We start from the raw sequence: 72,089 nt of genomic DNA, 5'->3' as shown, positions 1-72,089 counted from the left end.
GACGGATCACTGCAATCCAACGGTGGATCTTGATCTCCAAGCTTGCAATATGCCTCCGCCAAGAGAGCCTAGCATCAACAGTGAGACCGAGGGACCTATGGTGAGACACGTGCTTCAACGGTATGCCTGCAACGGAAAGCTGGAAGGGCCTCATGTTCCGCCTTGTAAAAGGAATTACTACTGTCTTTTCCGTCGATATGAATAAGCCCGCCAGGGACAGGTACTGCTGGATAGCATCGAGAGCGAGTTGGAGGCGTCGCTGCAGGGCAGGACGGGATTTACCGGTGGTCCAGATACAAATGTCATCAGCATAGATGGAGATAGCCACTTTCCTACCGACGCAACCTCGAAGGCCAGCCATAACAATGTTGAATAAGATGGGGCTCAGAACACTCCCCTGGGGCACCCCATGGGTCAACTTGACAAAGTCTGTATCCCCCTGGCTTGTGCGGACGAACAGTTCCCGTCCATGAAGGAAATCAGTAAGCCATGAGAGAGCTCTGAAAGGCAGGGCGGCATCAACAAGGCCATGGAGGACAGAAGCGTGGCTGACAGTATCGTACGCCCGCCTAACATCGAGAAAGGCAGCCAGCACAGTCTTCTTGCGCACCTTTGCGTCTTCCACAGAAGTGATTAAATCGAGTACCGAGTCTATTGCTGCTCTGTGCCGTCGAAAGCCTGACATTTCTTCCGGGAAGACGCGGCGATGTTCGAGCCACCACTCCAGTCTAACGAGTACCATGTGCTCCATCAACTTCCCAAGGCAGCTAGTAATCCAGTAATTACAACTCCACTATGGTGCTCATGTATAATAATATTAAGCTTTCTATAATAAAACTTATAATTTTGATTGTAATCGTATTGATTAAAAATATCTTCTTCGATTAAATGTGCTACCCTATTTTACTTCTCATTAATTGAAAACTTCTGTGTATGATTACCATTAATAAAAACTATTGTGTAGATGTGTGATATCCCTTCAATGCTATAACATCATACCTGTAATCAGTATAATCTTTGTTACGTGTATCATATTTCTTCTGCTTCAGGTTTTTGGTTGGGTTTTTCTCCTTCACACAGAATCATACCATAATTCCCGGCACTATTGACTTTAATAAATATATTTTCACTTGGTTGTGTATGGCTATCCTTTGCATGTCTATATTTGCATGTAAACCGCCTACTGCACACCTGTTGTAGCAGGAAAAAATTTGTGAGTGAAGTCGGCCCAGATGAAAAATGTGCGAGGGTTAGCGCGCACGCAGCCCTCCGATCACGCGCCGCCGGTCGATAAGTGCGCATACAACAGTATTGTTGGATATTCGGCATGTATAAACAGGGCTTTCTTTCTTTTTCATTTCGAAAATAATAATACAGAGAAGCTCTGCGCGGTCACCCAGAACTCCGCGCACCTTCAACAGACGTAGAAGCAGTATTCTCCACAGTTTCGCATATTATGACTGCACAGCGAAGTTGGGTATCAGGCACGTCTTTCCAGCACCTCATCCTCATGTTTGTGAACCGGAACACACGACAATCACCGATCAGCAAGATTGCTTACATGTCCGAATTTAAAAAAAAAAAGTTTATCATCACAATTACTAGTGCATCGATGTTGTTGTGATGTTAGGAACCTCTCCGCACCTTGTCTTTGTGCTTTTTACGTGCAGGGTATATTGCCAACCTCCTCTAACACTTTTCGGCTATCCGGTACAGTTACCGGTCTTCTTCTTCTTCTTCTTCTTTTCCTTTTTCTTCATTTTTCTTTTTTTTTTACCTGCAACAGCAGTTCTGCGGAGGTATACCCGCGTCCGACGACCGGTGGACCGCTACCAGCCTTGAAATACTGTGAGGTTGAACAGTCGTGTTGAAATGTGTTTGCACTATTACTATTGTGTTTGGGCTTTAATTAAACGTTGCAGAGCACCCTGTTATAAAGCGGGAAGAAATGTAGTAATCATTCCTGCAGCTCCACACGGTTCCGTCAATAATGCGTATGCGCCAGGAGCAGAAGTTCACGGAGTCACGTAACTCCTGAGAGATGCTGTACTTGATGATCTTGATGTACTTAGTGGTTGACAGTGATGTGTTGACAGCAATTGGTTAGGCTGTCAGAAATATCCCTGGCGACGCGCCGCGGAGAGATTCGGCAGGAGCGACGTGGGATATGCGACTTGACCGTGCCAACGCCACCTAGATAGAAAAAGTCTGCTTTATGTCTCTTCTCACTGCGCTAGTCCGCCATAAATTTTGTCGACAGACAGTGTACAGACTACGTAATTAAATGATGACATCGTCAATATCAAGTTCATATCAAGAGTTGTTACGAGCTAAATTAGACGACATTGACAATTTGGCCCCTGTGAATACCACTCGGGCGACGATTTGACCAAATGCCTGCAGTATAGTTTGAGCTGGTTGGTGTAAATCCATTTTCAAGCGACCAAAGAACAAACACGAGCACAACAACACAGCGACTTGTGTGTGAGCTTGTCTCGTGTTTGTTCCTAGGTCGCTTGAAAATGAACGATTTGACCAAACGCGCCTTCTCATGCTACAGCAGAGGAAACAGCCATGGGCCGCGGATATGTAGAATGCGCAATTAAATTATGACATCTTCGATGTAACGTTTATATGAAGAGTTATCACGACATAAAATGAATTAAGACAATTTGGCGCTTGTGAGTGCTATCTGGGCGAGGATTTCACCGAACGCGACTTCGTTGGTGCGAAAACATTGGTTCAGAACTAAATGCATTCCGAACCGAAGGCGTGTATAATTATAATCCCAAATCCCTGCACTAGCAACGAATGCAGAGGGCCACCGACCTACGAGGCGGTGAAGATAGAGAACACGGAGGGAATCTTATTTACAATACTGTTGACCCATCCTTGTGGGTATAGTCACAACTGGATAGGTCAGAGGGCAATTTACAACAAGACAAGAACAGGCAATTACAACAGATGTTTACAAGACAGCTTCTAACTTAGATGCAAAACAAGAGACATTTTATTCGTTAGCAATGTTCTCCGGAAGATCGTTCCAATCGTGGACTGGGCGAGGAAAGAAAGAAAACTTGACGACGTCTGTGCAAGCCAGATTTTTTTACAATGCAAGAAATTGTTAATCGTTGAGACGCATGCATCTTCTATCCGGTGTGGCAATTAAATTCACTTTTAATTGATTGGAACAGATACTTCAACCGCTGTGCCTTGAAGTACAGTTCTATTGGTATTCAACTAGCCCAGCAACATAACGATGCGAATGTAGTTGTACGATACAGACTTTCGGCGTGGTTCGTTTCACTCGAAATCACGCCCTGTCCCGTATGTTGGCTTCTACGCGCGTTGATGCTAGTGCAGTGCCAGCCGCAACAACAATGACAAATAAGAAATTGTCGTTGCTCTTCGGTGCTGATACGAGTTGCGCAACGGGCTAAAAGCTGATATCTGTCATTTGAATTCACATTGCGCATTTGTTTGAGTTAAAAACGGTAAGGTCTATGTCCGCAAGAGTGAAACAGGCCCAGCAGTATGTGTTTTTCATACAGAGGATGTAGTCAGCATTGCCGGTTGACATGTATGTAAACATATGTCATTGAATGAGAAGGTCTGACTTTTTGTCACGGTGATTCTATCACGGATACTGTTGTGAAGCCACCCAATACGCTATCGTTTCTGGACATCAATGTTCGTTCCGTGTGTAATAAAAATGATGAGCTGACGCCACTTTTTCAATCCTTTAAATTCAAATTTGACATCATCATGTTAACAGAAACATGGCTTACCAATAACGAAACATATGTTCTACCAGAGTATCGCGAAATCTGTCTGAACCGTAAAAACAAAAGAGGAGGCGGTGTAGCTCTCCTAGTGTTGAATGACAGTGCCTATGATATCATAACAGAATATTCATGGGTATGTGAGGATTTCGAAGTGTTGTGTACTAGAAGCACAAATAGCTTGTTTGTTGATGTATCGTCCACCATCAGGATCCACACGTGAATTTTTTACCTACATTGAAAAGCTTTTTTGTTTTATATCCGAAAACAAACACACATTGTACATGGCTGGTGACGTTAACATAAACTTACTCAGCCATTCACCTACAGCCACCGAGCTGAACTTGTTATTTGATACATTTGGTTTAGTTAATGTCATAAAAGATACCTACTAGACATACTGAATCTTCATCATCATTGATTGATGTCTTTGTCACAAACATAAACGAAAATGCTGTTACGACCATTTGCCCATTTATTCCTTTGTAAACACACATCGTCCAATCAAACAGCCTCCAGTACTCTACAGTCTCCAGTACATTACCAAAGCTGCTCTCGATAGTTTTAGAAATGATGTCCAGCATCAAACTCCAGACTGGAGTCCTGTACTTACGAAGCAGTGCGCAAACGCTGCTTATGATGAGTTTCTTTATAAATTCAAATGTATCTATGACGCAAATTTTCCTCTTAAAACTTACAAAGTGAAACGGCGCATTCGCAAGCCGTGGGTCACCGATAAGCTTCTAAAACCGATATCGGAGAAGAACAATCTATACCACTCGTTTATCAAATCTCGCAACCCTAACATACTTAAACAATATAAAATATGCCGCAACTATGTATCCAAGCAGGTCAAATGCGCTAAGGTTGCTTATTTCAGTAAGCTTTTTGGTGATGTTAGAAGTGCTGCGGCAACATGGAAGGCGCTGAAAAACGTCACAAAAACTGATCAGCGCGTGATTACTAACATAAAGATTAATGATGTAGTAATAACTGAACTTTTCAAAATGGGTGAACTTTTGAAAATGGGTGTTGAACTTTTCGGACAGATCGTTACATCTGTCCGAAAAGTTCAACACCCATTTTGTAAACATTGCTAGCCGAAGCGCGATTCAACCTGGCGATATCACGGACGCTTGTTGAACGTTGTCCACTTTCGTCTCTGATTCGATATTTTTTTTTTTTTTTTTGCACCAGTTACTGAAAACGAAGTGCATACAATTTTTTATGAACATTCAAAAAAGGAAAAGCATGCGACTGTGATAATATACAAATAAGACCTGTCAAGTACGTTATCGACCTGTTGACCCCAGTATTGACGCGCATATAGATAATCTTTCGTTCATATCTGGAATCTATCCAGATAAAATGAAAGTTGCCAAGGTTATTGTTTTGCGCAAATCCGGTAACACTAAGACCTTGGCAACTAAGGCCCATATCTATTCTTCCGACTTTTTTGAAAGGACTCGAAAAAATTATACATGCCCGATTAACAATTTTTTTTCTCACTGCCGACAGTGATAACAAGTTCACAGTTTGGTTTTCGTAAAAACCATTCCACAGGAACAGCCCTGCTTTCCCAAAAGGAACTAATCATCGGTAACCTGGAAGACAAACTATACACACTAGGAATATATATCGACTTTACAAAGGCCTTTGACCTCCTTGGTCGCTCAATACTGCTTCACAAACTACAATACTGTGGTATTCGTGGAGTACCATTATCACTCTTGGAACCTTACCTATGTAATAGGTACCAATATGTATGGAATAATAATTTCCCATCATGTCTACTTCCCACTATTTCCGGTGTACCCCAAGGGAGCATCTTAGGTCCATTACTTTTCAACACTTACATAAACGACATTGTAAACACAACTCTAGTAGCGAAATTTTTCATCTATACGCTGATGATACTAGTGTATTTGTTTCTGGAAGCACGATTGGTGACACTGTAACGCATGCAAACATGGCTCTTTCTGCGATCGGGACATGGTCAGAACATAACAGAATATATATTAGCATAAAGAAAACTAAGGCAGTGCTATATATAGGACACGTAATAAACCTGTATCCATTCCCTTCAACATCATGTTAGGTAACCATTTAGTCCATTGAAATTGTAAGATCGATTAAAATCCTAGGGGTACTGTTTTTAGATAATCTGTTTTGGGATTGTCACTTGACGTATCTTCAAAACAAAATTGCGAAAGTCATTGGCATCCTGTCTACCGTTACGCACTCCCGATCTTCGAAAGGCTTACTCTTTACAATACATTAATACGGTCTCATCCTACCTATTGTCACCTCGTATGGGGTACGACATCTAAGACTAACATTACTAAACTTTATCTATTACAAAAAAAAGGCAGTAAGATTGATTGCAGGCGTTCCTTTCGATCATCACACAGCAAATCTTTTTGATCGCCTAAAAATTATGCAGGTACAAAATATTTACGATTTCCTCCTTCTAAAAACATACCTTAGGGCTATAAAATATAATAATACGTTCATCTGGTCAATATGTAATCTACAACGTCGAATAGCTAGCAAAACACGTCAGGATTTATATTGGAAGGTCCCAAGGACGCGAACAATATGCGGAGATCAGTCGCTACCCCATAAGATCGCAAAGCTGTTGAATTCTTGTTTAAAGAAGGGAATTGATCTTGAATTCATGTCAGCTGTCGCACTGCGGGCCATGTTTATGTTTTAGTGGTTAATGATGTCTCTTATTTTGTCTATGATAATGTCTAATTTTCTGTGATGTATATATGTATATTTATTCCGTTTCCTTGTTTTATTGTAGTATTTTTCACGATTAAGATTGACGATCGCAATTACTATATATTGTATTGCTTGCTGTTGCTGCACTGAATCAGGGGGATGCGCCCTGCTCGTCAAACAGCATGATGCTGTTTTTTGGCCTCCCCTATGTAACTCTGACTTGCATAGCCTGCTGGCCGGCATCAGCCCCATCTCATCATCGTATCTCTATTTGTGTGTGTGTGTGTGACTTGCATAGCAATAAAGTTAAATTGAATTGAAACTGAATTGAAAAAATCGAATTGAATTGAATTCGTCATGAGACAGCCTCGAGGACATGGCAAGGGGAAAAAAATCAAAGATACAAGAAAGAAAATTGAACCTGCACGACAAATATCTGGCAGTGCGAACACTTACTCGACAGCGGACACCTACCAGCGTTGGTACTAAAACTCAGAGGAAAATATTTGATAGATGAAAATTAGCACCCTATACGAAGCCTTTTGCATTTCATTGTTCATGGTAATCAAGTAATGTTTCTCGAGGCAAAGTGCGGCACGCATGGAGAAGCCCATGCTTCGTTTAGACGTCTATACATGCAACAAATGACCTGGACGGCAAAGATGACCCACACTGTTAGAAAAATTTATACCTTTTGGGGTATAAACAGCTTGTCCCAGGGCGCATACCTTTTGAGGTATAAATGCTATACCTTCCTCAAGGTATACTATCTTTATACCTCCCTTAAGGTATATTATTTGCACCTCAGGTTATTAACATATACCTCGTACAGGCAGTGGCGTATCTAGAGCTACCTGCGCCCATGGCAACCAATGAGTCTGCGCCCCTGTCCAGGCACATATCGAGGACACAGTTGGTCATGTTTTGTAAATACTTTAATGAAGTCCACATAACTACTACACATGCAAATGGCCCACTTATGTCACATGATAGCCTTTCTGGCTTTTGCTGCTGCAAATTTGTCGATAATGTCACTGAAATCGATTTTTTCTGTTTCTTCTCCTTCAACACTTAGGACAGCAAGGTCGGAAAGCCTGTCCTGGCCCATTGATGCTCTTAAATACGAAACTATCCGCTTGCTAAGTATAAGCTTGCTAAGCTTGCTTGTAAAGTATAAGCTTGCTAAATGACCGCTCACAGCTGGCAATTGAAACCGCGATCGTAAGCATTATCTGGACCGCAACCCGAAGGTTCGGGAAGACATTCTCATCTCCATAGTGAACAATAAATTCAAGAAGCTCTTCGGGTCTCGATATTTTGTTTTCTGTGCGCCTCGCGAGCAACGTTCTGCAGTCCAAAATTTCTTCGTACAGCTCGTTGCCGTCAACATCGGAAGTGTAAAATTTGCCGAAATCGCCCCTACACCTTTACACCTGCCCCAGCCCGACACACGGGTTCAGGTCGACCCTCTTGTTGGTCCGCCCGATACGAACTCCTCTTTTCGTCGGGTCGATTTTCTTGCTCAGATATCTCTCTCAAAGTCCCACTGCTGCGATCGGCTTGCTACCTAAACATCCTCAAATGCTGCAGTCACGTCTCGAGTGGGATCTCCCTTTTGTTTAGGCTGCTTTGGTCTCCGCCGTGACAGACGCTCACTGAACTGGTTCGGTTTGCTCACGGTGCTCCGTTCTCGTCAAATACGTCACGCGCCCAGTTTAGCTACCTCGTGGTTAACATGATGTCCTTGGGGATGCGTTTTCGTGTGGTCCGCACTACGTTTCACACTACAACCTCTCTAATGGCGGGTGCTTTAGATCATTTATGAATGTGCCAGGTTGAGTGCCCGACCTGGCACATTCACACCCGACCACATAATGGCGCCCCTGTTCACATGGCGCCCATGGCACATGTCCACACCTGCCACACCCTAGATACGCCACTGCGTAGAGGGTATATTTTAAAGACCTTGTGGTGTAAATGACGGAAACGGTAATATCCGATTTATTTCAGCGTCATATCAGAGTGGCGGCTTCCCAGCCCAACTTTCCACAAATCTTGAAAAAAGGACCAAAGGAACGATAACGAGACAAGAAAATACCTGGAGACGCTCGCGCACGAGCTCACAAAGCATGCATGTGAACCGGAGAGGAAAGAAATTAAGTAACAATTAGCGCCAAATTTGAAACCAAGACGCAGCATCAACAAATATTAAGAAAAATATTTCCAGTAGCAGTTGGCATTTGCTGGAGAACAGATACATATGTATACAACACACCGTGGCTACGCATGGTGGAGACCATCCTTCGCCCGGGAAGCAACTTAAGGAGTGAGGGCGTGTAGGAACAAATAATATGCTTCCAGATGTCACTGCCCAACTAAATTAGGATGGTACTGTATTATTCACTATGTTTTTAAATTAACTTGTTGTTTAAATGAGATGATATAGTCGCAGGCAACTGGAGGCAAAGCGCGGGTCTGGATCCGCCTCTGACTCCGATGGGCCAAATGAACAATAAGTTGTATAGTTTAATATAAAAATGATATCAAGTGTAAATCGGTATCCGGTTTATGTTAAGCACTAAATGTTGCAAAGTTGTCTATTCTGTGAGCCCTTTAGAGATCCGCAAAGAATGCCCCTTCGCCTTTCGAACTCCTTCGAACCGTAAAAAAACATGGGCCCTGTGCAAATATTGACGAAATCCCCATAGGCGCAATGCATTAAATTCATTTAGCCTGGATGCACTAGATTTATATCCTGTTAGCGCCTTTCGTGTTTCCAGGGCTTCTTTACATGGTGTTGTTTCGTGTTAGACGATGGCATCTTAAGGTTTTTGCACTGTTTTTCTGTGTGTTGGCATAAACGCAATTTGCCATTACAAGGCCGCTTTCCTGCATAGCAGCTCAGCATAGCAGGGGAGCGCGCCGGCGGGGACGGTGACAGCAAATTCTGGGAACGAGACAATCATTCACGAGCACGTATTGTTCTGCAAAGTCTGTGCAAGATGGGTTCCCTGACACCTCACTTGTGACCAGAAGGGAGTGCACATGGCAGTCTCTGAGCAGCTGCTGAACCGGTTTCAATCCGAATTTTTTCAGTCAATCATTACATGTAGTGAAACCCGGTATCAATTGACCTCAGAAGCAAAAAGAAGCAGCATGGAATGGCGACATAAGTCATCTCCGCCGCCAAAGAAAAGCAAGATGCAGCCGTCGGCTGGGAAGTCCATCGGAACTGCCATCTGACACATGCGGGGTATCGTCCATGTGGGCTTCTTGGAGCAAGGACTCACTCACGATTAATGCCAAGTACCACTAAACATTGATAAAGGTGCAGTGCGGAACGCAATTCGCAAGAAAGGGCCTGGGATGTTGTCCGGAAGGATCGTTCTACTTCATGAGAATGCTCGGCCTTACAAGGCGAACTTGGCGGTAGCAACCCTGGCCAGAATGCGCTGGGAGGTTTTGCCCCATGCCCCTTACAGCCCAGATTTAGCCCCAGGCGAATACCATTTATTTGAGTCCCTTAAAGAGCACTTTGGAGGAAAGACGTTCCACACAGATCAAGCCTTCCAGAAAGATGACCTGCGGGGGCTACGGCAGCAGCCCACTTCTTTCTACGTCAAAGGCATCAAAGATTTGCCACAGCGATGGCAGCGACGTACGGTTAATACATTGGAAAACTAACGTACTTTCGTGTTGCACGAATTTCTCATTGCATTTAAAGAAGATCTGTAGAAGATCTAGAGCACATTCTTCTCAATTTCCCACACTATCAACCTTCCCGAGCCGTACTCTCCGGATCCCCTAACGTGCTGGACACTCGCCCTCTCTCTCTCACAAAATTGCTTGGTCCCTGGCAACATCCAGCCCACCAACGCTCAGCCCTCAAAGCTCTCTTCACCTTTCTGGATATCATAGGACTTCGATCCATATTGTGAAGGGGCTCATTATTTCATTCCCCGAATCACCACCAGCAGTGGGGTAGAGTATCGCCCCTGGCGATGAAACTCCCCATCCATTGTCTCAAAATAAAGTTGTTGTTGTTGTTGTTGTTGTTGTTGTTGTTGTAAAAGTCTCGGTCAACCTTGAACGATCCTTGTAGGACGGTACAAGGAGAATGCCGCTGAGCATGCTCATTTGTTGAAAGCAGGAAAGCATTTTACCTCGCTCTGGATCAAAGCAGCTTTGTGTCACATTCCATAAAAGTTTTTACAACAACAACAGAAAATGCTCCGGACCTCTTGAGATCGATGAGCGTGTCCAATGCTCGCCATCACACCACCGTACTTCGTCGACACGTGTTTCGGTGGCGACGCGCAGCGGTCTCCTTTTCTTGAAGGCACCGTATATTCCGGAACGCGGAACACCCGTACGTCAGTACAAAATTCGTCAAGCATGCACAACTCCATTTCGAGGCATGTACCTTTCCTCATTAGAACGCTTCCCGGAGCCACAAGCACTCAGAAAACGCTGGAGGGCGAGAAAACGATGTGGAGAGGTTAGCAACCTCCGTTACTTCAATGGATCGATGACAGTTGAAGCAGTGAGATTCGAACCTACACCCTCTGATTGCCGGTCAGAGATGCTACCAGTTACACCATGCTAAGGAAATATTGCTTCTGGATTTGTGCCCGTTTTACCGCGGGCAAACGCTTTAATGACGATCGTTACATCGAAGTCCTGTTTGCTTGCTTGCTTGCTTGCCTCTTTACAATGTGCTTCGAAGGGTGAGCTGACCGGAACCTGCAATTTGGTGGTAACGTCGAAGTTACCGCTAAATTGACGCTGACGCTTAAATTGACGAAACTGAAACTAAAACGTAATTCAGTTACTATTACAGCTACTCGTCAAATATAATTCAGTGGCTCCTCAGTTAGCTCGGGCTGTGCCCATTTAAATTGGCCACACATAACAATGTCTTCAACAACATAATTCAAGATACGTTGTCGATGTTGTTGTTTCCTCATACCAGAAGTTCCTAATTTACGTAACAAACTCCGTGCTCAGTAGCAGTGATTATACTATAATCTCTGTGTATCTAGTTTTTAGATATGAAAACATTTCTGTCAACACTATAAATGTTTTCGTAAACAACCTCGCATACACCTTAACAGAGCTCGGAGAACACATCTAATACTGGTGCTGCCATATTAGTGGTGTATGCACACCTTTACAAAAAGTTTATCAAAACAAAAGATTAATAATGGCGTACCTGGTTCTCTAGGTTAGGTGATGTGTTTACCTGAACCTTGTTTGTGTACACACGTTGTTTCACCTAATGTGTTATTAATCTCTGCAAAAAAATGTACTTGTCCGAAAAGGATGCAGTCAACGTATCTATCTTCTGTGAACCTTAGCCACAGCTTGCTTCGGTTTGAATTAGTTCTTTCTCCGAAGTTTAATTTAATTGTCGGAATTGAACTCGATTCTTTCCCCTTCTCCTCCCCCCCCCCCTCCCAGAGCCCCAAACCATTCAAAGACACGTTCCCTGTTCCACTGCGCAAAGTGCCGGCCACCATCATTTCACAGCGCTTCATGACAGCGAGATGAAGATGACATGCACGGCATTTTGCGCGTCTCAGAACGACGATTGTCGAGCACTTTTTTCAGCTGCTGCCATTGGAACAGGCAACGTGTCGTTGAATGTGCTGGGGGTATTCCATACATGGGCAGTCCATTTCTGGCAAAACAAAAACGTAAAAACAAAACAAAAACATTGCCTTCATTTCGCGCAATTCGGGTGTTCAATTCTGAAAATTCAACTTCCCGCGAAATAAAGCTAATTAAAACTGACGCAAGCCGTGGTAACAGTTCCCACAAGATAAATACTACCGTTCACCGCATCTTTTTCGGGCATGTAGATTTTTTTGCAGGAATTACAAGCACGTTAGGTGAAACGACCTGGTGTTGTGCTTTAAAAAGATGCCCAAACCTTCGGAATACCATCGGCCAGCGATTTATCCAGGCCCCACTACACTCCATTGACACCCCCCAAATGTTTGGAGACACCCCTCTGCCTTTCTTTCCTGTGCACCCACAACAGGAGTCCGATTTTTCAGCTTTAGACACATGTCGGCAACTATACATAAAGCTCTTACAACGTAACTAATCATCTCCCCCCTCTTAGTGCTTGAAATTCTGGATAAACCACTGGCTATTACTAACATGCTTACCGCTGGCTAACATACTAAACTTGACCACAGCAGCCTCGCCTCAGCCCTTGGAAAGAGTGCGATGAAACTCCCCACTTATCATCACTTAAATACAGTTGGTGTTGAGATAACGCTACAGACAGGAATTTAAACCAACCTATGTAACCTACAGCTGCAAGTGACTGTCCCTCAGGTAAAAGTTACAAGCATACTGAAACCATATTCGCAGTAACTCACTTTGGAAAGCGACACAGCAATAATTACTATGACAGTTATAAATAGACCTCTACCCGAGAAACGTCATCATGACATTGGTAGACAGACTGAAACCGAAACAAATCGGAAGAGGAGGGCTGGGTTCCACGAATGGGCACTTGTTTGCTGCCTCCTATTGAAAGAAAAGTAGGACCGAAGGTCGCATCCCTTTCAGGGACCATCGTAGTCACCTCGAGACCGTGGCTTTCGGTCGCGACCTTGTTCGCCCCTATCTTCGAGTGTAGTTCAACTCGGTGGCGCTGTCGAACAGTACGACGTCATTTGTTTACAAACAGGTTTGAGATGTCTATTGAATGATTTATGCGTAGTTAATTTTTTTCAAAGCACTGCAGATAACATGTTCCAACTGTAGAGGAGATGGTGTTCCCTGCGTTTCCGGCGATGATGGAATGTCCCGGAGGGCCGGATGTGCAAGGGAGCTGCTCAACCCGTGGCTTCACCTCCAGGGTGTTGGCGATAGAACTGAAGCTTCTTCTGGACTGGTGGCACGTAGTGACTTCGTCCAGTCGTCGGCAGCTCAGCGAAACACGCCGCTTCGAAAACAATGTCGCCACTGGCGCAGTTGCTCGGAAGAGCTACTACCCAGCGAACCATATATATCCCAGGTACATCCTAGCGATATCGCAAATTGGATGTTGGGATATCCATGGGAGCTTCACAGAGAGTCCGTTTACGTAGAAAGTACATCCATGTGACTGCCAGATTCCTACTGTTTTCACATCCCACAACCGTCGCATCTATTTTGGATATTTGGATGTTGCAGGGATATTTTAAAATTTATGCTATTCTTGTGTTGAATCAATTTGAGATTGATAGTAATTTATTGCTATAGCAAATCAATGCTGCACAGTTGGCAGCACACCCCACTTGGACAAGGTCAACATTCGGCCATAATCCAAAACCAATGCAGAGCGCGCGACAGTAAATGAGCTTTCGCCTTTCACCATATCAGACGCAGGCTCCCTTTTTGGCCCCTCCACCGCGTACGCGGATTTTAAGAGATACCAGAGCGAGCATATACTGAAATATGAATTGTTGGAGTACGTTCATCAAGTGTATCGTGGCGTATCACGTTTGCAACGGTGACAACGTCTTTGCAGTTCACTTGAGAGTCTGCAAACGACGTCAGCGTATAGCTACGAACGTTCCTTACACCCCATCCAGGTAAATATCGTGTTTTTAACTCAAGCTACCGTCTATAATGTGATTACTTGGTACATAAAGCATTAAACTTACAATTTTTCTCCCTTTGCTTACGTGACGCCACTAAATATCACGTGTCCTAAATGTCTCAAAAAAATAACGCGCGCTTGCGCCTCTCTTTTTACATCTATCAGATGTCCTAGAGATATAGAAAGTAAGACAGTTTTCGAAGTCCCATTGTGGACGTACAGGTTACGTCGCATAGACGTGGAGGACATATGCGATGTGTGCGACCTTTGCGGGACGTACCTGGGATATTTCTGATTTATTGGGTATTGGCTACGAGAGATGACTGGTGGCCTTCAGAACACTGATATCAGTGTCCCTCGCGCCGGTTGGGTGAGAATCATTTGATTGAGGAGAAACATTGGAGACGGCCAGACAAGACACGTGTTCAGTCACGCGTGGTCTCCGAGACGCCAACCGTTGAGCTGGTTGAGTACGCAGACGCTAGCACAGCAAGTTTGACTTTCGATGTACCAGCTGAATGTCTCTAACCAAAACCAGTAGGAAACACAGACATTGTCTTGATAGCGAGTTAATACACCGAGCAATTTCTCACTTCGTTGTTGTATGCGTGCGTAATCAAATTAAGCTTAGACAACACACCCATCATTTTGATTCACAGGGGAGAAGGTATCTGGAATATGGGGATGCTCGCGAGACAAGCAGTATATAGTATTTGTTCTCTCTTTGGAAGGAAATGGCACTGCCTTTCGAAGTGAGCTTCTGGGACAGGGTTGTCCTGTCGGAGCTTTTATATATTTTTTTTTTCTGACTAAAACGCTGTGTTCGTTCTCCGTCATGGCATGTACGAAAAACCCCAACAGAGGAGCAACAGAAATTAAAAGGTGCGGAGGCGGGGATTAAAACAAAATGGCAGGCAGAAAAATGCTGATTTCAATGAAAACTGTCTTTCTCCTCTACGGATGTTTGTATATCCACACAACGTGTGCATGTACATAAGTAGGTCCGTGCAGTGTCCAGACATCTCCATGTAACATCCTGTGAGGACAAACGACGGATATATGTGGGAAGTCCTAACCGTGGCCACTCGGAGATGTGGGGGACGTCCGTCGGAAAAATGTCTGTCTCCCAGGGAGATCTGAATTTCCGTCAAAGGATATCCACAGGAACACCCCGGGAGGTTTTGTTCTGTTTGGGTAATGTGAATGGCTGATCCAGCTGATCATCGCAACATTTGAATACTGGAAATAAGGATATGACAAGGAATCCCTGCACCGCTGAAGGGTGTAGATACCCCTTCTTCGATACCCCGCAATTGGACGGTAAGACAAGTTTGCTTACTATTTGTTACTGAAGGAAGCAATGCAGGTTTAGCGTGTGAACTGTATTGTAAGTCACTCTCTCACGCTCGAGGAGTTTCACAGTGCGGTGCGGTGCCGTAATTCGTACGTTTCGAATGCCGCTAATCAAATTATATGTGCTGGTTATGCTAGTTGCCCCACACGTCGGAGCCGCTCAGTCACTGTGATCTACGAACGTTCGTGATACGTGTGCTTTGCTGTTCAAATACGGAGTCGACGTCGATTGCCTATTCATAATTCAGTAATTTTCTTCGAGTTACGAATCATCAACACACTTTTAGGGCTCCCGCAGCCATCGGCCATACCACACACCTGGCCCAGCTGCTTTCGAAAACTTCACCTGTACATATTGGACATGCGAACTGCGATTGGCTTTTGAACTGCTCTTCTGTGTTGAAGCACGTAAAGCTCCAGTGAAGCCTGTTACCAGACATGTGTATAGATATGCAGTATACTATAACTTTTTTGAAACAATTCATGAGGACAAAAAACCTCTATCAACCGCCGTAACGTACTGTAGGGGACACGGTTGTCAAAACGAAGCACTCCGTGGTTTATTGCATCTCAAATCTCAATGTTTTGCAAGACAATTTCTTTCGAGTAGTAAACACGTGCTGCACCTGCTCCACCTTCAAATATAATAGTGGCACAGCACTTTCAAGCGCAACCGAGGTAATACGGGACGGCGAAGTACTGACAGGCGATTTTAGCTAACCGTGTCCCCAACAGTACGTTGCTTAGCAAGCGCGGAAGGAAAACAGACGAAGCTTGGAGGGTGGGGAGGTTTTCGCATACGCGCTTCGCCCATGATTTTTTCCGTGCTCATTGCGGGACCGCTGTAAGTGGCTCCTGGAGATCACGTGGCTTGGGAGGCCGCCATTTTCCCTGGACCACTGCATTTATGAGAGCTTCCTGAGGCTGCTGCTTCGTCGTCCATATGCCGCCATATCACTCCCCCACGCGGAGCGGTGATAATGTTGGAGATAACCACGTCTTAGCCTCAGGAGATGAGCGAGGATGACTCAGGACGAGATGCGTTACGGAAGGTATGGTGAGCACCATACGGAAAGCGCGCACAACACGGCACTCACTGCCGACACGTCATAGCGTAGAGTTGCTGAAAACGCTGCTGGCAATTTGCGACCGTGGCCGGCGAAGTAGCGGAGGGCGCTATCGAAGTCGATGCCTGGGGAGCCGCGACCGGGTGCACTGGAGCAAGAGCTCGCAGGGTCCCAGGGAGGGTGAGGCTGCGTTAGCCGTGGTGAGCGCCGAGATGGCGACTGTACAAATCGCGCAGTGGTGTCGGCTGCCGCGACGTACCGCAACCGGTAGGCGAGCGCGAGGCTCTGAAGTCGCGGGCGGCAGTAGAGGAGCGCCATGCTGCGGAGCAGATCAGCTCCATAAACGCCGCCTGTGTGCAGATGGGTCGTGTTTCGTCATATGGCGTGAGTGGTACAGCAGTCTTCTTGCCGGGCCGAGGAAGCCATCGGAAAATGTGCCCAGGTCAAGGAATGTGTTTGAAATTTAGAAAACGAAGGTAGGAGACTAGGTGGGCTGGATTGTTCACCGGACTGAGGTCAGCTGTCCGGGTCACCAAATGTATTCCCAGCCCTTCAATGTGGCTGCATTGCATTAACATCTTATTGAGTACTGTCGACAGCCCGCAAACTTTTTCAATGAGAGCCATCTCTTAAAAGCATTTATTTTAACAATATACTTCAAGCAATGCAGTTTCATCAGAAAAAACAAACACACACTGTACAATGCGCAACATTCATTCAACACGTCTAGTACAGAAACACGCCGATGCTCCTCACATGTCTACAACTGACAAAGCAGTCTACGGTGGCTGTCAAGCTACTGTTTAGATTCTACAAGGCATTTTGTGTGTGAGGAAAATGCATGCACAGTTTCTTCCTATGCTGCAGGAATACTTATTAGCTTCATATAAATAGGCCTGGCATTAAGAACAACCTAATATATGCTTTATCACCTAGTCCTCAGCAAGAAGGAACACACAAATATCCACAATGCTTTACTGGTACACACTGTACTGTATAATCAGTCCTCATCATTTTCTGTAATAAGGTCAGGCAAGTTTTGGCAAGCCACGCAACTTGTTCATAAACAACTGAAAAATTTTGCTTGTGCCATGAAAGCACTGAATGAATAATAATGTGCTGCTGTTGTACCAGTGTTTGTGATTGTGCACAACATGATGGTCAACATGTGCAACCTCATCAAACAATGCATTGGTCATCCACTGTGCCATAAGTTAGATAAAAGGAGGTGATATGCTTCCACCACTTCTGTGAGATAAACGATGCAGAATCTGAACTACACAAAAGGAGCTCACAAACCTGCTCTTCAAAGAGCTATCCTCTAAAGTGTAGCAAGCAGGATAAGTAGGGTCCACGCACCCAATAATTTGCTATGCGGTCACCAAACTGATGGCATGCTCGAAGTTGAAAAAATACCACGTGTATCTCACAAGACATCACACACCTTCAAGGCAGCAATTACTGTGCACACACAAAAAAAATTTAGTGCATTTGTTTGTTAGCACACAGCTGCATGTGCACGCTAAATTTCTGGCTTGCCAGAGGAAAGAAGAAATTTTGTAACATTGCAACAAAAACAATATGCAACATGGGTATGCTCAACCCCTTGTCAGAGAGTAATCGTAATTCTCGATGTGTCTCTATAAAAAAACATCACCAGAAACATGGAATGGGCCTCGCATGGCTACAGTTCATGCAAGATTCTCAGGAAACAAAAATGTACATAACACTGATGAAGAAGCTGTGCTACTCAGGCAACTGTGAATATCATCAATGAAACAGAGAAATATGGTGGCTCAATGTCTACAGATCACCAGAAGCATCTCCTCCAGCACCAGATGCCTCACGCAGAAGCTGCTCTACCAGGTCAGCAAGTGGGGTGAAGGCAGTGTTGTATCCCTGCTTGTTGAGGTGCTCAAAGTCAAACAGGTCGTGGCAGTTGATAGAGCCGTCCTGTTGGACAAACCCAGGGTCAAGGTCCACGAGCTGTACATTGGGCTTGTTCTTCAGGGAGCGACTCAATAGGCTATTCACTTCTGCCCGCTTTTCACGTAAAGGATTGGGAGCTGGCCCACAAGGAAGCAGTTTCTGTTGATAAGGAATAGAGATAAGAATGAGGATTGCTGCACATTTCATAAACCTATATTCGAAAAAGTGCAACGGAAGGTACTGTGTGGCACACCACTGTCTGAAATCTCCAGCCCATGGCAGAGCAGTCCATCGGTAGTGTCGCGCAAGGGGGAACGATACCAATACAGTCTCCGAGGGAAGGCCACGCACATGCCACGTGTCGGGAGTGGTAATCGTCGGATACTCGGTGGCGTGCACTAGTTAGAGCAGTTGAGCGCGGCTAGCACGGCCTCCCCTAGGATATGGGATTGGTACAGTCATGCGCAACATCGCTGATAGGGGAATGCTCCGTCACGGGTTGGAGATTTCAGACAAGCGTGTCCCACACAGTACATAATTTTTTTATTGCGTGACGTGAACATGCCACCTTCAGGAACTGTAACACCCAAAATATTCCTTTTGGGAAGTGTGTATTTCCTGAGAAACTCAGTTTACAAGAGTGTGCCACAGCAGCAGCGAACTGCTCCTCCCCAGCTCCTCCTGGCTTCCCAGCTGCCCCAGCTCCTCCTGGTGTGTCGTGACGTCAGATCAGAGGAGCACTTTCCTTGGTGTGGAAGGAAGCAAGGAGATGGGTCGACTGCTCTGCTTCAGACAGAGGACAGGCAGTGCCACATACAACAGCAAAAAAAAAAAAAAAACACAAAGGAGGCAGCCTTTCTGAGCTGCTAGATTGAAAGCTCTTTCTACGCACTAGGATTGCATGCTACACTCCTGCTTTTTGTGTGAATCGTGCATCCAAGGGCTCGACATCCCAATTTCTACTCGTGACCTCTTTTTTCCTCCGAGCCCTTCCATTCTCATTTAAACCAATGTCTGAAACCACGCAATTACATACGGCCCTGTCCTATGACGCTCAAATTCCTGTCTTTCTTAATTTCGCGTGAGTACTGCGAAGTCACTATGGCTTTGTGCAAGGTAAAATATGCAGTAAGCAATAGTGATGCCATATTACCCTGGAAATGAGAGAGAAAACAAAATGGGAGAGAAAACATCTGACACTTACGATGACAACCACTTGTGCATTTGGCAGCCTCTTAGTTATGGCACTCACACAAGCGTCAATGCCTTCTGCAACCATCTCCACTGTGTCACTGTAATTGCTGGAGCCCACTGAGAGGACCACCACCTGTGCAGAACAGTTACAAATCAGCGTCATTAGGATATGGAAACGTGGGTAAGCATAATGCTTGGCACAAGTATGCCAGTCTTATTTAATTAATTTTATTACTGTTGGGACCACACTGTTTACGAGCAATGGGCAGGAGTGGGTATGGAAAGAGAAAAGAGAAACAGTGGAAGGACACTGAAGATGCACAAAACGGGCATCAAAAATTTGAACAACCTACTGAAGCACCTGCATTAAGATGACAATGTTTATATGTATCTGTATTTATTACAATAAAGCATTCATTACACCTAGCATTCATGTTGAATTATTTCATCTAATCCTAAACATATTTGTTATGAATTACATCACCAAATACTAGAATCACAATTCCCCAATTAAACGATAGTGCATAAAAAAACTATCTTCATACAGCTACTCTCAAACCGCAACAAAATTGTACTGAAGGGAAAGACTCGGGTACAGGATGATAGTGTGTGCTTTCCATGTCATGTACTGTAAACATATTTTTATTCGCTATGTATTAATTTTCGTGAACCTCATTTGGGAAGTTATTCACAAGCACTGTATTTAATTTTGCGATTCCAGGTCTGCTTCGTTCCGCAGGATCAATGTCAAGCTCTGTTCTCGAGTAGAATTTTACGCGATTTTTTAGCGGTCACGAAATTCGCGAAAATTAATACACCACAAATAAACATACGTTTACAGTAGGTAGCACAGTAGGTCAAAGCAATAGGTGTCCCAGAGCTTCTCTGGGAGAAACTGCAGGAGAAATTAAGTGACATGCAATCCCCTGTCAACAAGACTTTTGCCAAAGGACATAACTATCACGAAATCGAACATGACATCACAGGTCAGGATTAAAGGAACAGTGAAAACCTCTACGTAAAGTTTTCATCTTAGGCTACAGCAGGCTGCACAAGAAACAACAAGCATTCAAGCACAAAAACAATGATCGCAGTTAACTTCCAGCACGCATGTGTCATTCATGGGTACTTGCTATGCTGCTCCTACATCACACTGTTCTCCTTGAACCAGATCGTGCCACATCTTCAAGATCACACTGCTCTGCACAAAGCTGATTTGTCACTGTGTTTTTTGTAAGTTGAACTGTGATAAGACAATGTTGCTCCTTTAAGGTGCCTCCCTTAAAAGTCAGAGGGCAGCAACATCTGTGGGAATACATGTCTCGGTAGACTGTTCCATGATATCACAAATTTTTGTGGGTGCCTACACTATTTCATTGCAAAGGTTAAGCTTTAATGGCTTATATCATACACACAATAGTCTAACAAAAGTAAGTACCGTAATGTCCAGTGTATAACACACATGTTATATGGCAAAATTTGGCCTCCAGGCCCCTCCTGTGCGCATTATATGTGTATTTTCTACTGCGGCAGCATGCTTCAATTCGTAGATTGCGGGTTCAAACCCAGCCGAAGGAGTCAGCAACTTGTTGGCAACATACAGGTTGCTTAGACGCACAGTCTTCCACAACAGACCTAAACACGGTGTGCCAAGATTTCGAGACAGGATAAACTGTGGTGTGGCTCATGATCATTGTTGTCTTGCAGCGTAAAGCCATGAATTCTCATGATTTGTTATCATGTGACAATTCATCTCAACATGGCACTTCCTTGCTTCCTGGGCATTACCACAGACTGGCTGAGCTTGTGTGTGTTATATGACAAGGCACATTATACACAGCACTTTTATTCTAGTCTTTGGTTTGTGCGCGTTATTGGCTGGAAGTTACAACAACTGGAAGGAAATAAGTGAAAAGCACTAGTAGTGTGTATAGCAGCAGGATCCAGGCAATGACAACTCGCTCCGTCTGATCTTCATCGCAGCGTCACACGGCGTGAACGTGTCTCCCTTTGTAAAAGAACGTAGCGCTTTGACTCGTGTCCCATTTTACCAGGCGAACGCAATAAATGTGTAGCACCAGAATGTCTCTGCGACTGCCTCAAGTTTATCACACAGTTAACGAAATACAGATGCACAGGGCAGTGATAACGCAAGACTGTGAACTACGGTAACATATTTGTTCTCAGATGCAATATAATCTCTCCTAATGGCTCTGTGTGGGCAAAGGTATCACTGGCGCAGCAGTCTGCCACAATGTGGTAGTAGCGTCAATTTTTGCATATCGTACGTTTTTTTTTTTACTTCACTTTTCAACACGTGGTTACCCTGATATACGTACATGTAAAGACTGAGTATCATATGTAGTAACTGCAACTGCTTAATGTACAAGAAACAGAAAACGGAAATATAGAAACAGTAATGAAAATATGCGTGTTACCTTTCCCTTCTAGCATTCAATTGCCTCGTTATCTTGAAAAGATGCATAGTTTGATTCATTGTGATTCATGTACTTCCTTGTTAAATCGAGTTTTCTTATGCACTTCCGAACACAAATGACCAGTATTAGCAAACTGGCTGCCACAGTGTTTCTGACTACAGTGGGTGTGTCTCATTTATGTTGGGCTTTGTGTAGTTATATCAGCCTGTTGCACCCCATTTTATGTCCCCGTAACAAAGAAATACTTGCCTACCTGTACTGACTGTTACTGATCACCCACAAAATCAAGATGAATCACTACATTTTGTTCACTTATACATAACGATGTTTAGCAAGCAGTCTTACTACCAAACAGTCACGACCTAATTGAGTATTCCAACCATGTCCTAACATGCAACTCCTATGGAGGGTCCCTTGTGCATGGTCTACTAGGAGAGCTGAATATTGGCATGCGGGATCTCCATCATGATTGGACATTCGAAATTTGAATTGTGAACGGCAGAAATAGGAGCACCGTCATAGCAGACGACAGGTATGGTGCAGCTGCCCCCAGTGCGTTTAGAATGACAATGATTATCGAGTTACAACTTTTGGAAGGACACATACGTGGCGGGACATGCAATACTTATACAAAAATCCTAACCTAAGGTTCAGTACAAAGTATTGCAGCAACTGAAAAACAAAGAAACGGCCCTCTGGCCAGCACCACCACCAGTGTCCAAATTGTGGTGCTGGGGAGGGGTGCAAATGACATGGTCGCTATAATCTAGAGGGTCGTGCACACAGCCACCAATAAAAATGTGTCTTACGGTCCAGCACAACTACTGACCTTGGGATTTACCCCTTCCAGCTCTCCATTTTCGATCCGCCAGAGAACATGCTGTGTCTGGTCGCTTGGAATGCCAAAGTTAAGACAGTGGAGTGGAGCAAATTTCTTTTCCCAAACCTAGGAGAACCGTAAAAGAATTAGGCTTAGTGAGAAACACAGACTGCCAAGGTTACTCTCAGTTGACTCAAATTCATGTCTTCAGTGATAGAACATGACACATAAGTTGCAGCAAGGAAACACGGACAGGAGGTTAAGAAACACAAGAACAGGACGTCTGCAAACTCTCAACTAAGTTTATTTTTGTCTGTGTCCTTGCTGCAACTTATTTGATATAGTGTGGCACCAACCACCCCAGTTTTTTCCAGTAGCTCTATAATGGACCACTATCTCTAATCGTGACACACCCTAGTGGCTGTTCAGCAATCTACTCTCATCTCACACCAAAACAAACCTAGACCTGGCTGAGCCGAGATGCTGCGTGGATCGACAGTCAAGAGCACATGACTTCACAGATAATGTTCTGCAGTACCTTCACAGTCGTAGAAGACACACACGTCCTCTCGAGCAGTTGCATTCTGAAGCAGTCCATGGTCATGTGTCGCTTATCCATAACTGGGTTAAACGGAAAACTCACTTTTCAGTCTACGTGGTCGGGAATGAACTTGCTAACATAAATTTTTATCCAGAATTTGTTATCCGTATCGAGGTGTGTGGTACTGACACAATAATCCACAACCGGTGCCATTTTGATTCACTCAATGGAAACGTATCAACAGTCTCAGTCCTTGGCATTTGCTGGCGTTGAGGAATATAGTCTCCTAGATAACCCTTCTCTTTGTGGTCAGTCACTATAGAATGGTGAGGACAGACAGTAGGGATGTTTCCTGAGGAGCGCAAGAGGTATCCGATTCCTACTGGACACAAAAAGCGATATGCAAGCATTGCTGTCTAAACCATGTGAGGCTATTTTTAGCTTACAAGCCTAAACTAAAAAAGCACCGAGTGCTGATGTCAGGGAACCCACGATCTAAGACATTCAGAAGTGCTGCAAGGATTAACTGCACACATCCCCACACTTGATATGCTTGTACAGAAACTTGTTATCCAGAGAATAGAGGATCGGTACTGAGCTGCCCAGATAAGCAAGACATGACAGTAGTTTTTGCCAGAGAAGGCAAACATCAACAAAATTAAAGGGGTAGTCTGTCAAGTGTGTCGCCTTGGTAGTATCGATTGGGGCGGCATCACTTCACAAGACTTCATCACGAAACCAAATCCTGACTTCATAGGTGTACTTCTACAAAAACTGAACGAATTGTGAGCCTATGTTTTTTTTCAGTAAATTCATTCTCTTCCATTTAGAATGTGTACGTCACATGGTCACATTCCCTCAACTGCCAGGAGCAATCTGAAACTTTGGGCGCATGCTTTGAATTGTTGGCCGTTGGAGTGGAAGCTGGTGGCAGGTAGCAGTGGAAACGGGTGCGCTAGTGTGCGCTTTCTATCAACCTGTGTTTTTTTAGAGTAATCAACCATAGAAATATTCTGAGTTATGATGAATGGGCTTGGGTGCGTGCGTGAACTGTTATGTCATTTTATATTGCACAGGTGTGTTAGATACCAGTTCCGGATACGCCAAGCAAGAGCGCACTGGTAAGAATAAGAATACTCGTATTTCTGCAGAGGTAGTCAGTACGTGCAGAAACCGGAATTACGGGATTCACATTTGATCGATTATTTTCAGGTCCTCCGAGGTGCAGAACACCGGAATTGCTTTCCCGGAAGCGTTGTGTACGGCGCACGTACGGAAATCCACATTGAAATGTCCCCCATGTCCCCCACTCCTTCCTGCTGTCCTCTCTTCATCTGTCCATGTCTATACGCCGCTCACAGCCACAGTTGCTTCGCGGCGCTAACACAGAATTAAAAAAAAAAAAATAACATTGAAATGCCAAGGATCCAGGCAAATATATAAAGACCGCCTGAAAGCCAAGCTTCATTCTACTGGAAAGCAAAAGGTTTGTTGCAAAGAAACCCTGTGATGTGTCTGTTAACTATGTAATTACACTCTTTGCAACGCCTGTGCAGTGATTTCGAGAAAAGCAGTGACATCACATTTGCATGTGTATGAATAAGCTTGATCGATACAGTGTTTCAGTTCCACTATCTGTGTTTGTCACTTGCTGACATCCGCCCTGTAAACTGGTAGAAAAATCAATGATAGACACAAGCACAGAACCGCGGCGCGCTCCGCCATGTTGGATAGGCATGAGAAATAGCATCCTCGGACGAATGCAATACCTGCCTCCCTATCCAAAATCATAATGAATCCGCATGCGCAGAATTGATCTGTAACCACTGGGGTTGTATTTGGCGATCCTGCCGCCCGAAAAACTTCCCCATCGCAATCTATGGGAGTGTTCTTGGCGTGCCTCAACCAGTCCATTCACCCGCAGTCTTCTGAACGCTCACTTGCTCTTAGCGCCGTCGTCCGGGTAATGAGCACAAAGCGTATGCTGTGCTTGTGTTTTTATTTTTTTCTTCGCTGCCACTTTCATGCTTGAAGTGGTGTCGTGCCGAAATGGGATTTCCGCTTGTCGCGATTCCGCAAGGAAAACGTGACACTATCCAAAGGAAGAAATAGCTTCGTAACATTGGTCGCAAGGGCTTCTATACAAACAGCCTTCTTTTAGACACATCAAAGGAAGTATGAATCTCACACCCTGAGCAGTCACACCCGTAGCACTTCCTTAAGGGTTATAACTTGTCCAGCAGTGCAATTCTCTAGTTAAACTAACTGTAAAGGTGACCTGCGACATAGCCAAAAGTACCACGTCATTTTCCTCCTATGTTATTTCAATTATTCCAGCATAAAATGAGCACAAACGGGCACGGAATTCACCTATTTCTGGAATTCCTATGGCGGCGAGGCGGGAAAAGGGCGTTGTGCGTATCGCGCGGGCCAGGCGAACTGAGGAGGAAATCGGGCACATGGAGGAGAGCGACGCTACTTTCCAATATCTAGGGACTTTAGTTGTGTGTAGTCAAATGCTTGTGCCAGACATATTTACTTGAATTACAATAGAGAGCAAACTTCCCTTTAATGTTTGCATGCGGTTTTTCACACTGCATCATACAGAAGCAGTTCACAGTACAAGTTTGTCCTCCTTTTTTTTCCCCCCATCTCATTTAAGAATACGCAGTGAAAAAATCCAGAGCCTAGGGAGACTATGAAAAACAGACAAATACACACGTCGTCTCCCTGGTCTCGGGGTTCCGTCATCATGCATTCTAGTCACCAGCTCACCTGGTCGTTAGCCATTCTTTCATTTAAGAAAGCACATTTGAAACCTTGCTATGGACTGGTGCAACAGCTTTTTTTTTTTTTAGTTTCCCAGCTGTGTCCATGGAAGAGCATGTTGATGTGACGGCACTGCGCTTAATCAATCCAAAGCAAACTGAAACCTAACTTCAAAATAAATAAAGCACACAGAATCTGCCCAGCAGCATTGTTCAGGGCTCTACATTTGTTTCCTCTACTACATGGGTTCTACCTCAACACTAGCTCAGTGCTTATGCAGCAATATGCTCGTGCACACGGGCTCCACGTTTGTTTCCCAAATATGATCATTAATAGGGGAGCACGGTGCATACTGCTCATGTACTGTCTTTGCCACCTCCAACCAACTTCCTGTTTCCATCACCTGCCTGTGATAAGAACAAGACTGTTAGAAAACAAGGGAAGCTGTATTGGATTTGCCAAGGTGTGGCACAACATGTGTCACCCAGCATGTGTCACATGAAGAGTGATGACACAAGAAAAACTAAAACAAAATGGTGAAGGGAAGTTCCCCAGAATGAGAGCCGCCAGTGGGGTGGCCAGGAAAATTTGACTGTTTGTCTGTGGCAGGCCTCAGGGAGCACTTTGCTTCTACCCTGGGGATTTTAATTATGTAGTGCTACACAAGTGCTGTAAACAACCATTTTAGGTTTTAAAGCCCTACTGGAACAGGACGGAGAGGCACATAGCGACCACGTGTTATGTACCTCATTCCGTCCTGTTTCAGCAGTGCTTTAAAACTATAATCTCGTACCAAAGGGGCCCAGTCCGCCTCATTTCAGGTTATTTATTTGATCAAGTTTAACAATCTGCTCATATCTACTGTCCAGTGGAACAATTTGCCACACCTCCCCCATATTCCTGATTTCCTTTCTCTCTTCTGTCATCCTAAATCACATACTCCCCGCCCGGAAGGTGTCTTTCTGGCGCTCCTTCAACTGGGCTTAGGGGACCAGAAGCCCTTGTCCCAATGGGAAGTTTCGTCTCCTGTCTTTCTTACTCAATGTCTAAGAAGGGTTCGAAACGATCTTGGAAGAATGCCACGGATGAATGGCCAAATGTTCCTTGTCACAACATATTTTCCTTTCTGTATGCCACATGTAATACCTCGCTTGCGAGGTTGAGTGTCATCGTCTTGGCGAGACAACCATTGTTTCCCTCGTTACCCGCCAGTTGGGCAACTGTCAAAGCGAGGTCATGAAATGGGAGATTAGTCAGAAGTGACGACACGACGAGGATTTCTGCGCACCGAGGTGCGCGAAAATTTATCCACAGGCCATGGACGTCGCTAGGTTTTTTTGTTTTTTTTTTGTCGGAGGAAGGGGGGGGCTCACAGTACGGGATCTGCTTCTAATTCTGTGCGTCGACTGGGCCCACAACTACATTGTCTTGGCTCAGAAACCATAAGTTTCTGGAACGTAGAGGAAAAAAAAAGGAATCATAATTTGTGATTGCGTTCCAATGGCAATGTTTACTTGCTGAAGCCAGGGGGGCAGTTGGGCGCCCCTGAGACAGGACAATCAAAGTGGCACTGTGAAACAGCACTTGCTGCAAGAAGCCGTACTCACGCCTCTCGAGGTATAACCTTCCACTTTTCATTCGAAAGCTCGTGAAAGGCGTGTGCATCCACAAATTGCATCAGCATGGCTGAGAACGCGTGAAGAAGTCTACTGAGTTACCTCAGACAGCTGTAGATATGCTATGGCGTGGTCCCCAATCATCACGACCTCGGGTTCTTTCTCTTGTCCTTCTGCCAGAAATGCCTTGTGCTGTCAAATACAAAAATAACGGCTGACCTTTGGCAACAGAGTAGCAGAAAGCGAAACAAGTCGACGAGAAAGCTCACAACGCCTATTGTCCCGAGGCACTGAATCATCTCAGCACCTTACGTACATTTGCGTAGCAGTTCTAAGAAGCAACGCGTAACATTTGTGTCTTACCATAGCAATCCATCTATTATCACCGAAGGTATCTTCCCCTTGCGTTGGGACAGCTGAGGCGCTCATGTCGAAAATGAAATGTTTTTTGGGCGGTATTGAACTTCTTGCGTTGAAGTGCTCGCTACAGCCGTGCCTGAAGGTGCATTGCTTTCCTTAGAACGTTTCGTTTTAAGCCACTGTGTATACTGGTTATACGTTTATACTGCAAATACAACATCAAGTGAAAACTTCAACAACAGTTTGCTTCGGGCTCCACGGCTCGACTCAACAACCAAGTTGTTGCATACGCCGGTTGTACGGTGGCGCGACTAACCACCACATTATTCGAATGCCATGGTATTCTTGATGTTAACATTTCCTTGAGTTTGAGGGGGAAAACACAGTTTTTTTTTTTCCCTCAAACTCAAGGCAATGTTAACATCAATTTAACACCAGCTAGCTTACCTGCTCCCACTATGTTTATGATATTCTTATTTACGTATCACTTCTTGGAACACAACAACATTTGTTGTGATGGTGTAGCATAACTTGACTCACGTATTTAAGTCACATTTAACGTATATAACAAGCAACATACGTGTTAAGTGTTCTCTTACGATGAAAGGATGTTAAAGTTTTGGTTTCGGTTTCTATCGAGCGCTAAGCACCTACAAGCAGTGTGTCGAACCGCTAAAAATACGTATTCGGTTCGGGTTGCTTAGATTTCGTTCCGGTTCAGTTCCGGTTCGGCCACGCCAAAAATGGAACCGGTTCACAAACCGGTTCGCGAACCGGGTCAACGTTACCATTTTATATCTCCCATAAAACTGCTTTTATCAGGAAATGCGTGGCGTTTTTAGTGGTTAGGTACTTCCTTTAGCGAGAGAAAGGAGAAATGGATGAACACTTGCAAATAGCGTCCACGCTGATGAAGCGGTGTGTCTTGCTACTTTCTGTTCCCCAAATCTTTTTTTCACACGCACAATGCCAGCAAAATACACTTAAAGGAAGCCGAATAAGATGGACAGGATTTTATAAAGACAACGGTACTTGCCGGCACACTGCATTCGTAGCGTGATTCTATCTGAAACCGTACTGAAGCATGTCGAAAATGAGTCTGCCAACCTTGCTCTGTCCGAGCTGACAGCAGACAGCAGTGTACCAGCTAATCCACAATACAAAGGCAATATGTCACGACACAGCTGCACTACCAGTAAACAGAACTACATTTACTTTTCAAACCACGACCAATCAAATAGGCACCGTTCTGCGTACGCTCCTTCTCCACTTCTCATGTGTCTGACTTGTTTAATCTTTATTGCTCACGTGTAAAGGGAAATGTTGGGCGCTTGCTTAATTACATATTCGTCCTATAGAGCTACGCAACTGGCCTACCCGATTACTGCTCCATTCGTCCGCGTGGCGCGTCCTCTCTGAAGAGCAGACGCCGCAGCGCGTGCGTGGTGCGCTAGCCGCGACGGTCACAAGCACAACTGCGCTTCAAAGACTCTTAAAGCATACCAACTATACGTCCTCGTTTGACTGCTAGGTGAAAATTTGCGAAATCCATGATATAAAGACCAATGTGTCCTCGTTCGGGGATTAAGAGGCACTTGAACTCTAATGCTGACTTCTTTTATGTCCAGACCGTTTTGTTGCGAACTGGTTACCGCTATTATTTTTTCCGGTTCTGCTCCGGTTCGGGTTCAACAGTGTCATGAAAATTGCGGTTCGGGTTCGGTTCCGTCAAAAATAGCAGTTCGGGTACGGTTTTCGGTTCGGGTTGCCTACAAGACTTCGACAAACTCAATTAATAACTGGCACATGTTATGCCCTTTATTCGTTTCCTGTCCTAGTGTCCCTGAAGGTAGAAAGAAGTAAGCATTTTCCATTGTTACTTTCAGGGGCGGATCTAGGGGTGGGGATCAGGATGTCCTGACCCTCCCTCAATTTCAGTCGTTACATAGAGCTTCAGGTGACCTTGGTGGTGTAACGGCATGCTGTCCAAGGCAGGACCCCCCTTCCCCCCACAGGAAAATCCTGGATCCGCCTCTGATTACGTCATACCAGTGACGTATGTAGTCAGACACTAGGGCTAAACCTCCCTTCTCCCCCCCCCCCCCCTCCGTCCCGAAACCGCACCAGTGGTAGTGCATTTGCGAGAAGGAAACGAGGGTGAAACCCTCCTTCCCCATGTCACGTTCCCGATATATTTTTCTGGTACACCTCTGTAACTCACTTCCCCACATGCATTTGGGTCATACTATTTTTTGCGGTCAGAGCTCTCGTACTTTTATGCAGTTATTCCAAGTTGTTGTTGTTGTTGCTCCTCAAGCGGGATGGCGGGATTCCAAGTAATTGGAAGCAGTCAACGATGTCTTTTACTCAGTGGCGTATCTAGGGTGTGGCAGGTGTGGACAGGTGCCATGGGCGCCAGGTGAACAGGGGCGCCATTATGTGGTCGGGTGTGAATGTGCCAGGTCGGGCACTTAACCTGAAACATTCATAAATGATCTAAAGCACCCGCCATTAGAGAGGTTATAGTGTGAAACCTAGTGCGGACCACACGACAACGCATCCCCAAGGACATCATGTTAACCATGTTGCCATGGGCGCAGGTAACTCTAGATACGCCACTGCTTTTACTTCATCATCTCTTTTTTTTTTTCTACTTACATCATTCCAATAATCAGTGATAGGCAAAGTAACCAGAATTTCAAGTAAAGTAGAATGTACCTGGCGTCAATGGTATGTGACCACATTTTAAATGTACTTAAAGTAATAGTAAAGTACTGGGAATTGTACTTGAAAGTACTCGCCAAGTGCAGTAATCCAGGCAAGTTGGTACATCTTGAAAAGAAAAGCTTGCAATATGCATGCAAAAAGCGGGACTATCGGAGAGCTTGTGTTGAGTTTGTGCTACAAACTCTCCGATAGCCTGGTGTCTTTTTTATATTTTTTTATTTTGCAAATGCATATTTCGGGGCCCAGCTAGACAGTGCTTGCCCACTGAGTATGAACTGTAATAAATGGCATAACTTCCGTTTACAGTCACAGTCACTCAGGCTATTCAGAAAGTTGTGATAGTGGGAAATATTTTTGTTTTCTGATTTTTTCCGGCCTGCATCTCTCGGTGTACTATGAAAAAGGAGGACAGCACTTCACTGTCTTGTTCAGAAATACTTCTTCTCGACACAAAACTTGCTTGATATTGTCCTTGTTTTTTTTTTTTTTTTGTCTTTGTATTTCCAGTTGGGCACTTGAGTACTTAATGGGACAACAAAGTGCACAATTTGAAGAGTACTAAAGTAAAGTACAAGTACTCAGAAATATACTTAAAGAATAGTAGTTGAGTGCATGATACTGCAAGTACTGCCTATCACTGCCAATAATATAAAAGCTTTAACCATAATGGTAATAAATATATATTCCATCAGCTGACTATATATATGGTGCTGTATAGAAGGACCGAAGTCACAGAACCAAGCCGTGAATCATGGAAGCAAACACACATAAGAATAGCACAGCTAAATTTTACGAATTTCTTCAGTACCTGCGCACTATAAATATTCACGCATATACAAACACGACACAAACAAGTGCAACACAACCATGGGCGTTCCCAGGATTTTTTCCAAAAAAAAGGGGGGGGGGGGCAAGGTGCTTCCAAGGGGGACAATTACGACAACGTGCACCACCCCTTTCCACCACTTTTTCTGGAGGCGGACCAGACTGTGCGGGTGTTTAGAGGTTACTATATTATGAAATCTGAGAATATAATCATGACAACCTATATGACACTAAACAGCGCACTTTTTCACAGGCGACTTTGGAGCTCCAGGGGGGCACGGCCTCCCCCTTGCCCCCCTCACGGTACGCCCATGAACACGACGGGGGAAAGAAAAGGAAAAAAGAAAGCCTCTCAGAAAGTTCGACGGAGTTCCATTCTTTGTAGTTCCCTTGATTATATGATCATGGTTCTGCCACTTATGCACTTTATATCACAGTGAACGTGCATCACCACTGAACATTCGCAACCCGCGTTCTCTGGAACTATACGACCGAAAACAAATTCGAAATTCACAAGACGCGCTGGCGACGGCCATCCGCTACGGGCCAAAGATATAGAGAACGAAATACCAAGCATGGAGCTCTCCAAATGTATCGAACGACGAAAGGAAACCGCAATTGATCCAGTGCCATGCCGATACCATCGCGCTTTTCTGCGGTCGTCGCAATGTAGCAATGCGCAAAATTTCGGCGGCATCGAAAGGCCGCAGGCGATCTGCCGTAAATGCTGCGCCCACAGGGCAGATAATTCCCTCCTACTGCTTTCAGAATGCACCTCCTCTCGGGCATTCACGAAGGCGAAGCGACGAATTAATTCCTGTCAAAGTCAAATCGTTACCCAGCCCACTGCGGCGAAATGCTACGCCCCTTCCGTTCCCTCCGGGCACTCGCATTTTGACAGATACGTGTTTCAAATGCATTTATAATGGTTTCCAGAGCATTAGAACTACTCTCAGGTTCCCTAATACGAATATTTTTATGTTCAACCAAAAGAAATTTTCGCCAACGCAGTTACTTGATATGCGTAGTTTCGCTTAAAAAACGTAACCATGCCCGTAGGACGTGCTTAGTATGGCAGGTGAGCTCGTAAGGGATATAGTACACGGGCTCCAATTAATCGCCGTATATTTTCAGCTCAGCACTTTGAACCGAAGTCATGCAGTAAAACTTTACTAACGCTATCTAAAATATCACTATTCTGCGCGTTTCCGTCGTGTAAGTGGTGTTTCATTACATCAACAAAGCCGATAACCTGCGCCTTACGGTTCTCTTTATGACGTCAGACGCGTCAATCTGAGGTGGGCAGTAGTTCTCGATAATTGACGCCGCCATTTTTGACGAAGACTGACACCTAGGTAAGCTGCCACTCACACAAGAGAATTGCCTCTCTGAGCTCGTAATCTTCGCTCTGGCTCAGCTGGTTGACTCACTTTCGTTCATCCCTCTCAAAATGGGATACGTGAAAGCCGGAAAGCGTCCTTATTCAGGACGGGTTGTGCTGCGAAGCATCCGAGGCACCTTCGAAAGGAGGAGTTTACTGGAGAATATTGACAGTTGAGGATAGCGCGCCGACTTACGCTCATCGTTAGGTCAGGTTTGCGGTAATATAGCGTTACAGAAGTGAAGCAGAAGCATTGCATTTTATTTCCCCGATATGTATTCCATGTTCACGCGCCAGAGGCTTCACGACATGAAGCATCCTCATTTACAAGTACAGCGGTACGGCTCTTGTGTACCTACGATCATAGCGCAGTACACATGCCATGTGTGACCAGGTTGGGCGCCTACTCTTTTGTTTAGTGCAGTGTAGTGGCACCCAGAATTTCCTCCCCGCTTGGTCACGTCCGCGCGTGCGTTTACACTCGTTTGTTTTCAGAGTGGATTTCACTGGAAACCTGTTTGTAGATCTTAATCAGTTGTTGTTCAGTCAGCTTCGCGCCGTCACAGTGCAGTGCTTATATTTCCTGGATGCATGTACGCGAGACCATCTGGACGTTGCATGATGCACTTACCTGCTGCAGCGAGTACTGCATATCACGTTGTGGTCATCATGTTCATTTGAAGGATCTTGTGTTTGCGCGATTTGCATGAGGCACTCTCATTGTGAACTCCCTGCTAGGTGAAGTGATCTGCTAGTATCCGTGTTTGATCTGCAGGATCTGTCAGTGGCTGATAGGTGACTCCAGCAGAACCTTGTTGATTTCACTAACACCTCCAAAGATGACATCACTGATACAGCTACTTGGCATATAGCAACGAAGTGAAGGTTTACCTTTAGTAAGTAGATCTTTATCTGTGTCACTTCATCAGACAGAGTGTATGACTGAAGTGATGCTGTTTTATTTATTTGTTGTTTAACCAGGTCTGTTTTTTTATTGCGATATTTTAATGGTTGCGACTATTACGTGGTGTTGACAGTGTGTTTTGAACATTCAAGAACTGTGAACTTTAAGAGTTATTCATTCTAAAACGATGAATGAAGTAGAAAGGAATACAAAATACACTCTTGTCAAAGTTTGATCAAATAGTGTGCATGCATGTTACGAGACAAGGGATAGGGTGCAGGCAAGCTGGTGTCCGTGTATCTCGGCCTTCTTCGTGCATGCATCTTGCGCCACTCAAACCCTCCATGTGCCATAAAATGGCTCATTTCTGCTGCTTTCAGCGACCACAATGCAGGAAGCGTCCCCGCGGCCGACAGCGTACCAGGATGCCCCCTTAGTGGGGCGTGGATTGGAATCTGGAGAAGAATCCCCTGTCGGTGGCATGAACGTTGTCGCACCTACAACAATGAGTCACTCACCATCACCACCTCCTGATGCCCTGGACCCTCAGGCCCAGGCACAACTTGAGGCCGACAAGCGCGCTGTTTACAAGTGAGCGGAAAGCTTTACCATTACTAAATGTACAATCTGTTTCATACTTTCCATGTCACATGCAGGGATACTGTAGAGCCTCTCTCCAAGTGCCATCAACATTTTGAACTGATTGCATTAGCCTAGTCACAGGTGATAGTAAATCGCAAATTCGAGTGATCGATTCAAAGTGAGAACTCGAATCCACTACAGCGCAATAAAACCCGGCGCTGAGAGACAGAATTTAATCCACAATCGAAAAACAATCGCACTACTGCCGGAAGTCGTTCCGTGGATCTCATAAACTCGGCAACTCATAAACTCGGCAACTCATAAACTCGGCTCGACCCTCACTGTTGCTCGGTCTCACAAGTTGCGACAGTCACAAGTAGGCTTTGGAAGAGTTCGAGCTGACTCCCAGTTTTCTCAGTAGGGAAAGGAAGAGCACCTCTTTGTGAGGCGAAGAGCTTTGCAACAAGCTTTGTGGAGATCAAACTACTGTGCGGAAAAAAAGGGACTCCTGATTGAGCAGTTGAATTTGCCAAAAGGCTGTTGAACGTGCAGATGCATTAACGGAGAAAGTCAGTGTGCTTAGTCAACAAGCGGTTCGTTTGACTATCAGTTCGCTGGTTTTCTAGTCTTTCCACTTGTGTTAATGAGAGTAGGGGGACAGAAGTCCCTCCCTAAAGTTCGCAGGATTGATACATCAAGAATGCCCCGCGTAGAAAAATAAACTAACACACAAAAACAATGTACTAAGTGACACGTACTAAACGAAGCGCAAAATGCTTGAAATATGCCGCTGTAAAAACAACTTCACCTTACTTACCTTAGGAAATGGCCAGTTTTTATCCACATGTAATTCACATGATGTCAATCAGACATGGCCATATCTAGGTTTGAAATGCGTTTCATGTCAGAGCTAGGAGTAGTGGTGCTAGTAGTAAATATATTCGTGCCAAGTAACAAATTCTCCTTATTTTGTAAACGTTACCGGGAGTAACCAAAGTTCATGCTGACGAACATGCAAATCCTGTTAAAATATGCCGTACAGGAGAATGTGAGGTGCCTTGTCTGATCTCTATGCTACAAAGGGAGAGTGAGGTCCCCACATCCCAAGCCTAATGCCCCTTTTGCCCCACCTTCCGACGCCCCTGAATGATATAAATGTGTACCTCAAGCGTGATGTAGTGACTTTGAACTGTAGTAAGTTTCAGGAATACACACAGTCAGGTGGATACCATCTTTGGTTCTTGAGATGAAATCTATTCACATTCCAGATGGAATAATTAACATAATTTAAGGAGCCAGTCTACTTCACAAAAACACAAGCTGGGTCCGCACAAAAATATTTTTTCGTTACCTGCTGTTTTTTCTTCAAGCACCTTGCGTTCGTACCACCGACTGTGCTGTCTGAGGTTTTCCCTGGTTTTTCCAAAGACTTTTCAGAAGAATGTCGGCACAGTACCCCCTGAAGTCGGCCCAGGACGCATACTAACCCCCCTGTCCCCCACTCCTTCCTGCTGTCCTCTCTCCATCTGTACGCCGCTCATAGCCACAGTTGCTTCGTGGTGCTAACAAGGAAGTAAAAAAATAAAAACATATAAAAAGCACCTTGCGAATTCACTTTTCCTCAACAAAAAAATCTTCCTGTCCACGGAACATGAAAACATCCCATTGGAGCGATGGAGCGACCAGAGAATGTAACTTTGGGAGAGGGGGAGAAGCGGTTTCTGGCACCATGTGACAGATTTTATTTTTTATTTTTTTATTTGGTCATACGTTAAAGACCCAAAGGGTACTACATAACGGAGGAGGGAACGGCACCACAGGTGCGCAAGTAAAGAAAAGGAGCAAGCAGAACGTGCCATGAATTGTAATGGTCAACGCACAAGGGTTATAAGAATACACTGAGGAAATTCGTCATACAAGATACACAGGGGCAACTTGCCATCAACAAATTGGCTTACTGCAGATTTAAAATCCGGAGGGTCACGGAGATCAACAATGGACTGGGGAAGAGCATTCCAGGCCTTAGCCGCCCGAGGGCAAAATGAGTAGAGAAAGATATCGTGGTTGCAGTGAGTCATCCCTACCTTGTAGAAATGATCCACCCTGGGAGAAATAAATGATGCTCTCAACAGTAGCTCAGAATGTAACATGTGGTTATGAAAAATCTTATGAAATAGGCACTGACTGTCTTCATCCGTGCCCCTCTGCAATGATGGAAGTGCTGCACCAGTCACTGGGTGCTGTGCCATCCTGCGTCGTAGAGGGTGTTCTTGCTGTATCTGCGCCAAAGCACGGAGTAGCCAATTACTTCGCTGTCCCCAGAGATCGTGCATGTGATGAGAAAACGAAACCTGAAGTGGTTGGGCCTATTGTCGTAAGTCAGTGTAACTTGCTACCCCTGAGGATTGCTAGGCTTATCGGCAACGAAACATGTTACATGGACATGCAGTTCACACCCGCTCTGCACACTGCTCGGATGTGCTCCGCAGCCTCGTGGCTCCCCAATCTCGCCCCTTGTGTGGAAAATTGCTAGGCCATTTGTCGGTGGATCACGAAGCTGCACAAAAACTAGATTTTTCTTGCACCAATGCTTGTGCCAGAATGCTTCGAGGCACTTCCATCACTCCCTTCTGTATAGCACCCTCAAATGGAACACTTTGGAACTTATTCTGGTACTATAACTGTGTCGACAAATGTTTTTGTTTCATTTCAGGCACCCCCTGTTCCCTCTTCTGGCACTGTTGTTCGAAAAGTGTGAGCGGGCCACGCAGACAGCTGAGGCTCCTTCCTCAGAGAGTTTCAGCAGTGATATCCAGGCCTTTGTGCAGCACCAGGAGAGGGATCGAAGGCCATTCTTCAGCGACGACCCTGATGTTGATAGCCTGGTATGCAGTTACCTTGCATCATTCCTGCGTTTGATGGCTCGCTTTAGTGCTGGGAGATATGCTGTGTGGACAGTGCATATTAACCTTCTATGGCAAAAATAGCAGATAGGATTGCTTTTGTTTAGGGGAACAGCTGCACCTCTATTGAGTGCAGTGTATTTCCACTCGCTGCTTACCTTGTGCAGTAAAGTTGAAAATATATCATATTTACTAGCATATTTTGTGCCATCGCATAATACAGTTAAACCTCCATATAGCGAACTCTCCATGCAGCGAATTTCTCTATTTAGCGAACTTTTTCTAATTCTTGTACATCTGTCCCATTGAAGCCCATGTGTTTGGGTTTTCCGTACAACGAAGTGATTTTGTCACGTTCTCTATGTTACGAAGTTGCACGTGTGCAGAACCCTGCTTCAATTCTCGGAAATGGTGTGACTGCCAAACTTTCTGGAATTCAGGGTGTCCGGGGTGCATCATATCCAGGTCACTCCTTGCGTTTGAGACGCCAGTACAAAGGAGAGATAGGGAAAGGAGAACGTCATGGGTTCGGTGACCGACACAACCGGCATTCGACGAATGAGAAGGTGGAGATTCCTGCTCTCCTACCCCTCGATGGTTGTCACTTGTTGCCAGTTGCATCCTGTCGGGCAAAGTCGACACCATGGCATACGTGTTGAAGCGAAAATCGTTGTTGGTAGATGCCAAGATGCAAATTCTCAATGCCGTTGCCAACGGTGAAAAGAATGATGTGGCTGCGCGATTCGGAATCCAGGTGAATTCGTTATCAACGATATTGAAATCCAAGGAAAACATCCTCGCAGCCGTTGCAGTGGGGACCAGCACCACGAGGAAGAGATTGAAAGTTCCGCATTATGACGACGTCGACAAGGCAACGTTCACATGGTTTATGGAAATGCTGTCGTCGCGTGTTCCACTCACCAGCATTATCGTGCAACGCCGGGCTGTCAACTTTGCAAACATGCTTTGTTGGGACGATTTCAAGGCCAGCAGTGGGTGGCTGGAGAAATTCAAGAGAAGACACTCGATTGTTTGCAGAGTTCTGTGTGGTGAATCTCTCTCTGCCGATGTTGTTGGGGCTGCCACGTGGCAGGAAGAAGAACTGAAAGGAATCCTGGAGAGGTATCAACTGATGGACATCTACAATGCAGACGAAACCGCCCTGTTTTGCCAAATGATGTCTGGACGCACCCTGACTCTGAAGGGACGCTGTTGTGAAGGTGGGACGCAGAGTAAGCAGCGGTTTTCCGTCCTTTTTTGTGTCTACATGGACAGCAGTGATAAGCGGCTTCCTCTCGTAATTGGACGGAGCCAGAAACCTTACTGCTTTCGAGGAAAGAGGGTTCCTGTCGTGTACGCCAGCAACAAAAAAGCGTGGATGTCCCGAGCAATTTTCAGCGAGTGGCTCCGGAACTTCGATTGTGAGATGGCAAAGCAGGGCCGACATGCGTGTCTTTTGCTTGACAACTGTTCAGCACACCATGTTGATTTCAGTCTTACGAACGTGGAGATCCGCTTTTTTTCCACCTAACTGCACTTCGCTCATCCAACCACTGGATCAAGGCATCATCAGGAGTGTTAGTGTGCTTATCACGCACATCTCGTGGACGGGCTTCTGCTGCGGTCGGTGGGGAATCGAAGGTTGACGCCATCCATGCCGTGGAGATGCTTGCTGCAAGCTGGTCAGCAACAAAATGTGCGGTCATCACAAACTGCTTTCAAAAGGCGGGGTTTCAGGTGATTGACAATACAGACGACACCCCGTGTGCTGAGGCGGAGGAAGCAGAGTACGACGTTCTGGAAGACTCTTCGGAGGTGCCCGCTGTGCTCCAGCGATGGGAAGAACTGAGACAGCAAGGTGGTGTACCTGATGACGTTGCACTGGAGGACTTTTTGGGCGCTGACTCCAACGTAATATGCACAGAACAGCTTACAGAGGGTGACATTGTTGCCAATCTGCGAAATAACATTCACGAGGACAGCGACACTGACACTGACGCTGACGAAAGAGATACGTGTGCCATCTGTTAGACAGGTGTTGGAGTCTATTGACGTGCTTCGACGGTACGTGGCATCGAACCAGGATCGGGAGGGAGCTTTGGCAGTGTTGGCAAGATATGAACAGTGTGTTACACCGACGTTTTTCAAGACTGTGCAAAAGCAAGTAACGGACTATTTCCATGCCAAATAAATAGCCTTTTTCTCTCCCGTAATCTTGGTTTTCGTGCGTTACATACCCGCGGCTTTCAGGAAACTAAATTCCAGTGATGACCACCAAAATTTCGCTAATGTTCTCCATAACAAAGTTCTCCATATAGCGAAGTTTTGCGATCTGTTTACCGACTTCGTTACATAGAGGTTTAACTGTATGCACACCCCCTAGTTTAGCACTAAAAATGACAGAAAACAAAAAAATCGCGTAATTTGCGCACCTGTGTTTTCGTGCGTGGATATTTGGCATATGCGTCTCAGCGACCGTGGCGATTGGCTTTTCGCAACGCCATCAGTGCTACCGAAGCTATTGCGGTGCTTTTGTTTGATTAATGCACACTTTCGGGTGACGATCCACTGACGTGATGGACGATACTGTCAATCGAACTACAAAACGTGGAAAGAAACGCCGGACAAACACGCTGTGATAAACCTTACAGCACAACATGACAAAGTTTGCGAACATAGCGTGCTTTCGGCTGTCGCATGTGATTAGCGGCGTCTTCCAGCAGCGTATTGACGTATTTGGCCGGTATAGGAGCGGTAGTTGGCTGGCATTTTGCCTCCCGACCGGCTGTTGTGCGGTATTTGGGTACTTCCTCTGCGCTTACGCAATGCAGAGATAACGTCAATATCGGCTCTACCGAGAGCCTATATGACCGGCATACTAAAATTTTGAAATTTCGCGTCGTTTGAATATCGTAACTAGTGTTTCCGTGCAATTTGCGTACCCCCAACTGTTCTGACTTTTTTTATAGTAAAAGTGCGCAAATTATGTGAGTAAATACATTAAATATTACATATAATATACATATATTAAATGTCGGGCAGAAAACCCTTCATGTAGAACATGAATGGGTCATACTTGGGCTTCCGCCAGAGCTGGCTGTGTCTTTGCCATTCTTGGGACCCCGAAGGCAATGAGCAAGAGAGAAGACTAGAAGTGAGAAGGGTTCAACTCTCCGAACTGCAAAGAAAGAGCCCTGAAAGATATTGAATGCTGGAAATGCAAAGCTAGGCTACACGATGGGGCTTATCCGATGAAGAACGGAGTCCATGACCGCGCATATAAAAAAGCTCCGCACTAACTCGGGCATGTGGGGTTTTACGAAAAAGGGGAGGGGCACAAATGCGGATCATCACTCAGACAGACAAGGAGCTAAAACTTACTTCCTCACCCTCCTTCCTTCCCTCACATGGCATGGGTGTGTGCACCTGACTCTGGTGATGCTACACCATCATACAGGCTGCTCTTTATGCTTTACAGGCACAGTTTCAACTGATTTCTTTTTCGCAAAAGCTTTTGACCCGGCATTTCAGCTCCCATCTATATTGCAGTTCGCGCGCAGGTGCATTTTGTCAGGTCAAAGTGTGCAGTGTGGACTTCGTCTGTGCTCGAACTAACAAAAATTATCATCCTCTGTGGGCCTTGAACACGATCGGACTAAGTGAAAAATGATGGAACCAAAGTTGAGATGCTGTATGGTTAATGTGATTCGCAGTATGAACAAAATAATATGCCTAGCTTCATCGACTTGAACAGCCCTGAGAAAGAAAAATGTGTAGTAGTCACTGAACACACATTCAACCTTCCTCTTTCCAGATGGTGAAGGCAATCCAGGTGCTGCGTATCCACCTTCTAGAGCTGGAGAAGGTGCAGGAGCTGTGCAAGGACTTCTGCAACCGTTACATTGCTTGTCTCAAGAGCAAGATGCAAAGTGAGAACCTCCTCAGAAGTGCAGACTTTCCATCCCATGGAGGAAGTGAAGGGGGTCACCTGAGTGACTCTGATTCTTCCTGTTCCTCCCCTGGCCCACTGCGTCTCTCTCCCTCGCCACCTGTACAAGCAACGCATCAGGTGAGGAGGATATGGGAATTCAAAGATTGACACTATGTGTTCATAAAGCCTTACTGAGTAGCATAAACGGTGTACAGTCGTGCCTCGTTATTATGGACATTTTTCTCCCTGACAGGAACTGTCCATAAAACGAGTTGTCCATACCATATTTTCTCGAATCTAAGACGACCCCCCGAGTTCAGGGTGCACAGATTTGGAAAAAAAGTAAACAGTGATTGCGAGGCAGTGTAACAGTTGGAAGCGGTGCACAATACCACATTTATTCGTCACCACTTTCTTCATCACTATTTTCTTTATTGGTATCTAGTTGACAAATGGAAACCTGAAGCTTGATAGCAGAAACTACGTTCAGTTTAGTGGACTTCCACAGTGTTGAATCTGCCACAGTCTTCACGTGCTTGTTCCACTTCAGTTATTGACGCAAACAAGTTTTTTTTTTTCATTCCCTGGATCACTGTAGAATGGAACAGCCTTCCTAATCAGATTGTTTGGTCCGAAAATATCCTACATGTTGCGAACCTGCTCGACAACTCTATTGCACTGTGTGTTCCCTCTCTAGTGTGTTCACCGCAGGAATTGAGGTGTTGTTTAAAGCATTATGTTGTTTTGTAATGTCCACTACTCATGCTCTGACTGCCAGATGGCAGTTAGCATTCTGAATAAATAAACATTAAACGTAAATAAACATATTTTTTTTCTCCCGCGTGGTCCATGGTAACGATGAAACCACACTCTAATGCCACTTTGTGCTTGCAGTGAGAATGCTATTGCATATCTCGGACAACCCTGAGTATGTGCCTTCTAATAGAAGCCTGTTGAATCTGCCGTACACTTGCGAAACACTGTAATGGCATTTCGTTTACTAGTTTGTGCCAATCACGTTGTTTACACTTAGGGCCTCGTGTTTTAGGGTAAATCCCGGCAAGACCCGTTTTTATCCCCAATTTGTGTCATCGTCACCTAGGGTAAAACCTGAAACAACATGAAAACTAACTTGGCAAAATGCCAATTCTTCTAACAACACGGGCACTGCAGGATGTTGAGCACCTTCCGCTTTGTTGTGACATCAGATCATTCCAGCATTTTTATTCGCTGTCGAAAATCATCTGCTACAGCACAGGAGCAAGGCGACCGGCCAACTGCTGTGCCTCATATGCAGACGGGCACCTCCGAATGGAACCGAAAAAAAGAAAGAGAAAAGAAGGCGTGCGCTTCACTATTAAAGGGGTACTAAAATGCAAAAACAAGTTCACTTCAAATTCTGTTACACGCTGTGTTAATTTCGTGCTTGTTATCATAATTCAAAACTTGGATTCCGTTACGGAGCTACAATCGAAATTATACCGGACTCTTTCTTGCTTCGGCGCTAAGCAGTGAACGTCATTTCAGCTCGTGCATCAGTGTTTTTAGTCTATACTGCGCGTGCACGTGTGTTCTGCGCCATGGAGCAGTCCTAGCTAAAGACACAGTGCGCGTTTTGAAGCAGACTGGCGTAGCTGTCCAAAGGGCGTGGAGATAAATCATGTCAGTGGAACATTCGTGAGAACTGTTGTGGGCTACAATTCAGTGAATCGGTATTGAAAATGCAGCAGTGCGCATCATGCCTTGCAAATACGGAACACTACGATCGGACCCATTCCAAATCCACATGCCCACGATAGGTATGCGCACACTTCTCCTGCTGTCTCATTGGATGCCGCCAATCTTTGCCTCCTGGGGATACCATTAGTTGCCGCCAAAGACGACTCTGTTTTCATTGTGTTTTTCTTCTAAACGGTAGCGCTCTGTGAACTAATTTTGCTTGCATCATACGAATTCAAACACTGACTTTCATTTGAGAGCAAGTTGTTTTTGCATTTTAGTGCCCCTTTAAGCGGATGACATGGCTGAACTCTGTATCATTCTAGAGTGCCTAAATCTCGAGAAGCAGTGCTGCTTGAGGCATGATAGTTGGAAGCGCTCATAGTATGGGAGTGAAAATAATTAGTTTGTTTATTAATGTTTATTACAAGCAGAGAATTAAAAGGCTGCCTGCATTCGATTTGCAGGCTACATTTTTTATATGTGCACTTAATTGTGCCTGGCTGAATACTGCATGCGGAATGTGATTTTGTACCCACTGGCTTTGCCAAACTGCCTTTTTTCTTGCGTTCAACAGTATTGAGACGTACTGCAATTCCTGACAATTTCTTTTCTTTGTGGCTATTGCAGAATAACTGCATCACAAATGCTATGAATCCTGCACAAATTGTGTCTGGTGGCACAGTATACCAGATGGTACAAACATCAGCTGGGATCATGGCACAACCAATTCAGGTACTTAGATATCTGTGTACAGCTCAACAAAACTGTAGTACATTCCTTTGTATCCCTGTTAGATCCAGCCAAGTCAGAGCATGCCTGTGATAACTGCCATTCATGGTGGGACTCCCCTGTCTCAGATTGGTGCCAACTGCTCCAGCGCCGACCAGGAGCAGCGGCTTGCCAGCATGGGTAAACTGAGTCTATTTTATCATTGGAAGAACTTGTAGCTCTTTGTGGGCAAAAGAACGATACAGTATAAAAGTATCACCATAGAAAATTTGTCTGCAACCTGAACATTCAATGAGACAGTGAAAATTGGGAGATCTGATGATTGTTTCCCCACAAACCTCGGAAATACAAAAAAGAAAAGAAAAAAAGAAACCATTACTTCAAGTGGTAGTTGCCACAGACATTGTTTTGTAGGTCAGACCTTTGAACACTAGCTAGGTTGGTAAGTCAGTGAATGAAGTTGGTCGTAACGCTTTGATGTCTTCGTTTTTGGCCAATGCTGCCGAAATTCGTTAGATGATTCAAAGAGCCCAGCACGTGCTTTCCACCCGCGACAGTGTCGTAAAGCGAGCTTTGCTTCACGCAGATGTTAGGTGAAGCCAACTTGCAGAATGGGGACATGTAATGTTGCCAGATGTTGTCCTAATCAAGAAGATCCTGATATGTCCCCTCCACATGTTCTGGGCCAGTGCGACGTCACAGAGCATCCCAGTTTATTGTTGTGAGGGTGGTAAAAAGGTCAAAACAGAGATAAGGTTACAGGCCATGTAATCCCTTTAATCTTATCTCCACCACCACCAGAGGGGGGTCATTGCTTGCATTGCACAACATGAAGTAAAGGAGTTCATGGTGAGGATGGTAAGAATCTTCCTCCCTTCTCAAAAGGAGGAGCAGCATGAATGGCACGCTCTCGCATCACGGGGGAACGACCTCTGTCGCCTCCAAGTCTTGTTCGTATCTGTTCGTATCATCCAAACTGTAATACATGTGAAGGATAAACATTCAGGCTGAGACTGGAAAATAATTCATATCATCTCGAAATTCGTATAATCCATGATCGTATCATCGAGATTCTACTGTAGAACCTCGGAAATTCGAACTCGGATAATTCAAATTCCCGGTTAATTCAAACAAATTTTGAAGTTTTGTTTGGCCCACTTAATTCAAACCTTGACTCCGGTTAATTCGAATTCCGTGCGAGAGGGAGAGCTGAGAGCAGAGTGTGCCTCTTGGAAGGTGCATGTGCGAGCGTGGCCGGTAATTGCGTAGTTGCGTTTTGTCCACTTAGAACAGTGTGTTGCGTGCGTCCTCTTCGCAAGAAGTGAAACCAACAGTGTCCGCGGGGTTCTGTAGCCAATGTCAACGAGGGCCAAGTATAAAACGCTTTCCTCGAAGGAAAAGCTGACTGCTATCGACGAAGTGGAGTCGGGATTGAAGAAGACTGTTGTCCTAACTAAGTATGGCATCGCAAAAAGTACTATAGCAGCGATCATGAATAGTAAAGACAAGATCCGAGGGAAGGCACATGGCTTTACAGCGACCCGGAAAAGGCTTCGGGAAGCTGCGCACCCGCGTGTGACAGAGGCACTTCTCCTGTGGCTGAAACGAGCCAGAAGTTCGAATATACCGGTAAGCGGCCCTATCCTGCAGGCGGAAGCCAACGAACTGGCGGAGCGTCTCGGACTTGCGGATTTCAAATGTAGCAACGGTTGGATCTCACGCTTTAAAGAGAGACACGGCCTGGTCTTCAAAGCTGTCAGCGGTGAGGAGGCTGCAGGGGATCCGAGCGTCGTAACCAATTGGCAAGCAATGAGGCTGCAAACCGTTCTGAGGGAGTATGCCCCGTGCAATGTTTACAATGCCGACGAACTGGGACTGTTTTTTAAGTGCCTGCCGAGTCAGACCTTGTGTCGTCGTGGCGAACGCTGCACGGGAGGTAAACTAAGTAAGGAAAGGGTGACCGTGATGGTGTGTTCCAATATGGATGGAAGTCACAAGACCCAACTGTTCGTCATCGGAAAAGTGAGGCGCCCGAGGTGCTTTAAGGGCGTCCGCACCCTTCCCGTTGCGTATGCTGCGAATTCTTGTGCGTGGATGACGCAGGAATTGTTCAAACAGTGGCTACGCAAGCTTGATCTGGAGTTCAAATGCGCGAAAAGGAACTTTGTCCTGATAGACAACTGCCCAGCACATGGCTGTGTGGAAGGACTGGAAGCAATTAAGTTAGAGATGCTTCCAGCCAACACAACAGCATCACTCCAGCCCATGGACCAGGGCGTAATACAGAATTTGAAGGTGAACTACAGGAGGCTGCTTCTGCAGCGAATGTTGCTTTACATGGACAACAACATGGCTTACAATGTGACGCTTCTTTGTGCAATTGGAATGCTTTCAGAGGCCTGGGAGGCAAGCCAGCACCATTAAGAACTGTTTTAGACATGCAGGCTTTAACTCTTGTGAGTCTGAACTGTGCGACACAGGCAGGGACTGTCAGGATGATGATGAAGTCAGTGATGTGGTGTCTGGTCTTGAAGCACACATAGTTACTGTGGACATGACTGACTGTGTTGCCATTAATGACAATGTGTGCATCTGCAGGGAGGACACCCTGGACAGCATAGTGAGTGCAGTCATAAGTGCAGAACAGTGCAGCAGTGAAAGTGATGATGAAACATGCGATCCTTCGCCATCTTTAACTACTGGAGAGGCCTTTCAGCACATCAATCGCCTAAGATCTAATCTAATCTTTCTTCAAAACAATAAAGAGTTTGACCAGGAGCTACTTGCTCTAGCTCAGATAGAGAAGTTTGTATTGAAGACTCATGCAGCAACAAAGCAGTTGTCAATTGAAAAGTACTTCACAAAGTAGGCTGCCGAGAAAATAAAAAGTTGGCTGTATTCTGCATGTTTGGGACCACATGATGTTTACAACCACTGTCCTGTGCAAGTATGTGTCAAAACATGTTTTGTATGCGGCCTGCTTATACTACAAGCCAGAATCTTGCATTGGAGCACAGGTTCTGATTATTCAGACTCCCTGATAATTCAAACAAAAATCTGTGGTCCCCTGAAGTTCGAATTGACGAGGTTCTACTGTATATCCAGAGTTTATACCTTCCAAGCCTTGTGGCAAACCAACGAAGGCTATCGTTACTGGATGTTGCATGCAATATACAGATTTGTAAGAGTTAATTTGCTTTGGTATTTTGTAAATTTCTTAAATAATATTGTCTGTAGTGTGCACAGAAAGAATTCAAAGTCAAGAGATGTTACAGTAAAGAGCCCATGTGGGTCCTTGAAAACCCTTGAAAAATTTCTCAATAATCCGTACGAAAATCAACTGTATTTAAAGAATCATTGATGAGGCACATTATAGTTTTTGGAAGGACTCGAACTTTTTAAAACAGTGCATTTTTCAAGTATGATTTTTAGTACAGCCAGCAAATCTAGCATTTACAGTAATAAACCATCAATACTGTTGGTCATCAGGAAACCATGGATGATCATGAACCATCATTTTGTGTTTCTACAGTAGTAGAGTACTAGAGATCCTCTCCAGTCTGTGATAGTGGCCAAGGGAGTATTGCAGTAATGTATTTCATGGCATTACTGCAGGACATCGCCACTTGTCCCTCTCCATGAGTGGTGATGATGAAGAGGACGACTTGTTGGGCAGCAAGAAAAAGCAGAAGAGAGGCGTTCTCCCCAAGCATGCAACCAGCATCATGCGCTCTTGGCTATTCCAGCACATTGTGGTACGGTTCCTTCTGCTTCCAAACCATATCAGGGAAGGGCAGCACAGTAGGATAGGATTGGTGCAGAAGCATGTTTACACAGCCCAGCACATTTGCGGCACCTTGTTTGCATCTAGCAGCAAATTTGCAGTGGCTTGCCGTGGCGAATTTGCGGTACTTTGTTTGTGCACATCAACACACCTTTAGTTGCTCGTTTGTGCATAGCCTTGAATATGTAGTGGCTTGCTGGTTCGCAGGAGCAAATTCGCTGTAACTTAAGTGCGGCATCCCATAACACGCGACAAGCAACATGCTACAGATCCAGTCGCTGTAGCCACTGTCGCGGGAACAGCTACCCGATCCATTTCTGAGGCGGCAGCAGCTAGCGGCAAAACTATTGACTTGCCAGTTACGCCCACCCACACCTCTATCCTTCATCATTCACTCCAGTTACGTACTGCCAAATCTAACGCATTTTGGCAAGTGTTGAGAACTGTCTTTTGCGACAAGCGTCAGGTATCTACGGGAAGTAGATATATACAACTTTGCACCCACGACAGCTCTTCCTACAGACAGAGTGGCGGCACAGCCATCAAATTTCTTGTGTGTTGCTGCCACTTGTAGCCTGTTATGAGGTCTTGGCTTAAAGAAAGACACAGAACAGAGACAAGCTCCATCTAGAGATGACGCAAACACATAGAGCTTCTACATACCTAATGAACATTGAAAGCAGCAGCAAATTTGCAGTAGCTCATTAATGCACAGTTGCAATTGAAGGTAAGTTAAAAGTAGGTTTATGCAGCTTGCAGTAGCTTCATTTATGTGTAGCAGTGAATTTGCAGTAGTTCTGTGCGTGTAGCGGAAACTCTGCTGTACTCAGTCAAAATGACCAGTGCTGTTCTGTAAAATAATTCACTTAACAAGTCTCTGCATGGTGAACTGGACCCTTCCTGCAAATATGTAATTGCCTTCAACGAAGCTGACTGAAACATAGGGAAACCTTTCTCACGTACTGTTCCCCTTGTTTCTTCTCACTCCAATATTTTCTTTTCTTTCTTTCTCCACAGCATCCTTACCCAACAGAAGATGAGAAGCGACAGATTGCGGCTCAGACAAATCTAACACTTCTACAAGTCAATAACTGGTAAGTCATTAGAACAACTCAGTCAAACAGGGAAGGAAGGTGGCATCCTTCGACTAATTTTCATGGTGGCCACATGGGCTTTGACTTCCTCGAAAGAGAGGAAATTTTTCTCTTGAACATATGTAAGGCCGGATGGTTTCGCGTAAAACCGGATACCACTGGAATTTACCCCCGGTCGGAATGACAAATAATCTGGTTTAACCCGATTTCTACAGGTCAGTTTTGGACTTTCCAGCCACGGCTTCATTTAGTTGGCGTTCAGGGTGAGAGGTGGCACTGTCAAAGCTCTCCCTCTCGTGGGCGCATGAATGTCAGTTGGTGTTGCGATGCAGGTTGGCGCGTGTTTCGCATAGCTTCCGTTTTTCCGTACGCTTCCTTTGGTGTTTGCGGTTTGCAGTTTTAATTGCTTTTGGTGGTCTTCGTACATAGTCATGAGCAAAAAAAAGACATTGTCTAGAAGAGTGGACGGCAGGACACAACGATTGAGAGATTGTGAAGAAGAAGGATGGCAAAAATGCACTTGCACTTTTTGCATGTCGTTTCTGCAACTTTATGCTTCTGATAAAGGAACACCTCGTCCCAGCTACCTCGGCTAGGCATGCCCAGTAAACCAGAGACATCCCCTGAACATCCATGTCATATCCTGACTCGGAGGTTGGAACGTCCCAGGGAACACACCACAAATCCCATAGACATCCATCTGTACGTCCAGGGGACAAAAAAATCTTCCCCTATTGCGCATTCCACGAACATCCCACAGATGCAGAGATGCACTGATGCTCCTAGTAACTGATATATCAGCAACAAAAACCATGCCCTGATGAGTGGATGGCGGGGTTCGTTGCCTTTCGTGTCGAGATTCACGGATTATCCCGAAGCAAAATCTCAGCTCCGTTTCCATTGACATCAAAATTCTATTGGTATATTGGTTGTCTTGGCTGCCTTTCTTGCCTGGATGGGTGCCTTTTGCAAAATTTTGACAGTAGTGCTGTGCACTACAGTAAACTTGGATACAATGCAGTGAAAGCAGTGAAGTGAATATTTGCACTCATGCTGCGTTAAATGTGCAGTACTGTTGACTTTTATTCGAGGTTCATCAATGCAAGGCGCAGGATTCTTCAGCCAATGTTAGACGCTGGCAATCCTGAAGCAGCTCAAAAAGCAAAGAAAGCAAAAGTGCAATCAGCACGACCTGTAGAACGGTTCTGGCCGGATGCTTTGGCCTCTCTGCAACCTAGGACCCCTTCCTCTAGTACTTCCCATGGGACACAGGATGCTTCCAGCAATGGTCATGGGGCAGGTAAGTTTTCTGGACTTCCCTGCGAAGATCTTTAGTGCTACTGTTCAAATCTTTTATTACAAAAGTTGCATATTTGTGATCTTTATATGAAGGTTGCCTCCAGAAAAGTGTCACTAAAATAGTCCATTAAAGTAATGCTGCAGTACCACTATAAATTTAGCCGACATATCTCGTAAAAGTATAGACCAATTTGTGCGTGTGACGTCACGGCTTGCGGCGGTGCTGCAGTCAGCAGATCGTCTGCTTGGTGTGGGCAAAACAGCCATGAATTCGAGTGATCGTTTTCATGCAAAGCGGGCAATCCGCAAAGCCGTGTATCCTTCGGGTACACAACTCAATGGAGAAAGAGTGGCAAAATAATTTTTCATCAGTTTTCGCGCCAAGCAGAACGAAGAAATCGTTTTTGTGTGTTGGAATCGTTTGGACTGGTTAAGCGGAAAGATTCCCTGTCATCGCCTTTGTGAGATTCCCACACGATACCTGTGTACAAATATACGACGCTAACATGGATCGGCGCACGGCAGCAAATCAGCGCCGTTTTCAGAAGCTCCCCGATCAGACAGCTCACCTAAGGTGAAGTAATTTTGTGCTTCCAGTGACTTGTACGCTTGCACAGTGTCAGCACTGAGCTGGCTCGGCGAAAAAATATTACATAAACTACAACGCGATTGTTATCAGCGGTGTCTTTTCTGTCTGGGCTGTCCAGTTGTCGATGTGCAGCGCAAAGGGATAGTCATGTTGTATACCGTTCATAAACAACTTCGTCTTGTACCAACACTTGTCTCATTCCTTTAGAGCTCTCAATTATTTCGGGTATTGTGGAAAGGACAGTCGAGAGCGGTGTAGCAGTGCAACACAACCGATGTCGCACTTGCGGAAACCATTCGCACGGCTGCTTTCAGTGTGTTTTGCCCACACCAACCCCACGCATGCGCAGATGGCCCTTCTTGTTTGTAAACAGTAAAGTGGTCTATACACAAGAATGGTACCTAGGGGATTGTGACAGATCGCAGCGGGTTTGTACTGTGTTTGTATTTTACCGAAATTGTGGCACAAGTTCTACAGCAATGCACATAGTAATCAGGCAAAGGATTGCTAGAGCTTATTCCAAAACTTATGCCCCAAATGTCACTCAAGCTACCAGTTTGGATGGAAGCACATGCCTAGGAGAACCAGCATGAATTGACCTAGCTTGCTAAATATGTGACATACAAGCTGTTTTCCTTGTCTTCTTATCGCATCAGTTTCTTCAACTTTTGTCTAATAGAATGAATTTATCGAATATTAATTAGCTGCAAGCACCAGCGTGTCATGCCTTCTTTTAGTCCTCCCACCAACATTTGGGAGCACTGTAAAAGTTTAGTGAATATTGATATAGCACCAAATGATACTGCTGAATTCGTTTCATTCATTGTAGTATTTTCTTTTGGAATGGTATTTTTAGTTTTCTACAATTGGCGGTCTCCTTTCTTGCTGAAAGCTTTGATTTGCTTTCTCCTTGTTATCGATGAACAACATTTTTTTTTTTACCTTCTATACACAAAACATGCTTTCTTAGTCTATATAAGCCAGTAAACAACTTTACAACTCACCCACAGCTATATTTTTCTAAATACTCACTGCAAATGGATTATTTAGTCACTCTCAGGCTCGCAGCCGCAAGGGCTAATTTTGGACAGTTTGCTCTTGTGTTTTCTGGTGGTAAGATCTTCGATAATTTGCCTTTAACTGTATGTCAGCTTACATAAGTTCGCAATTTTAAACTCAAAGTAAAAGTGTTTATTAACCACAGTTCTCATAGAGAGTTTTCATTAATTGAATAAGCACGCCTGGTACGATCTGTTGGGACAGAGGGGAGTGAGGCACATGTGCCTTACCCTGTGGGGATTATCCTTCCCATGCGGTGATCCTCCTGACTGCTTCGAGGTGACTATGGGTTCACTTTCGATCATTCTCCTCTCTTCTGAACGAAGCTCTAACTTGGCCGACACTGACATTATGGATTCTATCTGTACTCCAGTATTCCACAGATGGCATAATGGTTCCTCACAAAGTTCTGTTCCTCAAAAGCCTTGCAGAGTGTTAATATTTCTTGATGAAAGATGAAAGTTCTTAGGCAATTTGAGGCTTTGTTTGTATCTGTCCCTTCTATGTTGTTCCAGCCTCAGAACATCAGTTTATCTCTAATATTTCTTGTTCGTCATTCAGGTGCCATTTTAAATGCTACTCCATGTGGGGATGCTGGGGTAATGTAGAACTGTTCAAACGTTCTATTAGACACAGAGGAGTACATTTGTTATTGTTCTGTGAAAAAAATCTTCACAGTGCCTCGGAGGAATGTCTCTTTCTTCTATATTTGACGAAAGATGTCGCCACACGAGTCGTAGCAGCGTTCCGGCGGCTCCAGTTGGTTCCTTGCCACTCGACCGCACAGTGACCGACCATTTGTTCCACATTTGCTCCCCAAAACACTCTAAAGCCCATACTTTATTGTTGAAAGTTCCTCATTAGACTGTGTAAACGTGTTTGCAATGTGCAATATGGCACTACATCAAGGGAATACTGTACCTGCAGTCCCGGTTCTGATGTGTATTTTTTTAATTGAAAAGAATCTCACTGAAATTGAGATCAGTAGCAACATTATACAGATCCTTTTTCTGCACCCATAGCTGGTCAGTAGAAGCCGTGCAAAGCTGCCTAATGTACTGTCAAAAAGAGTAGCCAATGCAAAGCAAGAAGCAGCTGGTCTTTTATTTAGTCCTGGTTCAGAGCACTGTCTACTTATTGCCAGACTTTATAATACAGTAGAAACTCGTTAATTCGAAGTCGCACAGGCGGCAAAAAAAGTTTCAAAGTAAGCGAACCCATACACATCATACACCCATACGACAAACATTTATTACGTGTAACGAGTATAGGGCATGAAACACTCACGTATATTTGTTTGTCGCGTGCGGTAGTTAGCATCGCACGTCACCCCCTCGTTCGAGAGTGGCTAGCATATCCATCATGTCACTGCACGAGCCGTTGGCTTCCATAAAGTTGCGCACAACGTCAATGGCACCAACAACTTCATTAAAAACATGGGCGTGCGGGGCAGTTCGTCACTGCCGTCGTCGCACTAGTCGTTTGCCTCCGTAGTGTTGAGCAGGATATCCTCTGCGATCGTGGTGGCACATGTCTGTTCTGTATCGTCAAACCTTGTGTACACTTCAAAAGAGCCGAAGCATTCTTTGAGGCTCGCTTCAATGCTGGAGACTTGCGATGCCACCCGCTGCCAGAGACATTCCGAGATGTTCTCTTTGCCCACATCCTTGCTGTTCGCTCCTACCATGCAAATCCGTGCTGTCTCCCCGGAGTGGAACCCAGCTTGCTGAAAGCACTGCTGAATAACGCTGGGCTGGAGCTGCTTCCAGCAATCAATCAATAACCAGTAATCAATGATACTGCACCAAGCAGGTCGACTTCATAGTGCTTCCCGTTTTCATAGCAAAGTAGAATCCTCCTCAGAAAGTGGCTCCAGTATATCTTGCAGTATCCAGTATCTGGTTTGCAGCATCACACCCTGGTCTATTGGCTGGGAATTGCCGTTGTGTTTGGAGGAAGACTATCTTTACGGTGTTGAGATTCTGTATGGCGCCATGTGCTGAGCGGTCATCCACAATGAACACAACGTGACAACTCTTTGCACTAAATTTCCTATCTATCAGACGCACATACTCTTCAAAACGTGCTGAGGTTACCCAGGCTTTGGTGTTGTAGCGATAAATCACCTCTGCTGTGCGTACTTGCCAATAATTAAAAGTGGCAGCTTTTCTGTTCCAGACGCATTCGCACCAAACAGTACTGATATGCGGTCTTTCTTCTGTTGTCTTCCCGTGGCTCTTGGTGTGGTTGTAAACGTCCAGTCAGGCAGCATCTTATAAAACAGCGCGGCTTTGTCCAAGTTGAGAATATCGTCCAGGTGGTATTCTTGCAGAAGTGGCTGCAGTGTGTGCGACCTCCAGTTGTCCACCACTTCCATGTTCACGCTGCCGCTTTCACCACATACCTTCAGATGCGACAGATTATGATGTGCCTTGAAGCGGGAGAACCATCCATTGCTACATGTGAACTCTTCACATTCCAGCTTTTCAGCAGGATCACGCGCTCTGTCTCATAGGGAGTTTTGCCACAGTCATCTTGTTCAGCCAGGCGACCATAGCAGTAGAGCCGTAGTGAGAGGGGCAGCCACCCTGGGTGTGCTTGCCAGAGAGGGTGCCGAACAGCAGGCCCTGGCAGGTTTGTTGTACAGTATGAAGCGGGAATGAAGGGAATTTAAATTTACAATCTTGGCAGTGCGAACGAGCATTTTCTTTGAGGCGGTGACAAAGGCGAGCGAGGGGGAGTACACTGCGTGATTGGCTGTTGAGCTTGAGTCACCTGACTAGCTGTCCTATGACTCACTACTCGTAACCGGGAAGAGGAATGTCACTGAAAGAATAGATAAGGAAAGGGAAGTTGTCGAGCACGTGGTACTTCTGGTCAGTCTGAAAACGTGTGCTCTGTGGAAAAGTTACGAATTAAGCGGGACGTGTCGTGCCCACACTTCAAATTGCGCGGTCAGATCGCAACGTGAGAATACGCGACCACTGCAATCCTTTGCACTAAGCGGGATTTTGAATTAGAGAGGTTTTACTGTACTCGCACACAAGTATTTTCTGCTACTAAGTCCAGTTTCTACGGCATTGCATACCCTGCCACTCCTTGCAGGGGGCCATGGCTCGGACGTAACCTCTGATGACAGCCCCTGTGGAGGAACGCTCAACTCTGCAGACGAGGACAACGACAATGAGGAAAACAACAAGCAATGAAGACGCTTCGTGCATTACAACCACCTTGGTGGTATGGTGTGCCAAATGAGTGTAAGAAGTTATGGAAAGATGCGGTATTTGATTGGTCCTATGCCAACCACAAGGAGCTGAGCGTCATTTCTGCTCAAGGGTTACGCGATCCATTTATCGGAAGTTGCTTTAAATGGTTGCAGAGAGCATTTCTCTTTCATCTGCATCGCCACCTGCAGACATGATGTAGTGATGGAAGTGCGCAACAAGGGAGGCCGACGATGGTGGATTGGGCTTAGCTGTCTTGTTGCTTTCAGAGTTGAGGTCTGTATGCTCAGAAAGTAACCAGGGCATCCAGTCCCTGACAAACCTTAGTGAAATGTAATATATGCAAGAGTGGCCACAGACTGATGGGCATGTGTCCTAGTGGTGTTAGTCCTTTTGGCGTACATATTTGCATCAGACTTTTTTTAAAGGTTTTGGTCTACGTTTCAAGGTCAGCTGTTTTCAAGCTAACGTATCGAGTGCTGCAATTTAATTTATGGTTTGTTACTTTTTCTTTTCTTTTTTTCATATTGTTCAGAATGCCAAGCAATAAAACATCAGTAGAAATAGTGCAGCAGAACAATATTTGGCCCCTGCATTACCATAACCTACCACATGTACAGGAAAAATGACACGCGGCGTCAGAAAGGAACGTGTCTACACAGTTTGCAGTGTACAGATTTCCTTTTTTTTTTTTTCAACTTTGTACAGCTGCAGCATGTGACTGTCATGAAGTGCTATTTTTTCAGGAGTAGATGCTCAGGAGGTATGGGAGAAGCTATGCAATTGTAAAGGAGAGAGTTAGTACAGGCAGAGCTGTGCTCCTTTGACTCGGAGCTGCATTAGATATGCAGACAAAACTTAAGTCATGTACTGTCACCGTTGAAACAAAGGTTTGCTCAAGTGTTTCTTGGCCAGTGTACGTATATGCAAGCTGTACGCTGCTTGTGCCATTACTACGCAGGATAGCGCTTAGTTACTTAGTTCAAGCAGCATGTGCCGTGTATGATTTTTGATACAGTGGACATGCTTTCGCATTGTACTTTTGTCTGGTGTTGGGTGGATAATCAGTGTGTGATTTTGCTTTTGCGGGCAGTTTTCAGTGAACATGTACGTATTGCATATGTTTACCAAATAGGTTTTCATGCACAATGCCTTGTTCAGCACAATGCACACACTACATAGACCCAATGTTTTTTAATGTAACTCATGCATGCAGTGTCTTAAGTCTAACAATTTCATAGTCACATTGCTTTACTTTCTTTGTTGTCATTGTGTGCATGATTAAACCATGTCATATTAAATCTCAAGAAGAACAATTTTTACAACAATTTTTTGCTGTTCTATGTGCATTTATGTTCACAAAACTGGAGGAAATAAGTTTCTTTGGAACGTTAAAACGATTTAATTTCTTTACAGATACTTTAGCCATGTCAAACACATACAAAAGAAGCGTACAGATGTTTGCACACAAATGTTCGGACAGCACCATTGAAAGGTTTTCTTTTTCAGTGGTTCAGGTATTAGAATGGTGATGTTGTGCCGGTTAAAATTGATGCCAGTGTCATAAATATTTGCATTCTACAAACTGAAAGGTGTGATGAGGTTGCCTGATGGCTATGAAAAATGCAGTGAGATGGCTAAAATTCATTGTTTTTTCCCAATTATGTAATTTGAGTACAAGAACAGACTGCAAATAGTGGTTTTGCAGTGTTATTAGTGCATGCTGTTGGCCAGTTACCTCTACTGGTATTGAATTAATTGAAAAACAATTAATTTTTACCAGTCTCATCCCCCATGTATTAACTTACAATTGTGTGCATTTGTAAACTAAGCAGTTTCGTCTCCTTTTAAACTGCCACGTTTATTTACGTTAATTAGTTTCGCTCATGTTACCATGTATTCACACTAGCAACATTCTCAAGCAGAACATGCAAAAAACGTCAGAGCTTCTTGCTGTTAGGTGAGCGCTCAACGTTGTGTCTTCACGTGCACTGCTTAACCGTGGGGAGTATCCTACAACACATCCACGAGGTATTCCGTAGCAGACGACAGGAAAAGGTTCTGGCAGCATCATCTGCTAATATGCCACTCCTGATATTCCGGCACCGTGTGAATGCTGAATGTGACACGGGGCGGAACTTCAGCTCTATGAGCAGTTTTTTTTGCGTTTTCCTTCACTACAATCTTCCACAAGGATGTCACTCGTGTGAATACACAGTTAGTTGAAGTTACTTCTGCTACAGCTTTAAATATTGGTAAGCTGGACTTTGGACTTTGGGTCAAGTTCCAGTTTGAATTCATTGTTTTCGATTATTTTAAGCTCGCATGAAAACCAGGCACGACATTGCTTTGTTTTGATCAGGATTGACAATCGTGTGGCCATCAGGTTGCGAAAGTAGTGTTTGCATTGCCCACTCTCTGAATGGCAGCATTCATTTTGTGGATTGAATGTAACATATGCACCCCTTGAGAAGAACTATCAACTTGTGCAACAGACAGATTTCGTCTGCTTTATCATCGTCCTAATACACACCTGAATGATGGTGATCCAATATAGGTCTGATATACCAAAAGTAATAATGTACACAGATATGGAGGCTTGAAATTCACTATGTGTATATTAGGAGTATTGACAGTGAAGAACTGCAATGTGAGCGGCATAAAGTGTAAACAGTATGCTAGCACATTTCTCATTCATAGTAACTAGCATTGTCTGCACAATGTAGCAGTTTAGTGAGCAGAACACAACGACCACCAAGATTGGTTAGTGGCTCTGTACAATAAACAGTACAGGCTTCAGCCGTTATGATGCAATTCCATGCACAAAATTATAACTCATTAAATGTAGTTAGAAATTTTGAATGTGCATGTTACGATGGGAATTTTACTGCATTCATAACCATTAGAACTAACGCAAAATATGGTTACGGGGGATTGGTTTCCATTCTCCACTTTATAATTAACAGCGTGCTGGTTCAAGACCCAGCAGACAGATATATTTTATGGAGCTCAATCTTGATAGTCTTCACTATGCTGCTTTGCTTCTTCGTTTTTCATCAAATGTTACATAGGAAGTCCTGGACGAGAGAGAAAAAAATGATGCAGATTGCTCTCATAATTTTCGCTGGGTGTTGTCATTAAAGGAACATGGAAGGCACTTGAAACAAATTCTCTTTTACAGCGCATTATAAACGTGCTACATTTAGGAACTGCCACGCAAAATATTTCCTTTGGAAAATCAAGTTTCCTGAGAAAATTAGAAAATGTGTGCAGCGGCAGTGATCTCGCCCATGCTACTCTTGGTGGTGACATCAAGTGTCCGTCAGCACTTTTTTTATTGGCTGCCCAGAATCCTGTGCTAGCGAAAGCGACCAGTGTAGACATGGGACGGGCGGCGCGAAATGCAACTGCAAAAAGACAAAGCAAAAAGGGGGCACGCACGTCACTATTGGCTGACTCGCTTGACGCACCGACTGGCAACCAAGGGAAGGAGCATTTCTGACACGCAAGATCGAAAGGCCTCTTCCGCACCGGAATTGCACACTGCTGTCATAATTTTTGTGCGCATATACAGGTTAGCTACCTATAAAAGCTTACCCATCCAGTGTGCTGTACTCACCAATTACCCAATGCAGGTGAAAAATTATTGCGTCCGCGTGAAACCCTAATTGGTACGTTTCATCATCGTAAGCTTCAAACCGATTCAACATCACAGTTCAAAGTTACGACCAAAAACCACCAAATCCCAATGGGAAAACAGTCAAGGTGGAAGCCATGTTGGGTAAACTTTCATCTGTGGCTACCCTTTAAATATCTCAGGGCTTCTAGTCCGAATTTCTGCATTTTTGATCCTTCCATGCTCCCTTAAGAACCCAATGTTGCATACTGAAGGATGCAGTTGGGTGGGTAGATTTTGCATCAGAAGCCCAAGATTATTTTATATTGGGGGATTATACAGCAATCAATTTTCATTATTATTGTGTAGTGCAATATCTTATCTACGAACTGTTCAAGAGCCATGTGCTGAACATCTAGCATTCGTTAAAAGGACCCGTGGAGATTTTACTTTCCATAACTAACTTTTCCCAAAGTATACTATAGCACTACCATGAAACGAAACAGCTATCTATGCAGAAGAGAAACACCAACGTACACAATTACTGAGCTACATCACTATTCAACATAGGGTATTCATACTATGGTGCCAAGCTTGTAGACTATCAGTGCTCGTCCTTTGAGCTAGCTTGTGCAACCTGGCATTTGCATGCACCACCAAAGATACCTCACAAATTGGCAGTTTGCATGCACTATGAACATCTTGCAGATGCTTTTGGATGGGAACTTCCTTACAGGTAGACTTTTAACCATTTTTATACTGCAGAGGGAAGAAAATATTCCAATCTTAGTCTAGAATGTACATATTGAAAGCAGAAAGTGGGAGTGTATTTGTTAGGAAACGTTTTGCTCGATTCTTGAGTTTGAGGTACATGAAGCGTTGTGGTGGAACAGGGGTGGCTATGAAGTTGTCGAGGCGGCAAAATGTGTAATTTGCAATTTGGTATTGCCAACGATTGGATTGACATTCGGTAAAATTAGGCTAGCCACATCAGTTGAGGCAGCCCCCAGAATGAAAGGGTAAATAAGTTTACGTTTTGAAAGTTACACAAAAAAAAGTTTTGACTTGCAAACCTCTTTGGTGACTGCGTTTCAGACTTACAGTCGCCAGTTTGCTACCCTTTGACTTGGTAGTAGTCATTCTGTTCCAGCAAAGAGAAGCTTCATGGCCAGCAGCACCCTTTTATGCTCACCGATTCTGTTACGTGAGGCATTTTTGCTCACAGCTGCACTACACTGTAGCACACAAGATAGGGTATTAGCCGATTATTATGCTGTTGTCATCCAAGTAAATGGTTTTATCTGTTGTGTCATACAAAATATATTTGAGTTGTAGCCAAGAAGTCATCGCATGTGAAAAGAGCAAATTGTGTTACATTATTTGTTTTTACTTGTTTTGAGCTGTGGTTAAGTATAACCCAGAAAGAGACACCTTGGCGTGTGCTTTATATATGTGGTGCCTGAGATTGTTACTCTATGGCAGCTTTTATGTTGTATTTTTTCTGCTTAGTCATCGATAAGTTGTAAGAATCTCACATATTTTGTATGGCCCTCGTTTTGTAAAGACTTTTGGAGAGATTGCCAAACACTGTCGTATACATTATTTAGCCCAGAATTGACTAGGAATTTGGACTACAATGCTGTAGGTTTCTATATGAGAGTATAGAATAAAGAGATATTAATATATACCACTTGCACTGTTTTCTCTCCTGTATTTGATGCCTGTGGTACTGCCATCCGGTCCCAGGGAGTCATGCCCTGGTTTCTGTGTACGTGATTGCTGTAGAAATCTATGGTTCCCACTGGTCCTTGAAACCCTTGAATACCTGGGAATTCGATAAAAGCTGTTTTCAACGTCAGGAAAATCTTCGAATTTCACCACAGTCCTAAAAACCCTTGAATTTTCGTCGAAATCGACCAAGGTATGTGACCAAGTCGAGTAGACGTCTGAGTTCTGTCTTAGACGTTGGCGATTCGATTTTGCTAATGACGTCCAGTACTCGGTCATTAGAACGTATTCCTTCTATCCCGATGGTGTGGCCAAAGTCAATTGTCTCGACTCCAAAGGTGCACTTCCGGAGTTCAGCCTCATCCGGCCCCGTTTCACTTAGGCGCTACAGAGCTGCATGCAGTCTTGCATCGTGAACTTGTTGGCTTGGACGAAAGACAAGAACATTATTCAAATGGCAAATCATTCCCTCGGGTCGTCCTAAAACATCATTCACACGCGTCTTTGGAAGTGTTCGGGCGGCGACGAAGTCCTGAACGCCAGCCAGCTGAAGCAGAACTGCATAAAATGGTGTGATGAAAGTGGTGAGGTGACTGTTCTTGGTAAATGGGATTTGCCAAAACCCAGCATTGGCGTCAATCTTCAAGGACAGCTATGCTGCCGATAACCTCTCCAAAGTGTGTTTCACTGGGGGGTAGTTTCATTTTAAATCGAATAACGTGTGAAAGTTGTATTTTTTTATTCGCCCAGAAAAAATGCATGTTAGATGACAGCTCAAACGACGCAAATCGCGCCACGTGCGACGCTCGTGCGTGGAGTAGTTTCCGCGTGGGAGAGGAGGAAAGTCTGAGGCTGCTTGAGCGCGCTTTCTTCTGGACCGACTTTGACGGGATCTAGCACCGCTGATTTTTTGCCTAGGAACTGGAAGTTTTTTGTGATTGTAGGCTGCACCATAGACACTGTCGACAGCCACCCACAGAATTCTGAGGGCCACAGACTTTCTGTTAAAAAATGCCAAACTTGTGACTTTCACACTGCTTGGGGGACTGGTGGCAACCTGAAACAAAAGCTACGATGTTACCACTGGATAAAGATCTTTACGAAGCGCTTCGTTTCTTCTGACTACTTTGTCGGTATGTTCGCGGACTGGGGCTTCTCGTCAAGGGCGCAAAGGCAACTCATGTACTCTCCCACGGTTTGAATGAGCCTGACGGAACTGGGAGACCATTGGGTAAACGTAAAATAATGCTCTGGGGATACTACAACAAGCTCACGACGTGCAGTCATTGATTAATCCGTCAGCGGGAGACCTGTAGCAAAGAAGAGGTTGAAGGTCGCGTGCTCGTCGATGAGGCGCGCAAGGCTGCAGTTTCGTGGACCATACATGACCAAAAAAATCGCTGCGCGTCTCCCGGGTAAAAATAAAAGATTGTCTTACTTGGGGGTCTAAAGTGGAGACATGACGCCACCTTTTCAAAAATAATCAAGGAAATCGAAGATGTCATTTTTGAGAAAATTGAGATGCAACATTGGCAATTTTCGCCTACCATGTGCGATTCTCAAGCTAATAACACAGAAAGCAGTGAGCTGAGAAAAATGAACTTTATACAGCACGAAAGTTCTTTCAACGTCCTAACGAATGGTACTAACCTCGATGTCCTCAGACGTTCCGTCATGAAGCAAATTGTTAACAAAATTTGGTCTTTTTGAACGTTTACGCCAAGTTTGGCATTTTTTTAACAGAAAGTCTGTGGCCCTCAGAATTCTGTGGGTGGCTGTCGACAGTGTCTATAGTGCAGCCTACAATCACAAAACGCTTCCAGTTCCTAGGCAAAAAATCAGCGGTGCTAGATCCCGTCAAAGTCGGTCCAGAAGAAAGCGCGCTCAAGCAGCCTCAGACTTTCCTCCTCTCTCACGCGGAAACTACTCCACGCACGAGCGTTGCACGTGGCGCGATTTGCGTCGTTTGAGCTGTCATCTAACATATATTTTTTCTAGGCGAATCAAAAAATACGTCTTTCACACGTTGTTCGATTTAAAATGAAACTACCCAGAGGAATTGGCTACCACTCTCTGAGCACATGGCGGTTGAGCTCGGTAAGATCAACACAGATGCTTACTTTGCCTTGACCTTTTGGCACCTCGACCATTGGCGTACACCATTTCGTTGGATCTTTGACTCGTGAAATAATGCTCAAGCGTTACACGTCCCGTAGCTCTTGACGTGCATGTGCTTATGGTGAGCTAGAATGACTGGTGTGTTTACCGGCCTATCCAATGCATGGGAGCGCTTGGTCGCGGCCGTGGCACCCGACCACGTGCGATTGTGTACACGGATGCGCTGAAGCTCGCTGTGCGCCTTGCGGAAGGATTTTTGTGGGGATCCGAGGTACTCTTCTGTTTCGTATCACGTGCCCTTTCCGTGAAATGCAGAGGTTCGCACCGCGCCGGCCGAGAAACGTAACAGTGTCGATGGATGGTTTATCAAGGGCATCACGAGCTCAGTGCAAGGTCGTTGCTTGCTCAGGTTATCTCTCACTTTCTTGCAATTCATAATTTGTTGCTTACAACAATGATCATAAGCGATGCAACAGTGGTCGGTCTGTGCATATCGCCGTATTCTCGCTCAGACTTGAGGGTCTTTGGGCTTCGGGGAACCCTTCCAGTAACATTGGCAATGCGTTGGGCGTTCGCTCGCTGCGAGTGCACAATCTATAAGCAACTTGTAAAACTTGTACTCCGCCGAAAAGCTGATAGCCTCCTATCCTCCTATCCTATCCTTCAATCCACAACCTGACGCCAAACAATTGAGGGTTTTAGTAAGGGAGCCTCCACAAATCACTGATTATAAAGTACGCGTAGACTTGGTTAGACGATGTGCAATGGCTATTCCTTGCAATTTAACTGTGCTTGTTTTCTCGCATTCGAAATCGGCTATCGCATAAGGACCGCGTCCAGGCACAAGTATGCCAGGATTGTGTATCGAAGGCAAGGGAAGGGCCACTACAGGACCTCACAGTATGACCCGAGACAGCACGGTTTCAATAGAGAAATCAGCAGCAACAAATCGTTGGATGTTATATTTTCTAATTTCACACAGTTTTCAGAAACCGTTGCTCTCAGTGATTCACAGGTTAGAGCACAGCGTCGGACTCGTGGGCAGTGCAAGAATTATCGAGCAGAGTTTGTGATGCGTATTCTTTCGCGTTTTATTAGGCCGGTAAGTGGCCGGGATAAGTAGGGAAGCGCACCAAGCGTGCGGATAAACAGTTTTCGACAGTTTAATCAGGGGTCAGATAAACCCTCGTCGCTTCGGACACTGACCGGGTGACAAACGTAGGACCGCGCAGTGCTTTACAGACGATTGCCTAATCATACCGCGATCATATGTACTAAACCACATTGTATTTGATGCGATATAAATTACATCTAAGCATGCAACGTTATCTTCACTTGTTATGCCTTAACGATAAGCCACCCGACGTTTCGTTTGCTTTTCTATTCGTTCTGTTCTGAACCCCTTAGCTGGTGTACGTACAAGTGGAAAGAACTTCGGCGATAATGTGCCTGCTGTTCACAGTCACATCATAACTACTGCTTGTTGCTCGCTATTTTCAAGAAATGAGACTGTATGTAAGAACCGAAGGAAGTGTGTTTGGGGATCCCACTCATTGTTTTAGCCCGTACAGCCTGTATGTGTACATCTCGCGCTTTTTTTATTGTACACTCCATCAAATAAGGCCAATAAAATTTCTTTTATATGACTGGTTTGTTGAATGCCAGTATTCAATAGCAAGCAATGGACGAGCGTCACTAAAGTTGGAAGTAAGAACGACAAGATAAAAACTGCAATAAAATAAACATTACAGCGTCCTTGTTTCCCGAATATTCACCAGCTGAACGCGTGAAAGTGCGGGTAGTCAGACAACAATACTGATGGTCGAATTTCTGAAGAAAAAGACTAATTTATGGAGCAGCTTCGTTTGCAGCGGACACACAAAACTTTTCCTTAAGAACGAAGATGAAAATAGCAGCGGCGCTCGGCATGTATCATGATACCTGATAACAGCGAGACGATGTCTTTCTAGAAATGAGAAAGATTAGTGAGATTACGGGGGGGTAACCCTGAATGCTGTATCAAAATAGGACGCTATACACTGTCTGCGTAGCATAAACGGTGGTGGGTACTTCCGAGCGATCTGCCTGCTTGTCTGGCGGCACATGCTGCTCGAGCGGTGGGGGGGAGGGGGGGGGGGGCGTTGTGGACAGACTTCATAGGCAACTGTGCTGACAATTGTCTTAAAGTGTACGAGCAAAGCCCAGCCTCAGACAGCACAGCTTTCTCCGAGATTCGAACCCAGGATACCTCCCAGTCTCCCAGTCTCGGCATGCCATGTCAGCATAAAAGGGCACCTCACATTCTAACACATAGTGACCCCCAGTACCAGGAGGGCCGCCGCAGATTTGCTCGCGGAGTTGTCCGGACTTGACACTGTTTGGGATTGCTGGTTCTGCTGCAACTATCTTCCAAAATTTGGGCGGCAGAACAGCTGGACTAGAAAGCATATGGTATGCTTTCTAGTCCAGCTGATTCATTCTGATTATATATCAACTGTGAAATAGAAAGCTTGTTGCATCGCGAAAAGCAGAGAAAGGGGGAGAGCAGTGCCATATTGTATAAACCCTGTTCTGAAATCGTACCATTGCCTCTACGACGTAGGTATAAAAGAGACAGAGTGTTCCTACAGGATGTGACTTTCTGCCTAAACGGGATCTTACCTTCCACTACGTCTAGTACGATGTTCGCGACAAATACATAGTACACCCCGACTTTTGCTTGTCAAACGACGCGATTACATGTTATGAGTAGGGTTTGTGGTTTTCGGCATTTATTTTCAACCCAATTCAAGGGGTGCTTATCGGCATTTATATGGGGGACTATAAATCGGATTTTTCGGCATCTATATTCCGCCCAAAAAATAAATGCCCGAATACGAGCATCTATTTATTTCGCATGAAGGAAAGCCTATTTTGCGCGCGAAGTACCAACGAACCGAAAAGAAGTGAATCGATTCATGGTTTCATTAACAATGTCTTTTATTGCCTGTGCCAAACCAGCAAACAAGGAGACTACCTCTTGTTGTAATAGATGCAAGCGTACATCATCATGCTCGCATCTGTCATAGCGGCTCGCTCCTTGCGATTAATAACACGCAGTTTAGAGAACGCGCGCTCAACATTAGCGCTAGAAACAGGAATAGCAAGTATGCTTAAGGCGCACTGCGATAACAAAGGCCATGTGCTGGAACGGGCCTTCCAAAACTGAATAGGAGATATATCCACCTGAGGGGCAGGGCATACAGCATATTCGAAAAACTCGCGTTTTATATCATCCATACGAGATTCATCTCGTAGAACAAATAAGAATAAGTCCTCATACAGTGAAGTGCCTCGAAGTGCCTTGAAGTGCCTCACGAATGGAAACAAGGGTTACTCCAAGTCGTAACTGGAAGGGAGTAGATAGAGGAATACAAAGAACACAAAAATGAACTAGAAGGCTAGGGCAGGGGATGAGCGATCGGCTTTTGAAACCGTTTGGGAGCTCCGTACACTCGTGATCTCTTTTTAACCGGACAACAACAGACCACAAAGGTTCTGAATAGTAAATTCACTAAAGATAGGTGTGTCACTAAGTACGTGTGCTGCCAAAAGGCGGTCACGGACCGCACAACAGAGCTGAGGTCAGGGCACAGCCCGAAGAGAATACCACGCTCGAGAAATAGTCGACAACGGGAGATTCCAAGGGGATTTCCCTTTGCGGTTCCAGGAATGGCAGCTGTCAAGATACGAGAAATTCGGATTTTTTCGGAATATTCCGGAATATTGAAAAAAATCATTCGGGGGATGTTTTCCGGCATTTTTCGGAAAATGCCGAAAACCACGAACCCTAGTTATGAGGTAAATAAGGAGATGTTCTTCAGCTTGCATAATTTGATGTCAAGAATTGGCTTAGGTATCTGACTGATTTTCCCAATACTCTGCATCTATTAGTACATGACGCTGTTTTCGAAAATGGCGTCTTAAACAAAATTTCAGCGTGAGTATGGAAAGATTTGTATGACTTTCAGAGCGTGTATCACGATGGTCAGTTTGTCGCGCCCAAAAACTTTATACATTGTGCGCCAGTGTATCATTGCATTATACAACAAGCTCATCATGTTGGGTTGTAAAAAAATCCTGCAGCCAAAATTTTAGCAGCCTTCCACCCTGTCTCAAAACGGAAGATAAGCTGAGTGACTTTTCTTTGAATGTTTCAAGTGGGTCAGGGCATATACAGACAAGCAGCAAGTAGCAAACGAGTATTTACTCTGCTGTGAATGCAAACTACCTCAAGTATACCTTTATGACTATCAAAGGCACTTCCAAATACATTCATCTATACATAACGTATCTGTGTGATGTACCCAAGGAGACTGGAATGGAATGCCTTTGTCCTATCTCACAAAACATGTGAGAGCTTCAGACAGAATTGTACATAACAAAAATACTCTACTCAAGTTACTTTACCTTAAGTGCTTTTGGGAGTAACTTGGTATCTTACAAATACTTTTAAAAGGCAGTATTTAGTATATTGACTTGAATACTTTTTTAGTATGTCGTGTGTATGTGTCGCTATAGATTAATTGCACTGGACACGTCAAGCGGGAAAAGAGCGACTCGTAGATGAAGCTGTACATTCGGACTTTGAATATATCTAAAATGGCATAGCCCACGTAAAGGGGGTGTTCGCATTTGATGCGACGCTGTTTCATATCATACAAGATGCACTTGTCACTCAGAATGTGAAAATGCTGACTGTCGACAGAGCTAGCTTTTCGGAGTGCGCTTTCTTTGTCGTAGGCTATTGCATACCTCTTCATACGTCTCACATTTTGTATTGATTTACCGAACGTACTGTTCGACATGGTTTTGTACAGAAGTAGCTCGAATTTCATGGTCACGGCATTCCTGAACGCGACATTTCTCTGCACGAAGGTTCATAAAAAAATTGTCTTTGTGGAACGAGGGGATGCTGTGAACACGTTTTATTTTCATACCCAACCTCACGTACAGAGCGAGCAATGCATAATGAACGACGTAGCGCTCTTTGTCATAGCACGTCAGCAAGAGTTTCTTTGTGGGAGGGGCGTTCAGTGCCAACGCATGCTTCAAGTGCCACTGGTAGGGGGAGAGTTACTTCTTATCCACGCACCTGTGTTCGGGAGCCAGGGGAAAATCCCTGGTGAGCGCGTGCAGTTCTTCGGGGTACGACAAGTCTACCACGTAAACGTAACCCACCTCCGAATCGTGAGGAATGTTGAGAAAATGGATCTCGCTCCACCTCGAAGGATCGACCCACTCAAAACCACCTGTCGGGAGCAGTGTTGCGGATTTAAGGAGTCAAATCGGATTTAAATCAAACCCATGTTGAGAGTTGTGAATTTGATGTACTTCTTGATCTGTTTGTGTCTGACCTGAATAACATTTCCAAATCTGGTAATATCAGGCCAGACCTGTTTTGCATCTGACCTGAATAGCATTCCCAGATCTGCTGATGCCATCAGGCCAGATATGTTTCCTTGGACATCTCACCACAAATTTAAAAAAAAAAATCACTGTCGAAATTATGTTGTTGTCTTGAATTTCCTCACGACAGAAATGTAGTTACAGGATCACCATGTAGGGATAGTATTCATTCCAAGATGCTATTGTGCACCCTAACTGCGTAGCTGTAACTGCTAGCAGTCTGTTTTGGTGTCTGTGTGTGCTGTATAAAATACATATACATTTATACATGCAGATATTATGAAAACAAGTATTTTATTCAAATGACTAGAAGTCCTTACATATAGGTAGCTTGAATGTTTACACTTCGTGCTAAATGGCACTTTCAAACTCAAAATTGTTACTGTACAACTCTAAAAAATACTTATGGGTTATGATGCTGCAAAATTGCCGTCGTCTTTGCATATTTAAATGAGTAGAAGTGCTTACATGTAGGCTGAATTACACACTTTCTGCTATATTCCACTGTAAAAATCTTTGAAAACTGTTACTGTAGAATTGTAACTGATGTTATATGTTCCGCATGGTGCCTTCCGTACTCGAGTCTTTGTACTGACTCACCCTGACCGAGGTCCGGCACATGTTGGCTAAAGCCCGACGGCGAAGTCGGATTTCCCATGATCTGATCCGGATACGGCCTGACTTGGCTTGAATCCGGGCATTTGGTATGTCCGGGAGGTGTCGGATAAGGCAGGACAGAGTCGGATTTCCTATGATCTGACGCGAAACGGCCTGACTTGTGTCTGGTATCCGGACATTTCGTAGGTCCGGCACGTGTCGGTTAAAGCCGGACATAGTCGGATTTGCCATGAACCCATCCAATCAGACCTGATCTGGCCTGCATCTGGGCTCGTGTCTGGCTCATCTGGAGTTTTTGTACGGGTTGACCTGAGGTTTGATTGACAGTCAGGAGCGCTCACATGGGCCACGGAAAGCATCCAATGGTTGCCCTCCCTCCCATTTCTTGAACTTTCTTCGTGTTTCAAGATACGACGAGTCTAGCACCCCAGGTCGCACACAGAAACGGTGGGATCAAATTTCACTTTACAGTTCCTTTAATATGCTACTCTCACTTCGGAAACACAATACAGCGAGTTGGTGTCAACTGTCGAGCAACACTGGATGGGTGGTGCAACGGTTGGGTGCAACCATAGATATATTGTAGGAAAATTCTAGAGAAGGTACCTTGCGCGTTCCCATTGAGCTCCTCTCACACTCTTAAAAATGAGGGGGGGGGGGTGATGGCAGGATAGGCTCGCCGTTGTTGGCCACACAGAAGTGGGCGTCGTCACGACTATAGCAAAAAAAAAAAGAAAAGGAAAACGCATAGCAAAACAAAACACAAAGGAAGGACGGACGGATGGAGGATAGAGGAGGTTGAAGGATGGGGATGCGGTGAGGTGCACGAGTTCATCGGGGAGAGTACAGTATTAGATGGGTCGATCAGCAAGGCCTGTCTTCAGCAGGAAGAGAATGAGGTTTCTTGCTTTGGCGGAACGTTCGGCAGAAGAACCAGCGGGGTAGAGGATGTCTGTTAGCGAGCCCGAGGTGGAGCGAGGGAGATGTGTTTCGCGCGCAGAATGGTATGCTCGGCAGTCTCGCAGGATGTGTTCGATTGTTTCGGGTTGACAACGACGAAGCTGAGCTGCGGTGAGTGATTTTGTCCTTGTTCTGATTTTCTGTAAATATCTATATATCTCTGTGTGTTTTCCTTTGTGTGTTTCTATTGTTGGTGATGGGCTAGTGTGATTCTTTTGGCGTGTGTGTGTGCCATGGCCAGCCGGCCGCTCGATTTTCGCGTAACACTGCCGTCGGCAGTGTCACGCGTGGAATTCCTTCTCGCTCTGGTGAAGAAGGCTCCTGGTGGCTGTATACGATCTTTTCAGCACCAGGATGAGTCAGATTTTGAGCTCAAAGCTATGTCTCCCCAAGGGGCTGCAACCCTGAAAGGTTTGGCCTCTGTAGAGGTAAATGGTGTTGCCATTCCTTTGGTTTCTTTGGAAACCAACCTCACCGTAGTTACGGTGTCTAAGGCACCGGTTGGTATGGATAACGCGCACATTGTTTCAGTGCTGGGCCAGTATGGCGCAGTAAAGGACATTGTCCGCGAGACATACGACCATCCGGAACTCAATTTCATGGAGACCGGCAACCGCCGTGTGATTATGGAAATCAAGTCCCCGGTGCCAAACTTCATCCGCGTTAGGGGTAAGCGACTTATATTTCGCTACCCAGGCGTGCGGAGAACTTGTTTTAGGTGTGGGCAGTCAGGACATTTTAAAAAGTCCTGCTCGGTGCCTGTCTGCTCCAGGTGTGGGGAGGTAGGTCATGCTACCTGTGAGAAACCCTGCCGTAGGTGTGGGGGAGACCATGCTGCTAAGTCATGCTCGGTGAAAACCTGGGCGTCCCGTGTGGTGGGCATTCCAAATGCCTCGGAGACCGGTGGCGCTGGGTCTGCACGAGCAGAGAGTGCGCCTTCTGCGGATGTAGTGTCGGAGGTCGCGGGTTCTGTGGCATTGGAGCCTGCAGCTGTTGTCGCTCCTAACACAGTGGATGGGGTGGAGGCAGGGATGTCCTCCGTAGTTTCCGTGCCGCTTCCGAGCGACTCAAGTGAGGATGAGTGTGACCATGACAACTGTGATGCAGTCGTCATGGTAGGGGGCGAGAAGGTGCCTCGGGGAGAGCCTGCTGTAGATGATGGTCGCTGGTTCCCGAGCGACGTATCTCTTTCGAGTGACGACGAAGCGTGGGGTAAAAATGATGGGGACATTGACATGGAGGCAGAGGCGTCAGCTGTTGTCTCAGAGGAAGCAACATTCGTGTAATGGTAGTTTTTGTGAGGGCATTATTTCAAATTATGGCACTTTCTGTGGCTACGCTGAATTGTAGGGGTTTTTCTCGCTGTACTAAGCAACTTTCAGTTTTACAGTGGGCTTCTAGTCATTCCATTGATATCCTTTTGCTGCAGGAAACTCATTTTCTTTCAGCAAGGGCTGTCAGGAATTTAGAGGCAAACCATCATGTTAAGGTGTTTTTTAGTCATGGCTCACCTCGTCGGTCAGGAGTTGGCATTATAATTTTTCCGTCTTGTCGCGGCGTGGTAAAGTGGTTTGATCGCGATTGGGATGGTCGCGTTATTTCGGTTGAGTTGGACCTAGCGGGCACAGTTCTCAGAATTGTGAACTTGTACGCTCCGGTGCGCCGGGGTGACCGTTCGGAATTTTTTAGGGGACTCGATTATTTCCTGGTGGGTAACCCAAACCTTGTGATTGCGGGGGACTTTAATTGCGCTATTGACGGTCATGGGAGTGGAAGCAGGCCTGTAAACCAGGGCCTGTTGCAATTAGTTGGCGGCCTAGGACTCATAGATGCATTTTCGCACATAAATCCTGGAGTTTACAAGTACACGTGGTGCAGTGCTCAGGGTGCACATAGCCGACTTGACCGTTTGTACGTTTCTCCTTGTTTGGGTAGCCATGTTTTGAAATGCGATGTGCTTCCCTCTGGAGATCTTTCTGACCATGAGGGTGTGCGTCTCTCGCTCACTGGGTTGCGAGGTTCTCGCTCCGGATCCGGCTGTTGGAGGCTTTGTGCCGAGCTACTGCGAGACGCAGAAATTCGTAACGACGTCAAAGCGTTCCTTGTTGATCGCTGCGCTGACACTTTAGTCTCACCGGAATGGTGGGAAGAGACCAAACTAGGAGCCGCGAGACTTTTTCGTCAATGGAGAGCTAGGCGTGCAAGGGAGAGCCGGGAGGAATTTGTGCACCTCCGGCAAGTGCTGTCTATTTTGCGCCATCCTGGGTCGCGAGGCCCAGGCAATGATCAAGCCATACAGGACGTGCTAGGGAGGCTAGCCTCTCTGAGGTTACGTTTCTGGGACCAGTTTGCGGCAGCACAGACTGTCGAGCGCTGGTCGCGAGAAGCATATTGCTCTCGCCTTTTACTTGGCCGTTACCTCCGTCGGCCTCCCAGTGTCATCGAGCAACTTGTTGCAACCGACGGTTCGGTTCAGGAGCACCCTGATGGAGTTCGATCACTGCTGCGTGATCATTTTATGGCGCTTTTTGACTCCGTGCAGCCTGCCGACGTCGAGGGTCGAGCGTTTTTGCCGGACGCACGACGTATCGAGCTCAGTGCAGCTCCGTTCTCTGTGGACGAATATACTGCTGCCGTCAAAGCTCTTCACAC

General features: G+C 45.1%; 2 protein-coding genes across 4 annotated transcripts; one reads left to right on the top strand and one right to left on the bottom strand.

Annotated features, from left to right (window-relative positions):
* Positions 1 to 17,134: 17,134 nt before the first annotated feature.
* On the bottom strand, positions 17,135 to 28,470 carry LOC135385265 (platelet-activating factor acetylhydrolase IB subunit alpha2-like). The gene is made up of 5 exons (XM_064614473.1): positions 28,200 to 28,470; positions 27,939 to 28,028; positions 22,920 to 23,036; positions 19,663 to 19,785; positions 17,135 to 18,617 (listed from the first exon to the last, which is right to left on the bottom strand). Exons 1-5 carry the CDS (start codon positions 28,263 to 28,265, stop codon positions 18,333 to 18,335), a joined length of 681 nt encoding a protein of 226 aa, XP_064470543.1. The 5' UTR covers positions 28,266 to 28,470; the 3' UTR covers positions 17,135 to 18,332.
* Positions 28,471 to 33,022: 4,552 nt separating this feature from the next.
* On the top strand, positions 33,023 to 60,255 carry LOC135385264 (homeobox protein PKNOX2-like). 3 transcript variants are annotated; one of them, XM_064614469.1, is made up of 11 exons: positions 33,023 to 33,103; positions 33,905 to 34,025; positions 34,414 to 34,624; positions 37,329 to 37,500; positions 41,333 to 41,587; positions 43,799 to 43,903; positions 43,966 to 44,080; positions 47,516 to 47,655; positions 48,702 to 48,778; positions 49,870 to 50,078; positions 54,831 to 60,255. In XM_064614469.1, the coding sequence occupies exons 3-11, from the start codon at positions 34,422 to 34,424 to the stop codon at positions 54,929 to 54,931; spliced, it is 1,377 nt and encodes a 458-aa protein (XP_064470539.1). In that variant the 5' UTR covers positions 33,023 to 33,103; positions 33,905 to 34,025; positions 34,414 to 34,421; the 3' UTR covers positions 54,932 to 60,255. The 3 variants fall into 3 exon arrangements, with proteins under 3 accessions (XP_064470539.1, XP_064470540.1, XP_064470541.1); XM_064614470.1 differs by lacking the exon at positions 33,023 to 33,103 and adding an exon at positions 33,151 to 33,467; XM_064614471.1 differs by lacking the exon at positions 33,023 to 33,103 and having other exon boundaries at positions 33,540 to 34,025.
* The last annotated feature ends 11,834 nt before the right edge of the window (positions 60,256 to 72,089 follow it).

Source organism: Ornithodoros turicata, chromosome 2 (genome assembly GCF_037126465.1).
Source record: "Ornithodoros turicata isolate Travis chromosome 2, ASM3712646v1, whole genome shotgun sequence".
In the NCBI taxonomy this organism is placed as follows: domain Eukaryota; kingdom Metazoa; phylum Arthropoda; class Arachnida; order Ixodida; family Argasidae; genus Ornithodoros; species Ornithodoros turicata.
This window is presented reverse-complemented; position numbering and strand designations above follow the sequence as displayed.

Bases quoted from the DNA above. Each gene is read 5' to 3' on its own strand.
- LOC135385265 (XM_064614473.1), bottom strand. From the start codon at position 28,265: ATGAGCGCCTCAGCTGTCCCAACGCAAGGGGAAGATACCTTCGGTGAT. The intron at 19,786-22,919 runs GTCAGTAGTTGT...TGTTCTGCACAG, and splicing joins TGGAAGGGGTAAATCCCAAG to GTGGTGGTCCTCTCAGTGGG. The intron at 18,618-19,662 runs GTAAGTGTCAGA...CCTTATCAACAG, and splicing joins ATGCACAAGTGGTTGTCATC to AAACTGCTTCCTTGTGGGCC.
- LOC135385264 (XM_064614469.1), top strand. From the start codon at position 34,422: ATGCAGGAAGCGTCCCCGCGGCCGACAGCGTACCAGGATGCCCCCTTA. The intron at 41,588-43,798 runs GTGAGGAGGATA...TGGCTATTGCAG, and splicing joins CTGTACAAGCAACGCATCAG to AATAACTGCATCACAAATGC. The intron at 47,656-48,701 runs GTACGGTTCCTT...CTTTCTCCACAG, and splicing joins GGCTATTCCAGCACATTGTG to CATCCTTACCCAACAGAAGA.